At 33.6% G+C, this 72,089-nt stretch overlaps 5 protein-coding genes across 7 annotated transcripts; 3 read left to right on the top strand and 2 right to left on the bottom strand.

Moving 5' to 3' along the window:
• Positions 1-28,446: 28,446 nt before the first annotated feature.
• On the top strand, positions 28,447-32,258 carry LOC124946283. The gene is made up of 3 exons (XM_047486848.1): positions 28,447-28,689; positions 30,387-31,739; positions 31,833-32,258. The coding sequence occupies exons 1-3, from the start codon at positions 28,447-28,449 to the stop codon at positions 32,256-32,258; spliced, it is 2,022 nt and encodes a 673-aa protein (XP_047342804.1).
• Positions 32,259-37,680: 5,422 nt separating this feature from the next.
• LOC124945844 (NAC domain-containing protein 72-like) lies at positions 37,681-38,854 on the top strand. The gene is made up of 3 exons (XM_047486354.1): positions 37,681-37,861; positions 37,935-38,203; positions 38,278-38,854. Exons 1-3 carry the CDS (start codon positions 37,681-37,683, stop codon positions 38,704-38,706), a joined length of 879 nt encoding a protein of 292 aa, XP_047342310.1. The 3' UTR covers positions 38,707-38,854.
• Positions 38,855-45,955: 7,101 nt separating this feature from the next.
• On the bottom strand, positions 45,956-48,099 carry LOC124944908. The gene is made up of 6 exons (XM_047485257.1): positions 47,538-48,099; positions 47,315-47,455; positions 46,938-47,225; positions 46,738-46,853; positions 46,553-46,643; positions 45,956-46,163 (listed from the first exon to the last, which is right to left on the bottom strand). The coding sequence occupies exons 1-6, from the start codon at positions 48,033-48,035 to the stop codon at positions 46,158-46,160; spliced, it is 1,140 nt and encodes a 379-aa protein (XP_047341213.1). The 5' UTR covers positions 48,036-48,099; the 3' UTR covers positions 45,956-46,157.
• A 1,755-nt stretch (positions 48,100-49,854) lies between these two features.
• Positions 49,855-55,777, bottom strand: LOC124944778 (peptidyl-prolyl cis-trans isomerase CYP37, chloroplastic). 3 transcript variants are annotated; one of them, XM_047485122.1, is made up of 12 exons: positions 55,543-55,777; positions 54,893-55,153; positions 54,664-54,753; positions 54,448-54,543; positions 53,753-53,860; positions 52,210-52,259; positions 51,665-51,767; positions 51,185-51,238; positions 50,568-50,726; positions 50,366-50,488; positions 50,226-50,275; positions 49,855-50,151 (listed from the first exon to the last, which is right to left on the bottom strand). In XM_047485122.1, the coding sequence occupies exons 1-12, from the start codon at positions 55,717-55,719 to the stop codon at positions 50,034-50,036; spliced, it is 1,389 nt and encodes a 462-aa protein (XP_047341078.1). In that variant the 5' UTR covers positions 55,720-55,777; the 3' UTR covers positions 49,855-50,033. The 3 variants fall into 3 exon arrangements, with proteins under 3 accessions (XP_047341078.1, XP_047341077.1, XP_047341079.1); XM_047485121.1 differs by having other exon boundaries at positions 54,893-55,161; positions 55,548-55,777; XM_047485123.1 differs by having other exon boundaries at positions 54,893-55,161; positions 55,543-55,685.
• A 1,161-nt stretch (positions 55,778-56,938) lies between these two features.
• On the top strand, positions 56,939-71,863 carry LOC124944777 (trafficking protein particle complex II-specific subunit 130 homolog). Its single transcript, XM_047485120.1, has 21 exons — positions 56,939-57,212; positions 57,748-57,977; positions 58,124-58,305; positions 58,896-59,079; positions 59,431-59,521; positions 60,544-60,704; positions 61,621-61,710; positions 61,821-61,982; positions 62,302-62,363; positions 62,535-62,625; positions 63,665-63,828; positions 64,946-65,150; positions 65,662-66,207; positions 66,430-66,642; positions 67,245-67,605; positions 67,679-67,769; positions 67,870-67,954; positions 68,817-69,006; positions 70,405-70,715; positions 71,241-71,331; positions 71,420-71,863. The coding sequence occupies exons 1-21, from the start codon at positions 57,149-57,151 to the stop codon at positions 71,596-71,598; spliced, it is 3,753 nt and encodes a 1,250-aa protein (XP_047341076.1). The 5' UTR covers positions 56,939-57,148; the 3' UTR covers positions 71,599-71,863.
• The last annotated feature ends 226 nt before the right edge of the window (positions 71,864-72,089 follow it).

The raw sequence follows: 72,089 nt of genomic DNA, 5'->3' as shown, positions 1-72,089 counted from the left end.
TTGAAATTTGATCAATTTATTTTGTATGACTTTAAATACTATATAATTATATTTTGATGTAATTATATTTGGATATAATTATACTTTTAGATAATATTATAATATAAAAATGGAGTGTTAATTATATAATATTATTTTGAATGATTTTTATTGTTGCCAATGGACTATTAACTACACTTATAACTATAAGTTAGTAAAAATATTGTTTTTATATATATAGCCAACTAACTGTTAATTTATGAACACTATTAATTGTGGTTTTTAAACAGAAGTTAAAGACTATTACTTACGGTAAAAATATCGCATTTATATATAGCCAACTAAATATTAACTACGGTTTTTATACCGCCTTTATAGCCACTATTAACTGCGGTTTTTAAACCGCAGTTAGAAACTATTACTTGTAGTGAAAATCCCGCCTTTATAAGTAAACAATTTACTACGGTTTTAGGAACCGCAGTTAGAGACTATTAACTGCGGTCTTATAAACCGCAGTTAAAGACTATTAACTGCTGTTTTATAAACCGCAGTTAAAGGCTAGTATCTGCGGTAAATTTACCGCCTTTAATTGTCAAAATCTCTTTAACGGCGGAACTATTAACGGCGGTTGACTACGGTAATTTTACCGCCGTAATTGTCTTTTAGCAGCGGTAAATTATGCAATAACGGCGGTAAAAACCGCCCTTGAATGTTACTTTTTTACTAGTGATACCTATATGAGATCTTGAGTTATAAGGATACTTTGACAACTTATTAAGGTACTTTTTAAATATTATGTTCATGATTTACTTCTAGATGTCATACTTAATTTTTATTCGTAATTGACATGTCATCTCTTCTGTTTATTATTTGTTTATGGATAATTAACAAGGAATTCCATAATCTCAAGTCTTGAGAACTTAGATCTTTCGTAGTTAACATTTCGTATTGGGCCATGCTAATTCACATTCTTAAAGTCAAATGTGTTATTCTGGTGTGTTGTTTGATTGAGATTCACCAACATATAAAATGTTGGTGGATATTTGTTCTGCAAACATTAAATGCATTAAAATATGATTTGTTTTGTCATACTTGTATTGCTTGTAGGGTGTGCAATATGAGTGATAGAGGAAAAAATTTGGGGAAGGGAATGATGTCTCATCACATCACTAGGATAAAGGTGAAAGAGAGAAAGAAGAGAGAGAAAATTTGTTATTTTTTCAACGAATTAGATTGCGCCACATAATTTTCCCTCCCCAATCATTTTTTGGTATGCAAATGAGTAAACCCAACTAAATTTTAGTTTGTAACACATTTATTATGTTTCTTACTCGTTTAATATTTAATACGTTTTTATTCGGTTTAACACATTTTGATCTGTTTAATATTTATTTGATTTGTTTTACCTCATTTAATACGTTTTTAATTCGTTTAACTAATATTTGATTCTTTTGGCCTTTTTTGACTTGCCTAATACGTTTTTAGTTTTAATAAGTATGTATTTCGTTTTTATATATTTCACACGTTTAACACGTTATTGCACGCTTAACATGTTTTTGCACGCTTTACACATTTGGCATGTTTAACACATTTTTGACATGTTTAAAATGTTTTTGACATGTTTAACACGTTTTTCACACATATAACACGTTTTTCACATTTTGACACGTTTAAGACGTTTTTGGCAAGTTTAACAAGTTTTGACATTCTTAACACGTTTTTGACATATTTAACACATTTTTGACACGATTAATACGTTTTGACAAGTTTAACACGTTTTTGGCATGTTTGACACATTTTGGCATGATTAACACGTTTTGACACGCTTAACATGTTTTTACACGTTTAACACACTTTTGACACATTTAACATTTCCGGTCCATTTAATTTGTTTTTTGCTCCGTCTAATATGTATTTGACATCATTATACATTTTTTATCTGTTTAAACATAATTTTAATTTTTTTGAAATTATTTGATATTTTAATTATTAAATTTGTTTAAGAAATAGTAGGTGAAATTAATATGAATTATTTAAATAATATTTAAATCATTCATACTAAATAAAGTCTTAACCCAACCCAAATTATTTAATTTGGGTAATCCTAACTCAACCCAAATTAAACTCAACTCGTACTAAACCCAACCTATAATCATCCCAACCCAAATTAATATTTTGGGTTTGGGTTAAGGATGGGGTTTGGATCAACACTAGATTTGCTCACGCCTAATTAATCGCTTGTAAAAATTTGTATTGTCCCCGTGAATATTGAGCTTTTACCGAGGTCCTTATAAATAGATAGGGTGGAAATGGGGCAATATAATGACGTTGACATATAGGAAGAATACTCGTTTCCCATTTCTATTCGATCAAAGTTTCTCAACTCTCGCCATCACCATTATGCCGGAATACTTAAAATCGTGTGTGTGTATATATATATATATATAATATATTGCATTTATTAGCACTGTTTATGATGTCCTGTTTATTATTCTATTTCAAGATTTTCAGAGGCTTTTATATAACAGCTCTAGTTAGTAAGATTTAGTTAAATCTTTTTTTATTATACTTTATTTTCTACAACTATTGGTGCCATTCTTCATTTGTTAGATACTGTAACTTCTAATGAATTCTCGTACATTATTCAAATCATAGACGGGGAACAAATGCCAACTCCATAGTACAATATGTCTGAAGTCATAATTTTCCAATATGATGTTACATGTATGAAATGCCATTTTTATGCAATTTGGTGTTTGGAGGAGGGGTTCCAAATAATGCCACATTTGTTGTTCTTTTCAATGCGATTCAGAACATTGATTTATCATATAGATTTAAGCATCATTTTGCAATTTGTTGGCAGCTTTTTATCTACCTTCTTTGTAAACACCTTGTTGGGAGTTGCCGTATATTTTTTTCAAAACAACTGTTTTGAATAAATTGATCATCATTCAGGTCGATTGATACCTTAAGATGATGATCAACATGTTCCTAAGAGCTTTGTGAAGCTAATCAAACTCTTGGATCAAAGAATTATAGCTAAAAAACAAATTACCAAATTTGTACTTTATTGTTCTTGAGGACCGAGAGGTTCGACCGAGAATCTTCGGTCCTGGGCGAGACCTAGGACCGAGTAAATTCAAACCTAGACCGAGAATTTTAATAGAACCGAGAATTTTAATAGGACCGAGAGGTCCGACCGATGTTTTTTGAGCTAGGACCGAGACCTAGGAATATGATATTTACATCTAGGAAGAACAAATATGACATATGACCGAGAGGTCTGACCTAGGACTAAGACTCCGAGGACTTATGATCGACAAATCCAAACCTGGGACCGAGATTCGCAAGACCAAGGATCGAGAGGTCTGAGTCTGGGACCGAGACTCCCAAGACCGAGAGATCTAACCTTGGGACCGAGAGCTCCCAAGCCTAGAACCGAGGGACTTAGCCTTGAGGTAGCCCATGATCAAGAGGTTTATACACATCGATTGAGCAACCTATTCCTAGGTAAACCTATGACCGATTATTTTCTACAACTAGATCAGTAAATCCAAGCACAGGAGTCCTTATCACCCTGACCGAGGGACTCCAGTACTTAGACCGCCCAAGCCTTGACCGAGGGTCTCTAGACCACGACCAATAAAATCGGATTCAAACCCTAGGACCCCGATCCTAAAGCCAGTTGGTTCCACTTTTCAAAATCCAAAATTATTTTTGTAATTTTGGGACCCCAAACCTATTTTTAAAAAAATCTCAAGAGATTGAAAAATGACTTTAAAATATTTTTGGGATGTTACCCCAAAAAATATTTTAACCGAGGTTCGTTTGACGTTTATGTCTAAATCCTAACACCCTTAAAAATGATTGAATTCTTCACGTATTATCCTCCTTGGAGATTAAAATCTGCAACAGGTACCATTTTAATATTGTTGTTTCATTATTTCATATAATGCTAAAACTTAGAAGCATGACTATGATCAGAAGAATAATCAGTTAAAACTCAAGTGTTATACAACCGATTTTCAAAAAACCAAGTTTATAAAGTAGATACTATTCTTTAACGGGTACGAAAGATATAGCACGAAAGCTCTTTCCCTAGTATCACCAAACTTCGAACCTGGTGTAAAATATGTTTGTACACTACACCTTTTTTATTGATTTTCTTAAAATCAATTAGCGACTCTGTCTTTTAAATAAATACTATTTTTCTTAAATTAATTACGTTTAAGTAATTTAAATTGGATTTTATAAAAAAAAATCATATCTTCATTTGATTATAATAAATCTCCATATGATTAAAATTTGAATAAAATTAATAATTTTTACATGATTGATTTTAAAAGTAGCCAGATATTATCAAAATCTTTTAAAATAATATTTTATTTTAAAATGATGTCTGACACGAAAACCAAGATTGAAACCATCAAACTTTAAGTCATTCCGCACCCGCATACTACGTGTCGATCACACACGCTGCTGTGGGATTTCATAGGATTACAGTAACTAAATATCTAAACTAACTAACTTTTCTAATTAAGTAATAATAAAAGAAAAGGGTAAAAACTTATAAACCTAAGATTTTGTTAAAAATAAAATATTATAATGTTGAGTGACTATCGGGTCAGTTTGATTTCTCAAATTGATAAAATAAACAAGAACTATTTGATTGAGTTCTTGAAGAGAATGATTGAAATAATATTATTGATTGAATAAGTAATTTTTACAATAGTTTATCTATTTATAATAGTAATAGAGAAATAACTAAATTGAGAAAATGTAGGAATTAGTTATTATATGTAGCATAATTAATAGGAGATAAATAAATAATTTCTCTTATTTATTTAATATTTTATCATCCCCTTCAAGCGAAAAGGTGAGGCACAAACTGTGAGTTTGCTACGTAAAAGAGAAAATCGATGAGAAGAAAGACCTTTGGTGAAGATATTAGTCACTTGATCTTTAGTAGGAATGTACCGGATGAGTAGTTGTTTACGAGTAACTTTTTCTTGAATAAAGTGAAAATCTATTTCAATATATTTTGTGTGAGCATGAAATATCGGGTTTACTAATGCGGCACCAATATTATCACACCATAGAACCGGGGAAGAAGAAAGTGAAACTCGAAGTTCACTCAGTAGAGATTGAATCCAACAAAGATCGGCAGTTGTATATGCAAGAGCACGATATTCAGATTCAGTACTAGAGCGAGCAACTACTTGTTGATTCTTAGAATTCCAAGAAATAAGGTTGTCACGTAGAAAAATACAAAATCCAGTTATTGAACGACGATCATCAGGACATCCTGCCCAGTCAGCATCAGAGTAGGAAGCAAGAGTGAATTGTGAATTTGGACAAAGAAAGATCCCATGACGAGGAGTATGACAAAGATATCGAAGAATACGTTTAACCGCTCCGAAACGTTTGAGCGCGAAATATTTTCATAATGGAATTTTCTTTTCTTGAATATGAGTCGTTGTTCATAATTTAGAAGGATGTCTGTCATCTCATTAAACAATAGATCTTGTCCGGAAGATCTATTGTTTAATGAAATGATAGACATCCTTCTAAATTATGAACAACGACTCATATTCAAGAAAAGAAAATTCCATTATGAAAATATTTCGTGCTCAAACGTTTCGGAGCGGTTAAACGTATTCTTCGATATCTTTGTCATACTCCTCGTCATGGGATCTTTCTTCGTCCAAATTCACAATTCACTCTTGATGCCTACTCTGATGCTGACTGGGCAGGATGTCCCAATGATCGTCGTTCAACAACTGGATTTTGTATTTTTTTAGGTGACAACCTCGTTTCTTGGAATTCTAAGAAACAACAAGTAGTTTCTCGCTATAGTACTGAATCTGAATACCGTGCTCTTGCATATGCAACTACTGATCTTTGTTGGATTCAATCTCTACTTAGTGAACTTCGAGTTTCAGTTTCTTCTTCCTCGGTTCTATGGTGTGATAATATTTGTGCCTCACATTTTCGCTGGAAGGGGATGATAAAGAATTAAATAAATAAGAGAAATTATTTATTTATCTCCTATTAATTAATTAGGCTAAATATAATAACCAATTCCTATATCTTCTCTTATTTCTCTATTACTTATTACTAGATAAACTATTGTAAAGATTATTCATTATTATTTCAATCTTTGTTTTCAAGAACTTCTGGTTTATTTTATCAATTCAATAAATTTAACTTATATTTAAAACAACTTAATAAATAATAAATTATTATTTAAATAAGTCACTAGAATAAATTATATCTTATCTTTTTATTATATTTATTAGTACTTGTTTTTTTTATGGATCTACAATTGTTTTTAATGAATCTTGAATCTTCTTTACTCTTAAATCTTTTCCAAGAATTATTAAAAAAAACATTGTTAATTAATTAAAATACAAATTATTAATTAAATTAACAAATAAAAAAGAGTAATTAATTATCTGAACTAACAAATTTTTCTAATTAACGAATAATAAAAGAAAAAGGGGGAAATTAAGTTGAAAGGCAATAAACTAGTGATTTTTTATTTATTAATTAAATAAAATCAAGTCTAATTTAATTAAAGAATAAATAAAAACAAATTCTTAATATAAATATAATAACTTTTTATTTTATTTAAAATTCTTAGATATTCTACATATAATAAAAGTTATTGTGTTTTCTTCGACTTAGACTAATTTTCATCTTAAAAATCAAAATTGACTATTTAAAAAAATCATTATTTAAAAGATAGTAGTTTATAAACTATGAAAATTGAGAATAAAAATGACTTAAATACTTGAATTCTTGTTAAATTTTGTTAAGAATAAAATATTATATTAGTCCATAAGTTGTTGAGTGACTATCGTGTCATGAGGGGAGCTATTTAGTATTTTAACTTAGTTTAATTATTTGTTTATTTATCACATTAGCTATCAATTAATTTATATAAAATATTTTATATTTTAAAAACGGTAAGGTATTATAAAAGTGTTTTAAAATATAGTATTATCTTAAAACAAATGTCTAGCATGCACTGCGGCAGGATTTTTGGGGATTAAAGTAACTAAATCTCTGAATTATCTCACTTTTCTAATTAATGAATAATAAAAGAAAAGTTTAAAAAACTTATAAACCTAAGATTTTGTTAAGATTAAAATATTATAATGTTGAGTTGGTCATTATAATGTAATTATTTACTAGGACTTAATTTATTTAGTTATTGACTTAGTTTAATTATTTGCTTATTTATCTCATTACTTGTTAATATGTTGTTTATATAAAGTCCTTTAATTTTCTTTTAATAAATTATTACAATATTACTAATAATTATTCTTTCACCAGGTGAAATTTTAAGTGTGAGTCTTTCTTAAATAACATAATCTCATGATTAAGATTGAGAGACCCACATTTAAGATTTCATCTGAAGAAAGAGTAATTTTATTATGAAACCTTAACGATGAAGATCTAGATCAGACGAGCAATCGAGCAATGCAATCATCCCTCCACAAGGTACAATTATATTTGTAATGGATGTCACATTATAATAATATTTTTTTTTATTATGACAAAATGTACTAAAGGTTAAGTTTGGGATTGAGATTTGAAGCTTAATTATTTAATTTTATGTTTTAATATTTTGAAAGGCTCTTAATTACTTTAATACTTGGATTTGATTTGATCGTATAATGAATGAATGATACATTGTACATAATATTGGAAGAAAATATCTAACTTTTTACATGAGATTCTTATTTTAAGATTTCTTTTCACAAATCATAAATTATATTTTTTTTTTCTGCAATACATACCATTTTCATTAACAAATTAGTGTAATATACGTATAAATTTATATTTAAAACAACTAAATAAATAATAAATTATTGTTTGAAACCACTAAATAAATAATATTATTATTTCTTAACAGTATAAAATATTTAAATAAATTTACTATTAAATAATTTAATTATAATTTGTAGGATTAAAATGAATATTTTTATAATTAATCTAATGAATTGAATTCAAAACTAATAAACTTTATATTTAATCTAATGATATTATTTATAGTAGCATTCAGAATGAATGTATATAAGGTCCATTCTACATTCTGAATTCGAAAAAAATTAGATAATCAAGCAGTTGGAACTAGTACTACGATAAAGAAGAATCGCGGTGGCTCCGAGAAGAGCAACGTTGGTTACGTCAAGAGCAGAGAATCTCGATAGAACTCCGAGAGCGCGAATCTCACTTATCTAAGAAATATCGTCCTAAAGCTCCTCCGAATTCAAGAATTGGAGACTTGTGGCTCGTTGCAATGGAAAATATCGCCGCCGCCTCCCTCGCTGTTGCAGCAGGTATGAAATAATAATAATAAAATACACATCAAATCAAACAAACTAATAGCGGTTGGTCGGTTGGTTGGTTTTCGGTTGGTTGGTTTTATATCGTTCCATTACTGATCAGTTGCAGGTGTTGAAGAAAGAGGTGGTCGATTTGGGTAATATATAAAACCTGGATACAAGACGACTAGACTGTTATTTATCGTCAGTTTAAGAAGGATGCTATTGAGAGTAGCTAGCTATATATTGGTTTGAATTCTTAATAGGTAAGTTGTATGTATTCTAAACTTTACAAGCATCTCCTTCCTTCTCTATTACTCAATATCATGATAAACTAACAGAAAATTAAGAAAACAAGAGGTTGACTAATTGGTTTTCTCGTTTTGTTTTGTTTGGGGCGAGGATTTAATTTAAAAATATCAACTATCTTTCAATTCCAAGCCAAAAGGTGCATCCATTCTTTTTTTTCTGTGAAGTAAACTCACTTTGATTAAGTACAGGAACACAAACTCTTACATTTCTAAAGAATTCCAAATCAGAGTTGATCTTTATGTGTCAATTTCTTGTTTTTAATTCATACAGTTTTGATTCAATAGTTTAACATGATTTAACTGTAGAAGATATTCATGTTCTAGAATGATACTCATAGGGTTTGTGTATATGTCTGATACAAGATTTATACGAGGGTTATGTTATAATTAGTTCATTAAGGTGAATAGATTAGATTGTCACATTGGGTGGTAAGACTAAGATATTTAATCTTTTCGGGTTACGGAAACCTGCTGGTAATTTCGTCCCTACATTGAAGGGCACATTTGAGGACAAGTTTGAGTTTAAGTTTCCAAAAAGAAGTGAGGTACAAATTTTGTCTTCAAAATTCATATTCGACTCTAGAGAGCATCTCCTTCCACAAATATGTTGGTCACAAACTGTTGAGAAACGATCTAATCTAAACACGCGATAAAAGAAGATATAAAGATAAAGTGGTAAAGAATAATAAAGAACACAAGATATAACGAGGTTCGGCCAACAATGCCTACATCCTCGGGGAGTCGTCCATTCTATTGATATTCCATGGAATAATGGTCCAAGTAACCCTAGGTTACAATGTCTCTATTTATAGGAGTACATCAAAAGCCAAAAGACTAAACTACTACTCCTAAGCCCAATAAAGGCTTAAAGCCCAATTACAATATATAAACTCTAATTAAATATGAGCCCAAAACCCAACAATCTCCACCTTGGGCGAATACCGTGCTTATTGAGATGTGATGAATAAATTACAAATCTCCACCTTGACGAATTTCACGTCCCTTAGGAAATACACGAGCCGTACCCATCAATCTTCACCTCCACTCCACTCAAGAGCCCTTAGAAGAATAACAATCTCCACCATTAGGTATATCGCGCCATCAAAAAGTTATGAGTCACACATCAATCTTCACTATTCGAGCCATTCACGAGATAAATCATTATACCTCCACTTCCGTTTAAATGCCCTTAGAAGATAAAATCATAGAGTTTACAACGACAAGTAAATTTGGCAACTACGCTACTTCAGCGACTAGAGACATTCAACAACTCTTCTCAATCTTTGTTCATACCCGTTGACATATGCGGAAACTAGAATTAAAAATTCTTTATTATGTCAAAATAATCTTTACCTTTGTTTGCCACAAACTGAGTGTCTTATTTTTCAAGTCCAACAACCGACTGAAAGCAAAATACCGAATAGACCCAAGACGAACTTTCATCGTCTACTTTTTCAGAATCAGATATCTATCGAAACTGAGGACATCCAAAACGAACTTTCATCGTCTACTTCCTCAAAATAAGATATCGATTGAAAAGCGAGAAGACTTAAGACGAACTTTTATCGTCTACTTCATAACAAATAAATTAGGCTATCACGACATCTCTTTTCTTTAGCTCAAGATCTGACAAAGTATTTGTCACCCATCTTGCCTTGAACGTTGCATACTCAACCAACTTGAACCTCATACTTCTCCTTGAACACATTAACTTGTAATATGCTAGTTTCTTGAGTCCAAAAATGCCTAGCAATCCAAGAATATTATTTCGATATTCAATATCTCTCTCTTCAATTGTCTTCACATGCTTCAAATGATCATCTATAGTTTCTCTGAAAGAAATCGAATATCCTTTCATTTGAATTGATCGAACTTCTCATCTAGCCCCTTTTTCATGACTAGGAATCCCTATTCAAGGTCTTAATCATCCCATTCATCTAATATATGATCCACAATGTATAGACAAATAAGATAGAACAAAAGAAGTAACAAAATCATCACCTTCGAATTAACTGAGTCTCCCATCTAGCCCCTTTTTCATGACTAGGAATCTCACTCAAGGTTTTTATTTATCTTCTCACATTAGAAGATAATGCAATGATTTCTTCTCGGTCGTTTGAGAGTTGCTTTCAAGATGTCTCCACCTCAACTTATAAGTGTCTTTCACTGGTCTTCCTCTTCCTGGTCTTTCATTCATATTGTGTGTTAACTGGAATTTTGTCAATCCTTAATCACCCGCCAACTCAATGTAATCTTGCAATTTGACCTAAAGGATTGCCCTGTTAACATGTCGACAATGTTATCATCGGTAAACACCATATAAATAACAACTTTCCATACTCGATCATGTTTTTGTCAAGTGTAAAAGCACATAATCTCACCACAGTCTTCATCTTGATTAGCTCTTCCAATAAGATAAGGTCATAACCAAAAAGATACAAACTTTTTGATCCCAAATAAGTCAAATAAAAACTAAAATAGGCAGACACTTTAAGCCCCAGAAAAACAAACTTCGAGACGTCCAAACCTTGATCCGACCGTTGAAAATGTAGAGGAATGAGTTACCAACCCTCTCGACAAAATCTCAGCGCAATCGGACTCTGTTTTAATCTCCATCGTCAGTTTGATGAACCCTGTGCGGCTGTAGGCGAAAATCTAATACTAGATTTTCTCTCTACCCCTCTTTTAATTTGACTTCTTCAATAACCGGTTTCCAAATAAAAATCTCTCCAAACTTATTTCAGCCGAGAATTTCTTCAAGTCAAAGCCCTCGCCATAGTGAAATAATATCACCCATGTATGCCAAGACAACAATCGGTTATAATAAAACCTCCAACTAATTTTTAATAAGCATGAAGATGTATCGTTTTTTCTCCACATTCTTCTAGCAAAATCCTGCATAGAAAGAATCTAACAAACCATATATATGATTAGTGCATCCTCAACTCATACCTTAGAAATTATCATTCTTGGTAGAACCCTTGAGGCATCAATACCCACTTGACAACTTCGCACCAGCACTTACCGGAATTGTCAATCAAAACCTACTCATAAGGTTGATGCAAATCCAAATCCGACCCTTAAACACACATATCAAAATACACTCTTGCAAACAAACATTAAAGCCACCTGCTTTAATCAGAAAACCCTTTACATGTTGCATCAACTGTCTTCTATAATCTGCAACATCGAATAAGCACTCCACCTTCTTTTTCAACTCCAATTTTCAATCTCCATATTGACGAATATCAAATCTCTTAGAAGATAAATCACAAATCTCCATATTTGAGAAATTCAAGTCAAACAAGTCTCAATACAAATCCAAGATCAAAGCATACAAAGCTTTGAGAGTTTGATTAAAATCAAACAAGGCTTTACTTGTGAAAATTGGAACAAATAGGTCTTAAACCTATTTTATAAAATCAAACGAGACTTAAATAAAAAGTCTTAGTTGAAAAAGTCTTAGTTGTTGACTGCTTCAAAGATTATTGGCTTCTCTCTCTATATATTATATTATATCATAATATAATATTTATGGAATATATATATAGATATACATGGAGATATATATGGAGATATATATATATTTTTTCCTTTTATATTTTAATAGACCATATGTCCCAAATTAAAATAAGTCAAAAAATATACCTCATCTTCTTCATTCTGGTATAGCTGCTTACATGACGACTTTTCGTCACAAGCACGGCTGCACCCATTGGCGCCTTCAAGAAGAATAAAAGACCATTGTCTTATTCTCTCTTCTTCTCAAACCTCGTCACCCAGAACTAAGAAATATTTTAACGACCGTAGACATCTCCTTAGCAATTGAAGATTTCGACTCAAATCTTCACAGCGGCTAAATCTTCTACAACCAATGTCGTTTTCTCAAATAACCAGCAATCTTCAACAAAAGCACAAATATCAAACAACTTCTTCAATGGTGGTTAGGGTTTCTATCATATCTTCACAAATAGATTAGGTTAAACATTTTCAAAACATGCTCTGATACCACTTGTTGAGAAACGATCTAATCTAAACACGCGATAAAAGAAGATATAAAGATAAAGTGGTAAAGAATAATAAAGAACACAAGATATAACGAGGTTCGGCCAACAATGCCTACATCCTCGGGGAGTCGTCCATTCTATTGATATTCCATGGAATAATGGTCCAAGTAACCCTAGGTTACAATGTCTCTGTTTATAGGAGTACATCAAAAGCCAAAAGACTAAACTACTACTCCTAAGCCCAATAAAGGCTTAAAGCCCAATTACAATATATAAACTCTAATTAAATATGAGCCCAAAACCCAACACAAACCGAACGAACATAACATTGCCAAATATATTATTCTTTTCGTCTTGAACAAATATGACAAAATTATCTTTGTCTTGGAGTAATGGTTGTTTATATCTTTTAGAGTTTTTAAGGGTCGGTGATATTTTTAGCGACGCTTTTAAGTTGGCATAAGTTATTTTAAGCGTCGCCATATGTCTTTTTGGTTGTAGTGATGAGATTTGAAAAAAAATGTGCGACAAAAGAAAGAAAGAAGTATTATTAATCTTAAGAACATCTTATTTATAAACTTAGCTCGATTTCATTTAATTTCATTAATTTTGAGCTTTAATCGAGAAAGAGTTAGTCTATTACGTACTCTGGTTCGGTCGCCGAAGGAGATATTGTGAAGTTCTTAGGAGGTTTGTATCTTCTAGCTTTCTGATTAGTTCTTTTGAAATGAGTTCTTATACATTATTTATAATGTTACCTTTGTCTAGATAGAACATTATGTTGGATGCATGAGTCCATCATTCAAACTCTTCTAACTATCTTCTACTTCCATTATTAGGTATGCGGTCCTTCAAATTTCAAGATTCAAGAAATGGAAGTATGATGACGTTGGCTTATAGGTAGAATACTGGTTTGGTTTCTCACCTTATAATTCGATCAGACTTTTCCATTTCCATTCTCTCAATGCTTCCCATCTAGTTCTTGGTTCATATTGTGATTTTAGTTTCCCAACACTGGCCGGAGCACCTAATTAACAAACTATATGCATTCTGCATTTATTAGTTCTCTTTATGATATCCTGTTTAGTTTCCCAACATTCTTATATATAGTAAAGCTGAATCATCATAATATAAATAATAAAACAATATCAAATGATTGAGCTATGGGGTTCTTTTAATATATTTTTTCCTTTTTCTATTTTCTTCCTGTTGCATTGAATTTTGTGTCTTTGTTTAAATCCTGCTCTATATGAAGATATTGATGAGCATATCCTTGTATACTAGGGTCCTTGAAGGGTTTTAGGAAGCTTGGGAGTTTTTTTTTCTTTGTGTTAGAGAAGTGTAATGCAAAAATATAAGCCATTTTTTTTAGTAAGGTAGAGGTCGGTGATTTCCAAAACATTGGTTCCATAAAGCTTACTTTATATTTAGAAGAGTTTTAGAAAGGGGCACCCCACCTAACAACTACAAGCTAACGCACAAAGGTTTTGAAGCCGATGTTGATTGTTGGGCTCGAACATCTTTCAATTCTTCCTTCGTGCAAGCTATCACGGACTCAGTCTTTTCACTAACGACCCGTGCGACACTAGTTACGATTTTCTAGTTAGCCTTACTCGACGCTTAATAGAATTGACACAAGAATTTTAAAGAGAGATTAATCTCTTACAAAGATTAATATTATATCACTTGAATACTTGGTGATTTATAATGTAATACATCAAAGGTATTTATATGACTAATTCTAGCTATTACATTAATGACGCACTAATTTAGGGCATTCTTTATAAGTGTCAATTAACGATACACTAATTTAGGTTATTCCTTCTCATTACCAATTAGTGATGCACTAATCAAGGACATGTTTTTTAACTATCAATTAGTGATGCGCTAATCAATGACATGTTTTTTAACTGTCAATTAGTGATGCGTTAATCAAGTATTTGCCTTTCAGCTAGAATATTCCTTGCGTTGGGTTTAAGCCTCCTCCGCTTCTTGAGCAGGAAAATTGGGTCGTGACAAAGCGCTTAAAAGCCCCTTGTTATGTTGCATTTTGTGATCCGTCCGTGTTTTTCAGGTAATTTTTGCCCAATTGGCTCATTAATTCCTAACAAGTTTTTCTCGAAGAAAAATAGTGTCTCTATTGTCAAGTGTTTTTTCACTGCAATTTTAACCAAGGTTTTGAAAACCGTTCCGGTCATCGACCCGGTTTTTTGAGCGAACTTGGTTCGACCGGTTAAACCACTGGTTGAACCGGATTTTAATTATTTTTAAAATATAAATAAATTTAAATATATTAATATGTAATTGTATATATAATCAATTATATATATATATATATAATAATTAAATATATATTAATATGTAAATTGTATATATAATCAATCATATATATATAATAATTAAATATATATTAATTAAAATATTAAATTAAATATTAATGTAGGATAAATATCAGACTAGACTAGACTATAGACTATGTATAAGTAAAGAAGAAAAGAAGTAAAACTCTGAAAGGAAAGGAATTGACAGTTGTTTGTCACTATAGATTGATGTAAAAAAAAACTTCTTCTATTGACAACTGCAACATACTTTGTTTTCAAGATTTTTTTCGCCCAACGATTTTCTCTCCTTGCAGATCTCTTTACACATAATCTTGCTCGCCGTCTAAGTGATTGAAGCAGAGAAGAAAACAATCCGACTGAAAAAGAAGAAGAAAACAATCAGACTGAAAAAAAAAAAGAAAATAGAAAGAATACATCATCATCATGTACCTTACAGAACCGGAAATTTCCGGTTTGGTTTTCCGGTAGGATCGGCCAGTTGGACCGGTTTTTGAACGATTCGTAAGGTTGCCGTTTTAAAATTAATAATTGGACCGTCCATTGGACCGTTTCGCGGTCGGACCGGTCGGACCGGTCGGACCGGTGTTTAAAACATTAATTTTAACTATTATGATCAGAAAGTTAATACTCATTTCTGCTTTTACTTTACATTTGACTTTCAAGTGGTAAAATAATAGTACAAAGAATTACAATTGAATTATTGCCATTTCAGTATTAACTTTATTATAGCCTTTTTTTATAAAAAAAAAAAAACTGACTAAGTTAAATTTATATTGTACCCAATTTTAGGTGATCTAGTGCTTTGCATGCATTGGATCTTTGACTTTTAATAATGTTAGTTCCCTTTAATATTTACCTCAAAGTTGTGCTTAAATTCACTCTTTGAGCTATTCTTTTTTGGAAAGTTATATCATTTGTCCTTCCTTCATCTTCATTTTCATCCTCTTTAGTCTTTATGATTGTGTTTGCAGGACTATTCGATGACTATGGATGTGTAATAAAGAAATTTATAGATCTTAGACAGCGATTAACATTCTTGAAATACATTAGATGCGTGCGTATGGTTAGCATGGTTTGAATGCATGTTTTTGTGTGGGTTGTAAGTTGGTTTTGTGATTTTGATGGTCTATTTTTTTTACAGAAATTTTGTGGGTGATTTTTTATCCTTTAGCCTGTGAGGGTAACTGCTGACCAAAAAAATGTATCTATTATTTATCTAGGTATTCTTTTCATTATAAATGTTTTTATCGTTATGCTTAATCGACGTTTTTTTATTTCTTTAACACGTAATCAAATTATTTCAGATTGCTCTATTACTAAATAGTACTTATAATCTTGTATGCTACTGAAATATGATTTGTGTTCTCTTTTAAAGGTCAGATGGTTAATTATTACATAGAATAAGAATATTAAAATTTAGTGATAAATAATATAATTTGTAACTAAAAGAGACACTTAATAAACATTTAGTGACTTTGTAATTACCTTCGCCATCTCTTAAGAATTAGTAATTGAACCTGTTGCTAAAATTGACAATTGACAGGGTGGGTTCAAATAAAAATGTTACAAAATTTATCATTATTATTGAGTTTTAACTAAGTCAAATTGAAAAATTGGACCTATAGTGAATTGGTAATGGCAAGTTCAAATACAAAATCAGAAAATGTTAAAGCTTTTTTTTATTGTTGCTAGGGTAACTTGAAACCCAATAAAAAAGATTTCGAACAAAAATCTGTGGAAAATGTAATACCCACTCTGAGTTTTCAATTTATTAACTTTCTAAAATTTAAAATATATATAAATGAGTAATGGAAGAGAATGATATGACTACACCTCATTGGTTGAAAAAATGAAAAAGTATAAAGAAATATTTTATTTTTTCAAACAATTGTGTTACATCATTTTCTTTTTCATTCTCTCACCAAAATTTCATCCCAAATAATTTCTCATATACTATATAAATCTTTAAATAGTTATTTTGAGTTATCAGATAATATTCATGTCACTATTTGAATTTAATTAACTTTCTAAAATTTTAAAAAATATATATATATAATACTAATCTCTAAATAGTTGATAAATATGGCCCACAATAATAAGGCCAACATAAAAAGTCACAAGTCACTACAATTATAAATAAATTATTGGTGGTGGTGTTCTTGATTGTGCCTAATCAAAGAAAGCTTTTTTATTTTCTTGCTACATTTAGCAAATGGTCATATATCTTCCTCTTTTGCTAAGTATGTTTGGTTTAAAAGATTATTTTTATTTTTATAATCTTTTATTATTTTTTTTAAATATATAACTGCCTTTAACATTTCACTACTGAAATATCTACAATAATACCCAAAATATTTTTTATTATTGATGAAACGATAAATCAATTTTCACTTTATCTTGTGTTTATCAAACTAATCAAGCTTGTCAGCTTATATGAAGAACACATTTATTTGTGGGTCTGAATTGTGGTTGAAACCTACCTAATATTGATCCTATTGACAAAGCGTTAACTTGTAAAAATCTGAGAGATCCCTTTTATATGAAAATGCGACACAAAAACTTTTTTATTCCAATTCAACCACATGATCAAATGACTTGTTATTTGGTTTATAATTAATGGGGTAATGAAATATTTGGCTTTTGTAAAAGAAAGAAAGTAGGTATGCATTTTAATATATGGAATTTCTCTACTTTAAACAGAGAAGTGTTGGTGTAAGTTGAAAAATGATGAGATATAGATATTGAATATTTATCTTCTAACCTAATAGTACTTTAGTGCGTGAGAATAATAATATCCTCTCAAATACTTTAATGTGTTGTTAAAGAAACAAGATTCCCTCAAAGTAGAGATAAGACTTCAAAAGTTTACATGCGACAATGACTGTTTATTCGGTTTATTTATTTGTTGATCTTTCATGTTTTTGTTTGATAAGTTTAATATTTCAACATTTAGTGTTGTTTTCAACTTATTTGTAAAAATTGTTAAGAGAGGTTTGATTAACTTATTTGTTTAAAGAGAGGTGATAGGGAGAAAATGTGAAAGAGAATGATGTGTAATCACTTAGTGGTTGAAAAAGAAAAAAGAATGAAAAAAAAAAGAGAAGTGAGTGAAATTATTTTATTTTTTAGACTTTTCTTCTTTCTCTCAATCATTTTCTTGTTTAAATTACTTGTTTGAGTGGAGATAACTTATTTTGTTAGTATAATTAATCATGATCGCAATTTAATGATGAAAATCCCATAAAAATATTTCAGATCAAGTTATAACATATTTGTCATAGGTTATTCATGACTAACAGTCTAACACAAATATATATTAAAATAGAGGAGTGAAGGGAGGGAATTTGGGAGAAAAAATAGGGAAGAAAATGATGTGTCACTATATCACTTTGATTAGAAAAATGAAAAAAATGTAAAGAGAGAAAAAATATCAATTTTAACCCGTAATTCCTTCTCGAATTCTCTCTCAATCATTTTTTATTAAAATGTAATTACTTGTTCATTTCAACATTTTTAGAGCTTAGTTATAATGAGAGTGAAGTTGGTAAGTTTGATTTGACCTTCGTCATTTCAATGTATTTCACTGTGTGTCATTCGTGCTATAAATTCCTATTTTTTTCTTTATAGTATAAATGGACACTCTTTCTTTTTATCTTTTTATAATTTTCTTTTAAATAGTTCATATATAATAAAAATAAATTATGAGTGTCATCTAAGTATAACAAAACAAAAATGAAATGAGAAAAAAAATAAAAATGTCACCATACATGAAAATAAGAATAAAAATGCAAATATGTCGTTCAACAGATTATCGCCGTAAATTTTTTTAAAAGACGATTAGTTCGTCAACCTATATATCGGCTTTTCCGAATGAATCTCATAAAATATCATGATAATAACATTATGAATAATACGAATCGAACAATTACGATCATCAAAGATTCGATAATTTTTTTCTAGCTAATAGTCCCATAAAATAATGGGAATGGTTACCTAAATATCTAGATTTGTCATATCAGTTGCTTCAATCTAAATTTTTCAACAACTATCTTAAAAACTCGGACATCATCCAGTGAATCTTAGTCATATTCCACCAGAGATTTTAACCCGACAATGCAAAATATGTGAATCATCAATGATACCTTCATATAAAATATACATCATTTGTTTTTGTAGAATTTCATTAATAACAATCATCCAAATATGTGCTCTATCTTCGATATTGTCTCCACTTCAATAATATCACTATCATTTGATGTTGCGTCACTGTCTCCAAATCTCTTTCAACCCTTGTTGGGCAATGCACGCCATATAAATTATGCCGATTTGAGTCTCAGTCTCAACTTTAACCTCGACTTAACGTTTGTTAGTGGAACTTGTGGTCTCCATGAGAACCTATATATATGTTGTTTGATTATGTGTTTTTCTCGCATATTTCCTTTCAAATTTTATTCTCCTTAAATGATGAAACAACACAAGAATTAATTGCGGCATCCACCAGTATCAAAGCGAGGCAAGTCGCGTCACTCTCAATCCATCTCCTCAATGGAAAACAATTCACCCGTTTATTTTACCAACAAAGCAAGTTGGTTGATGATAAAACATACCAAAGAGATAGGTTAAGTCATTTGCTAAGAGCAATATCTCAATTTCCTACCGATTTCCATCTCAGATAGTTTAAACCATTGTTTTGTCATGCCGTGTCATTCTTCAATGATGAAGTATTACTCATTTCCCTCAACGCATAGCTTTTGGAACACATGATAAATGAAGTTTTCGATTTCCCTATTGTTTGTGTTTCTCTTCTTCCGCTTTTCGTCTATGCAATTGAAGACAATGAGACACACTCCTTTATTTATGCACTCTTCGTTTGTCACAAATGGTTTTCTAAATTCCTTATCTCCCCGTCGCCTTTCTTATCAAAATTGCAGCGTTGACATTTACTAGCATTGCCCGCTCTTCCATATATTTTTGTTTTCCTAATTAATCTCGGCCTAAACCATGTTTTGTGCGGAAATTTCTATTAGTTTATTTGTTTAATCGTAATTTTACAATCTTCTCAAATGAAAATATAAATTAATGAAATGTTTCCCTCTTTTATATATATATATATAAAAAATTAGCATATTTTATTTTGAAATTGAAAACAACTTAAGTACAATTTACTATCTAAATTGTCATATTATTTAATAAATAACATATTTTAAATTTGGTAAAATTGTGTAATTGCTTCTCTATTAAAAAAAAATATTGATAAGTGGTAGATAAAATCAGACCGGTTCAAATAAACCTAACTTAAATAAACTCTCTATGCAGGAACAAGGAACCGGACCGGATGAACAAAAGAACCGACTAAAGAAAACTAACCGGTCAAGCTACTAAACCGATCAAGAGTATTCGGAACGTGACCGCACAAAGAAAGGATCGGCCAAAGATCAAAACCGGAATCATCAAACAGCCGATCATCCACAAGACAGGAATAACCGGAAGAAGTCCGGTTACATCACTCATACCAAAAGTCATTCGGCTAAGTCAAATGACCGACCAGTACAAGAAGACAATTCGGGTATCTGTTGAGAACGATACCAAAGGAACAGACTGAACACTTCCATATTCATGCAAGTCTGAGGAAAGACTGTAGGCTGCAGAAGACAGTACTACCGGATCCTTCCACTTCGGGATAAGACAGAAAGGAAATCTTCCAAGTACAGACAACTGTCCAACAGACAGTGCCTACATCAAGTAAAAGACAAACCCGGCAGGTTTGTCTCACACACCGGAAGAACAGACCGCCAGGTCTGAGATAGAAAACCAGGTCTGAGGTTGACCATCAGGTCTGAGGAAACGACCGCAGGTCTGAACCTCTGAAACACTGAATCACTGCACCTCTGCTCAGCCAATCAGATTCAAGGAAGTGAAATATGACCGTTGGCATATTTCATCTATAAAAGGAGGCAGTTGCAGAAGAGTAAATGTGGGACAACAAGCGACACAGTAGACAAGTGAGAAACTCTAAGAGCATTTATTTCTACAAGTGTTAAGACCGTGTTGTTCTAAGAAAGCCTAAGTATTAGAATCAAAGTGTGTTTTTACAATTTCGGTGTAAGTTGTAAGAGTGTTATCGAGCAGGAAATAAGTCTCGATCGGTTTGTACTTGTATTCCTTAGTGAATATCCTTCTCGCGGTTTCGAGAGGAAGGGGTGACGTAGGAGTTTTATCTCCGAACATTCATAAAATCTGTCTTGTTATTTACTGTCTGCAGGTTTCATTACTTGACCGATCTATACCACTATAACCGACTTAACCCTATCCAAGCCTAACTTCCAGGTTACCGAAGCCGACCCATCAAACTTCAAGTCTCCACTATACAATACCGACTCTACCTATCATACAAGCGTACTGCTTCAACCTGAAAGCAAACCTCTTCCGCGCTTAAACCTAGTTCAAGGGTTTGTGACAGGTTGTGTAGTATTGAAACCCCGGTGTTAATCTCTAACCAGATTAATCACCACCCTTCGAGTAAGAACCGCTAACCGGTCCAACCCCCGGTTCTCCAGCGGCGATCTAGATCCTAACAATTGGTATCAGAGCGAGGTAGTTTCAATACTCAAGCAAGCATGTATCAAGATAGGCCTCCAATGATAGAAGGTGATGACTTTGCCAACTGGAAGGCACGCATGCACCTACACTTAGTCACCTTGGATGACGAAATGGAGTCCATTCTGACCGAAGGACCAATATTCATTGATAAGGACAGAAAGGAATGGACGGCTGAAGATAGAAGAAGAAACAACCTGGATAATCATGCAAGAAACCGGATTTCCAACAGTGTGGACAGAAACACATACTGCAAGATTAGAGATTGCAAAACCGCAAAGGAGACATGGAACACGGTTATCCAGATCTTTGAGGGAAATGAACGAACAAGGGAAAACAAAATAATGGTGGCCACAGAGAAGTTTGAAAGCATCAAAATGAAACCAGGAGAAACTATGAAGGAATACAGTGACCGGTTCACTGGTGTGCTAGATGAATTAGCATCTCTGGGTAAGAAGTATGAAAACAAAGAGGTCATCATGAAAGCTTTGAGATCTCTTCCAAGTACTTGGGACATAAAAACAATGGTAATGAGGGAATCAAAGAGCCTACGAAAGATGAAACTACACGATGTATTCGAAGATCTTAAGGCATATGAGTTCGAGATGAGATCTAGAACTGAAGAGGAAGTCTCGGCCTCAACATCAACCAGAGCACTAATCACATCTACAGAACCGGCTGCACCCACTCCTGCACCTGCACCGATACCGGCTCCTGCACCTGCACCGATCAGAACTGCCGAACAGTTCACCGAGGATGCCATGGCAATGCTTGCACAGAAGTTTGGGAGGTTCATGAAAAGAAGCCAACCAACGAACAACTACTATGGTGACAAATCCAATGTAAGATGTTATAACTGTAACTGTTTGGGACACTTTAAGTGGGAATGCAAAAAACCGAGGAGAGATACCCAGAAACTGGACTATCAAAATAACCGGAACAACTATCAACAAATCGGTGAAGGAAGTGAAGTACCGAAAGCACTGATAGCCGACGATGGAGGAAGTCTATGGGCTCACAGTGACAGTGACGATGACCTCACATGTCTCATGGCAAATGAGGAACAGGTATTTGACTCTCCTTGTGAAGAATTTACTAAAGATGAACTATACAATGCATTGAATGACATGGTAGAAGAATATATAAGAACCTACTAACCATGCTACCTAAGCACCTCAACATCAGAACCGAACCTATAATACCTATTCCAATAGAACCAGAGGTACTTATCAGAACCGAACCGGAAGTCATACAATCTGATGATACCCATACTTCAGAAAGCGAGTTAGATCCTAAGACCGAACAATCTAGTGAACCAACTAGAGAATTAACCGAGGAAGAGAATGCCCAACTTCAATATAAGATGGCCGCCTATAAGAGATCTAGTGATATAGTAAAGAACTTGAATAGACACTACAGGCATCCTCGTTGTAAGCGTGGCCTAGGATACACAGAGAATAGCTCTAAAGACCGAAAACCCGTAGAGAAAGTAAGGCTTACAAGAGGAAACCTTCCCTTTATAAAATTTCTTAAGAGCTCCTGGACCGCTGAAGAAGAGGAGACCGCATATTATAGGGAAGAAAAGCTAAAATACGATTATGTTGGTCCAACCGATTCATGGCTTGACCCTGTGAAAAGAAAAGCCGAAATCCTCAGACATAAGAAAGACTTTCCTGAACCGCGTAGGACAAACCATAGATCACCGAACCAAAGACCATCACCATTTAGGACATCTGTAGGAAAACCGAAATACACAAAACCAAGTGTCAAAAGGACAGTTAAAACCCTAGCAAAGAAGACCGTCCGATTTATCAAGGTCTGGATACCTAAGGGACTAATCGCATGTGGACCCAAGTAAATGTGGGTACCAAATAGTTGTAAATATGTACATTTTGCAGGATCCAAAGAAGCGGCTAGGAAACTCTGAATGGTTCCTGGACAGCGGCTGCTCCAGGCACATGACCGGAAACAGCAATTTGCTAACCGACATCAGACCAGTAACCGGTGCTCTGATCACCTTCGGTGACAACTCAAAAGGTAAAATTGTGGGCAAGGGTAAGATTGTCCATGGTAACCTAACTATTGACAATGTACTTCTAGTTGAAAACCTACGTTTTAACCTACTTAGCATTAGTCAGATGTGTGATGCCGGATACACAGTAGAATTTCTTAAACATGCATGCTTAGTTAAGAATTCTCAAGGCATTGTACTACTAACCGGAAATAGGATAGGTAACATTTATAAGGTAGACTGGAAAACTAGAGTTGAACATCCTATATGCATGATAGCTAAGACTGATCAAACCTGGCTATGGCACAAGAGACTAAACCATCTAAACATGAAAACCTTAAACTACATTCGTGGTAAAAAGTTAGTTGAGGGTATTCCTGATATAGTATTTAACCAGGATAAGGTCTGTTCAGCATGCCAAATGGGTAAACAAACTAGGTCATCCTTTAAGAGCAAAGGAAACATCCAATCTAGCCGATGCTTAGACCTTCTTCACATGGATTTATTTGGACCGATTCAGGTCATTAGCCTAGGAGGTATGCTTTACACCATGGTAGTTATTGATGACTATTCTAGATATACATGGGTAATATTTCTACCATCTAAACGTGAAACCGTATCAAACCTGATTACACTTCTTAAGCGCTTGCAAAATGAAAAGTCAACTCGCATTAACAGCATTCGAAGTGATAGAGGTACCGAATTTACCAATAGTACATTAACCGCATATCTTGATGAATCCGGCATTAGACACGAGTTGTCTAGTGCTAGGACTCCTCAACAAAATGGCCTGGCCGAGAGAAGAAACCGAACTCTCAAGGAAGCCGCACGGTCCATGATAGCCGATTCCGGCATTGCTCAGAAATTTTGGGCTGAGGCTATCAACACTGCATGCCATACACAAAACCGGTCTTTGATAAACAAATTTCACAACAAAACACCGTATGAGGTTTATTTTAACAGAATTCCTAAACTTAAGTACCTCAGGATTTTCGGTTGTAAGTGTTATATACACATAAATGGTAAAAACCAACTCGCTGTTTTTGATGCAAAAATCGATACCGGAATCATGCTAGGATATTCAGCAGTAAGTAAAGCATATAGAGTATACAATAATAGAACTGCAACCATGGAGGAAACAATTCACGTTGTTTTCGATGAATTGGTTGAAAGCAATACTGCTTCATGCTTTGATCTACACAACAGATTGGAAAATAACAACATTCACTCTGATAGTGAAGATGAGACTCCGGTTTTTAGGCGGTTTGTCCATGACCAAATGGGTAACATTGAAACCCAGCCGGATCAAGCTGTTCCACAACAGGAAGCTGACACTTCGGTCCAATCCGAGGAAGCCGGTCGGTCTGATAAACCTGCTTAGACAACCGACATGTCTAGCCTTGATCAAGTAAACAGTAAATTGGTAGACATCCCTGAGCTGAATCTCAGAATAAATAGTAAACATCCTCCTGAGCAAATTATAGGTGACCCTTCAAAACCTGTTCGAACTAGGAGTCAACTTCTGGAAGGATATTTTAATTCAGCCTTTATATCCCAGATTGAACCGAAAAGAATAGATGAAGCACTGTCAGATCCGGATTGGATCTTGGGAATGCAAGAAGAGCTAAACCAGTTCGAGAGTAGTAAAGTCTGGTACCTAGTTCCCAGACCGAAGGATCAATCGGTCATAGGAACAAGGTGGGTATTCAGAAACAAACTCAATGAGGACGGTTTGGTCACGAGGAACAAGGCCAGATTAGTGGCACAATGCTACAAACAGGAAGAAGGCATTGATTTTGAAGAGTCATTTGCCCCTGTAGCCAGGATTGAAGCCATTAGAATTTTTCTTGCATTTGCTGCTTTCAAAAACTTTAAGGTTTTTCAAATGGATGTTAAGAGTGCATTCTTGAACGGTGACCTACGTGAAGAGGTGTATGTTGAACAACCACCCGGTTTCAAGAGTGCTGCATTTCCAAACCATGTATACCGGCTAAACAAAGCTTTATACGGTCTAAAGCAAGCACTTAGAGCCTGGTATGATACACTAACCGCATTCCTATTACAACATGATTTCACCATCGGTTCGGTGGATAAAACATTGTTTAAATTTGAAAAGAAGGAACATATCCTACTTGTTCAAATCTATGTAGATGATATCATTTTTGGCTCAACCGATCCTAAACTATGTGATAAATTTTCAAAAATGATGACTGACAAGTTTGAAATGAGTATGATGGGAGAATTAAGTTTCTTCCTAGGTCTTCAGGTTAAACAACTCAAGGAAGGAACCTTCATAAGCCAACCTAAGTACACCAAGGAGCTACTAAAGAAGTTCGGAATGGACACCTGCTCCTCGGCGGCTACTCCAATGAGCTCATCAATTAAATTGGACAGGGATGATGAAGGCCAATCAGTAGACCAGATTGCATACCGGGGCATGATCGGCTCCCTCCTATACTTGACAGCGAGTAGACCGGACATCTTGTTTGCAGTTGGTGTATGTGGAAGATTCCAAGCAAATCCAAAACAATCCCACTACACAGCCGCAAAAAGGATACTGAAGTATCTAAAGGGCACACCTGATGTCGGTCTGTGGTACCCAAAAGACTCGTCTTTCAACCTAACAAGTTACTCAGACGCAGATTATGCAGGGTGTAAGATTGACAGAAAAAGCACCAGCGGAACGTGTCAGTTCCTAGGTGACCGGCTTGTTTCATGGCATAGCAAGAAGCAGACATCGGTGGCCACGTCCACTACGGAGGCTGAATACTTGGCGACCGGAAGTTGCTGCTCTCAACTCCTCTGGATTCAACAACAGCTGAAGGACTTCGGTGTTATAGCCGAAGAGTCCCCGATCTTCTGTGACAACACGAGTGCCAAAGCGATAACTCACAATCCGGTTCTCCACTCCAGAACCAAGCATATCGACATAAGGCATCACTTTATCCGGGAACATGTCACGCTGAAGCATATCCGGCTGGAATACGTATCGACCGATCAACAAGTAGCCGATATCTTCACAAAGCCTCTACAGGAAGCTAAGTTTTCTCAATTCAGACTTACTCTCGGTTTAACCGACATTAATCAGATCCTTCCTAAGGATGCTTAAAGGGAACCGGTTCAGACAGATAAAACTGGTAGTTCCTCCTAAGCTGTTGATTTTTAAATTTTCAAGATACATATGGAAGAACCGCCCAGTTCATCAGACAGAGTAAACCGACTGGCTACTTGGTGAATGCACCAAATAACCGCATCGGGATGAACAACTGATGACTGACCGGTTTGGAAGCAGGTCATTCTAGATTATTTGAATTTCACACAGAAGTGGAATAATTATCAATGCTTACAGATATCTGTTCTGAAACATTGCCTTTTCAAAGTAATATGGTCGCGCCTAAAAAGACGTGAAGATCTTTTGATATCTTTCACAGTCCAGGCCTATGACCGACACCTAAACTGCAAACCTGCCTATTTCATGCAATATCTCTTATCCTGTAGTTAATACATATCATCTCATTTAATGCCTGGACAATAGGATAGTCCCTAAACTAGTATTTAAGTGAACCAAACATTCACCACAACACTCACAAGACAAAAGAATATCCTCTCACTAAGGAAAAAATGTCTCAGTTTCCCAACATCCTTCAGGTTGACTTTCAATCCTGCTCAACCACAGATCAATATGAGATATATAAGATGATAAAATCTTTGGAGGAAACCGGCCTCAAGTGTTTCCTAGATGACAAACATTCCATCTATCCGGAATCCGTTCTGGAGTTCTTCCACAATGCAAGGGTGTTTCGGGGCACCCCCCACTTTGACACCCACATCCAATCCAAAGTGGGAGGCATTGTCTTCGATTTCACTGAACGGGACTTTGCGCGGTGTCATAACCTGCCAAGGCACGGGATCACAGATCTGGACATCCCTGGGGATGTAAAGGCCGAAGTCTGCGTCGCCTTTTCTCGGTCTGACGAACCGATTGAGGACCACGGGGCAAAATCATGTTTGAGAGCTGAATATCAGCTTCTCAACGATGTGATCGGCAAGAGCATCTTTGGTAGGGATGTCACCAACACCTACAGTGTCTCAAACTTCAACATGATGGCGGCTATAATCACTGGCACGCTGGTCAACTGGTCTAGGGTGCTTTTCGACATCCTTATCTGGATGATCGGCATCCGATCAGTCGGTTTCATTCCCCAGCTAAGCTGCCTCCTCGTAGAGCTTGGAGTACCAACCTGTCCCGGCGAAGGTTTGAACCAAGCTCAGGTGCTCATCAAAGAGGTAACCGACCCATTCTATAGACGGTTCGAGAGGGCCTGGAGGAGAAGAAACCGCAACAACGGTGATGTCAACACCTATGCACCCTGAGTCACTCCTTCTACCCGGTCATTTTGCTTCATGCACCGGGTGTCTTTTTAACCAACTCAAGTTTGATCGTTTCGGCTTTATTTATGACTTTCTTGATTTCATGCTTTTTTCATCGTTCCTTATGCCATTTTCGGCGTTGTCTCTGTTATTTTCGGCTTCAATCTAATTAATATCGGTTATGTTTATGTGCATTTAATGGGATAATCCCAATTAATGAGATAACCCCCAACCACCCGCACATTTAATATCCAACTAAACTGGTTACTTCCCAACTAACATCTACCTCGGGCTTTGCAATCTGCCACTTCCCCATGCGCCTTGAAAAGGTAAAGATTCATTTCCTTAATAAAACAAAACTGACCATCAATGCTTAGACTTTCCCTCCAAAACCGATCCTATATAAGGAGCCATCCTCTACTCATTTTATCACATCCGAGAGCACAAAATCACTTCTGATCTTCTTGAATCCCGTCTCTCCCAAATACCGAAATCATGCCGAGCAGAACTCTGGGAAACTTCCTATGCATTGATTTCAACTCTTGCATGGGCGAGAGGGACTGTACTTCTGAGCAGAAACTCATGTATGACTCTCTCGCTGAAACCGGTCTTCAACCCTTTCTTGAAGAGGCCGGCCCCATTCTTCTAGACGATGTCAAGGCCTTCTTTCGAAGCGCCTGCATCAGGGGGAAGTATATCGTCTCTACTGTCAGAGACCATACGTTCTGGATCGATGAGGTTGAATTTACCTCACTATTCGGTCTACCCACTGAAGGTTTCTCTGACTTTCCGACTATTCAGGACCTTGCGGGATTTGAAACCGCGCAATACCTGTCGGCCACCCCTGCTCCGGTGGAACACTTTGGGCCAAAAACCCAGCTTGCAATTCACGGTCAGCTACTGCTCGAAATCGTGACCCGGTCGATTCTGTGTCAATCACCGAATCAACGGTATTCCAGGAATACCTACAACCTTATGACTCACATCCTTTGTGAATCGGCCATCAACTGGTCAACGGTCATATGGGAAAACCTAAAGAATGTGGTGCTGACCAAGAAAGGTCTCGGGTATGCACCGCATATCAGCAAGCTGATTCTTGGGTACCGACCAGAGTTCGGACCGGGCACACCGGCTTCTTCCTCAAACATCCTCGACAAGGATTCTGTAATAGACCGAATCTGTAGAATGTCTTTTCAATAGGCTGTACTTTACATTATTTCTGTATGAATCTTATGTCGGTTTCCTTTCTCCACTTTCTTGAATTTTAATATCATTTCAGTTTAAATGACCGTGTCCTCTCAATTCTTTGAATATTTATCTAAGTAACCGGTTAACATCTTCAAACTTTAACCGCGTTCTTTTCCGGTCTGCTTAATCTGTTAAACACTCTAATCACTCAAAATGACCGGTTAGACTTAGAAACCGTTCGATCAATCGGTTTCAAAGAAACGAGTGCGTCATCAATGACATAAGCAAAGGATTTCGGAGGGAAATTTCCCGCCCAAAATTGCCGCCCCCCCCCCCCCCCCTTTTTGATTTACCGCCCATAGTTTGGCGCCTCTTCCATTTTGGAGGGAAAATTCTCGCCCATTATTGATGGGACGGTTGGGCTTCCAAACCGCATCTATAAAAGGAACTTTCGGTCATTTTGTTTCATTCTCACGCGAATCTACTTTCTCTCTCTAAGCTCTCTAAACTCCTTGAAGCGGTTCTCTCTCACATTCTCAAAACTCTATAACATGGGACGTGATTCGGCGTTGTTCAGACTCTATTCTCAAGTGGATTTCGAGGAAATCCGGTTGAACGGTACGCCCGAGGCGAAGGAAGTTATTGACCGGGTAATCAAAACCGGTCTGGAATATTTCCTCGGCGGTCCGCATGTTATTTACAAAGATGCGGTCGAAGAGTTCTTCAAAACCGCAACCGTCGCCTACGACAAGATCACCGCGACTGTATGCGGTTCCCAAATAGAGCTCACCGAAGTAGTGGTGGCCGAGAGCCTGCATCTTCCAACAACCGGCCAGGATGCAACGGTAGAAATAGAGCAGGACACCTTTGAGGCGGCTTGCCACATTCTATCGGCAACTAATGAGCCGATCAAAACTTCCAGGAGCAAGCAAATGTTGAAGCCGGAGTTAATCCCGGTGTGTGACATCTTTGCACGGGCGATTCTGGCGAGGGGAGGAAACCTCAGCAACCTCACAAGAGATAAAATCAAGATGATAATCGGTCTGATGGAGGGAAGAGAGGTCAACTGGGCAAAAGCGGTGTTCAGCAACCTCATGGATATGGTGAAACCGGACTCAAACCGGTCGTGGGGATACGCCGTGCCTCTCGGTAAGATCTTCCTCCACCTAAGTATCGACATTGGTCCCGGCGTCGCTGTCGCAAAGCGATGCCTCATTAGATCAAGGCAATTCCTTGAAAGTACGCAGCCGGCCCCCAGTTCCACAGGTGGCCGAAAGAAGAAGTCCGCCAAGAAAGCCGAAGGCAAAGGCAAAGGAAAAGAGCAGGTGATTTTCTCAGAACCACCACAGCAAACAGAAGATGAGTGGGCATCTGAGCACACCGATCCAAAGGAGACCGAGGATGATAGAACGGTCAATGAAGACGACTATTCGGCCCAGAGTCCGAATAATGCCGGATCAAACATCAACCCTGAGACCGCCGAAGGCAGAGAAGAGGGTGGTAAAGAAGAGGTTGACAAAGAAGCCGATGACGAAGGCGCCGACAAAGCGAGGGAGGAGGCCGAAGAAGCAGAGGCCGATAGATTAGCCCGGAAACTCCTTCAAGGTGTCAAAAGAAGAGCCGAGATGGTTGAAGAGCTATACTTGGAGTGGCACGAGCACCGGTTCGGTACACCATATAGAGAAATCCTACCGGGCCACACGGAAAAACAATGCCTCGACAGATTGGAGGAAGTAGAGGACCTGATGATGGACGTTACAAACTTCAACACACTCCAAGAGATACAATACCGAACCTGTCTCTTGTTACCGAAAGTCCAACTTCGGAAACTACAATCTCGGATCCGGAAAATTACGGAGGAAATTAACAAGATGGAATCGGTGGACACCTTCGCGCTGCGGGTGATAGCAAGGCTTGAAATAGCCAAAGGGGAACTAATTAAAGAAATCGAGCGGCTGGAAGCCATATGTAGCCGGATGCAAGTACCGGTCTATACTGCTCCCCAGATCGAAAAGTTTTCGGTTAACTGTCCAACACCTCCAAGGGAGGATGCGGCACCGATAGAATCCAGTGACAGAGCCGATTCAAATCTCACCGAGCAATCACCTCCCCCACCATCAGAGGTCACCGCTTCAGACTTCACTAAAGATTGGGTTGAGGACCGACTTCAAAAGCTTGAAGCATCCATATCAGAACGGATTAATAGCCGCATTAAAGAGTACGACGAGTCCGAGTTTCAGCCATTCATAGAAAGATCCGGCAGGATAGTTGATTCGGCCCTCAAATTCACCGAAGTCACAAGGAATCTACTGGAAAGACATCAAGAACGGTTCTCAGAACTCGGCAAAGGTCTGTGGGAAGAGGGGGTTCAGCAAGATAAATGTGTTCAGCGAACCATAGTTCTGGAGGATGTGACCTCCGATTTAAAGAAGGACCTCGACCGGCTTGAGAGAGATACCGAGCAAAGGCTGACTGCGATGAATGAGGATCTGATCGGCACGACACTTAAACGGGTCTCCAAACTCGAGAAGATAAATGGGAATCTCGTGGCCGAAGTAAAGGTGCTTTCCGAACAAATGGCCGAAATTCTAAGGGCTAGGGTGAACGCGGACGCCGCGGCTGTAGCGGCTGATGCTCAAGTAGCTAAGAGGGTCCAGGATGCGCTGGATGCCGAAGCATGAAAAGATAAAGAGGCACCGCGCTCATCCCAACTGACCGAAACGGAAGAGGAAGCCGCACGAATTGAAAAGGCTGGGGCCATATTCCCAGGGTTTGCTGAGAAAGTAGTCTCTCAAGCAGTGGAAGATGCTGAGCGGTTGGACAGGCAAAAACGGAAGCTGGACGAATACGCAAAGGAAAACAAGAAGAAAAAGGCGGCCGCATCCGCTTCAGCGCCGAAAAGGCGAAAGAAGGAAGCCCCTAAGAAAGTTCAGATAGCCGAACTACTCAATGAGGTCACTGACACGATCATCCCGAGTGCATCGCAGCAGGCCGACCAAGTCGAGGATGAAGTCGAAGAACAACTGCAGTCCCGGTCTAAAAGACGAAGATCTTCCGAACCGACCGGTCGACAGCAACCGAAGAAGAAGACCATATATGACTTCTCGGACTCCGAATAGGGACTATCTTTCATTTCTTATTGTCTTAGTATTTTGTCTCTTTCGGTCATCTATATATATAAATATAAAGTTATTTTTGAATCCGGCCTTACTTTGCATTTCTACTTAGTTTTGATAATTTTAAATAAAATAATCAAAAAGGGAGAAATTGATAAGATAAAAGATAAAGACCCTTCCAAAACTTTTCTCAAAATTTTTTCGAAAATTTCTCCAAGTCATTTTCAAAAAAAACGGACAAACAAAACAACCGGCCTACGGTTGCAAACTTACATGATTTTGATAATTTTAAATAAAATAATCAAAAAGGGAGAAATTGTTAGATAAAATCAGACCGGTTCAAATAAACCTAACTTAAATAAACTCTCTATGCAGGAACAAGGAACCGGACCGGATGAACAAAAGAACCGACTAAAGAAAACTAACCGGTCAAGCTACTAAACCGATCAAGAGTATTCGGAACGTGACCGCACAAAGAAAGGATCGGCCAAAGATCAAAACCGGAATCATCAAACAGCCGATCATCCACAAGACAGGAATAACCGGAAGAAGTCCGGTTACATCACTCATACCAAAAGTCATTCGGCTAAGTCAAATGACCGACCAGTACAAGAAGATAATTCGGGTATCTGTTGAGAACGATACCAAAGGAACAGACTGAACACTTCCATATTCATGCAAGTCTGAGGAAAGACTATAGGCTGCAGAAGACAGTACTACCGGATCCTTCCACTTCGGGATAAGACAGAAAGGAAATCTTCCAAGTACAGACAACTGTCCAACAGACAGTGCCTACATCAAGTAAAAGACAAACCCGGCAGGTTTGTCTCACACACCGGAAGAACAGACCGTCAGGTCTGAGACAGAAAACCAGGTCTGAGGTTGACCATCAGGTCTGAGGAAACGACCGCAGGTCTGAACCTCTGAAACACTGAATCACTGCACCTCTGCTCAGCCAATCAGATTCAAGGAAGTGAAATATGACCGTTGGCATATTTCATCTATAAAATGAGGCAGTTGCAGAAGAGTAAATGTGGGACAACAAGCGACACAATAGACAAGTGAGAAACTCTAAGAGCATTTATTTCTACAAGTGTTAAGACCGTGTTGTTCTAAGAAAGCCTAAGTATTAGAATCAAAGTGTGTTTTTACAATTTCGGTGTAAGTTGTAAGAGTGTTATCGAGCAGGAAATAAGTCTCGATCGGTTTGTACTTGTATTCCTTAGTGAATATCCTTCTCGCGGTTTCGAGAGGAAGGGGTGACGTAGGAGTTTTATCTCCGAACATCCATAAAATTTGTCTTGTTATTTACTGTCTGCAGGTTTCATTACTTGACCGATCTATACCACTATAACTGACTTAACCCTATCCAAGCCTAACTTCCAGGTTACCGAAGCCGACCCATTAAACTTCAAGTCTCCACTATACAATACCGACTCTACCTATCATACAAGCGTACCGCTTTAACCTGAAAGCAAACCTCTTCCGCGCTTGAACCTAGTTCAAGGGTTTGTGACAGGTTGTGTAGTATTGAAACCCCGGTGTTAATCTCTAACCAGATTAACCACCACCCTTCGAGTAAGAACCGCTAACCGGTCCAACCCCCGGTTCTCCAGCGGCGATCATTATTTAAATATAACCAGAAAAGAATTTAAAGTACCCAAATCACATTGTTCAAAATGAAAGGTGTCTTTTAAAAGGTATATGACACCTTAATAATAAAATGGAGGGTACCTCAAGATGATCCGGTACTAAAAAATTTGATACCCTTGAATAATTCAAATCGAATTTAGGTTCGCAAATATGGAGTAAAATGGAAATATCCGACGAGTTCAGATTTGGGGATAAGCAGTGATTGATAACTTGTCCCAAAAATCGTAAGTACCCGATTCATGCAAAAAGAAAAATTTATTATATATATATTACAATTATCCTATTAAATATCTAGAATTTTCTACTCTAATCTTAAATATTAAGATACACCGATAGGAATTAGATATCTGAATTATCGGACAAGGATTGAATATGAGGTATTCTGGAAGTCGGGTACGAGGTCGAGTATATACTACATTTGTCGGGTCGAGTATTGTATTTGTTGTTATCATTGAATAAATATATTTTTTTTAAATGCTCCATGTAATAAGAATAGTTTAAATTCAATTTATTGTGTAGGAGACTTTAATTTTGCTTAGGATAATATATATCATTGTTTTCAAATATAGATAATATGAAAGATAAACAAAGTTCCAAAGAATCTAAATTTAAAAAGTGAATAAAATAATAATTGATGGGCATAAGAGAAAGTCTAAGCATATATATACATAGTGCTATTACTTACTTTTCAACTTTCTTAATAAAGAAAAAGAATAAGCTCTACACATACATAAATTGAAAGGATATAATCAAAGATAATATAATTATATTTTATATACTTTTGAATGGAATACTATAAATGTGATATATAAAATATCCATTCTAAAAAGAAATTAGTTCTAATACATAATTATAAAAAATTTTAATATTTTAAGGAATAAGGATAATACATGTAAACTGTTTTGTTTTTCATATTTTCATATAAAATAAAATACTCATATATTTATTTGAATTTTTCTCAAAGTTTATTCTATTATATATTTAAAATTATCATTATATCTGATTTATTTACTTTAATTCATTACAAATATATATATATATATATATATATATATATATAATTTTAGTAGGAAAATGTGCATTCCTATTGAAATTTAAAATGATTTATTTACTTTAAAAAAGTATATTTCTCTTTTATCCATGATGTATACAATGACGTATGTGCACACGTTTTGTGTGTGAGTAATAAGTGACTTAATTATGAGTTTTTTTACTTAGCCAATAAATCAATTAAAACTTATTTGTCAAACATAATTCTTTATAAACAAACATTTTGTATAGTATTATCCATAAATTAATATTTTTATTTAATATAAATAATATTATTTTTAAAGAATTTTGTTTATAGAGATAGAGAGCACAACTCTCTAGTGACATTTTTAATGTAGATAAAATTTAGTCGATTAAAAGAGACTTTTTACACTTGATTTACTATTTTATTGATTCAAATAAATATTATTGATAGTCAAGTAATTAAACTTTATAAATATTATATTTTAAACATATTAATACGTGACCAAGTCCCGGAGATTGTTTAAATTTAATTTATATTTTGAGGTTAAAATTGACATGTTTGGTATAAAATTCTAATTTATATGTATAATTTAAAAATACATAAAAAAAATATTCATTGTAAAAACAACAAATTTAATCATTAAATAATTAAATATATTAAATGTAGTGGTTGATGAGTGAGAAACAACCTTTGCTTTTTGGGAAAAGAAACTTTGAAAGAAAAAAAAAAGTTTTTTTTTAAGAAATATTTTAAAAAAAATACAATCAGCATAATTTCATTTATGCCTAAATACTTTTCATAATACAGAAGCCTGTCGCTATTATTGAGTTGTCTAATACACTTAATTATTTTATTATTATTTATTTATTTTATTTATTTATTAAAATTATTAAATATATTTAATTTAAATATTTTCTGTGGTCAATTTGAATTAGTTTATATACCAAAAACTTAGTTTTGAATCTTTTAATTCACCCAAATAATTTAAAGATAAAAGAATTTTAATTACAGTAAAATCATGATAACAAGTTCATAGAAAATAAACTCAGGTTACAACAAAACAAATAATAATTTATTTGTTAATAAAAATAATAAATTCCATTAAAAACATTATAAATTAAAGTAGAAATTATTTTTATTTTTATTGATAAAATAATAATGAGATTAGACGTATGTATGCAACCGTATTAATGATAGTAGTATTAGTTAGTGTGCTTTTGCTTAATTAATATATCTCAATCTCACGTGTAAAAACAGCATAAACACTATACAATTGTCTTGGTCCCACAAACATTAATTCAATATTGGGTAATATTTACATTTTTAAATCAATTGTCTCTAAAAAAACTAGAATATGAAAGGACAAAATTGTGTGTCATTTTCATTATTAACGTCTAAGTTACAAATTGTAACTTTCAATAATGTGAAATTGATTTTTTTATGATTATTGGACTTTTTTTCCTTACAAAAACCTTAGATTCCTAAAATTTAATTCAACTATTAAAATTTACTTTAATTCGATTATACTTAAAATGTTTTTAAAAAATAGACTCTAGCCCGTGCATCACGAGTAAAGATATAAAACCGAGAAAAAAAAATTACAGTTAAATTGTGATAATATTTTTAATTTACTCTACGATGTATATCAAAATTAATCACAGTTCTCTATCCGACAATCTGGATATTTTGAAAATTAAGCATCATTATATATATAAATTAGTTAGTTAAAAGTTGAATTTATATTATTAAAACGTTGTGAGTTCATCAAATTTGGTGTTAAATTTAAAATATAAAATTTTATTAGTTTAGTTGGTTAAAAGATTATATTTTTTTTTTTTTTGTTAGGTTGCAAGTTTAAAATAGCATTTTTAATTTTATTTGTAATTGTTTTAAGTTTATGGGCGGGTTAACCCACAATTCGACCTGAATATTCATTTACTTTCACATATATATCCAAATTAACCACAGTTTTCGACCTGATAATCCGGACATTTTAAAAATTAAGCATCATTATATATATATATATATATATATTAAAAAATTGAATTAAAGAATATTAGCATGACACCACACCGTCATAATTTTTCGTTTCTGATGAGAATCGAACACGTTAGTTTTTTAATCTATTAAGTCGACTCTTTTTAGTGGGTAAAATAATTTATTTTTCTTAACAAAGTTAATTTATAAAGGAAATAAAGAATAACACGATAAAAAGAATTATGGTCAAGTCTCACACCCAATGTCCATCAAAATAATGATATCCCAAAACAATCCCACAAAAATATAGACCAATTCAACCCTACCCACAAAGTTGAAAAAATGAGAGTCGGGTGTGAAAGTGTCGATCAAATAACTGTTTACCGTCATGCCTTGTGCATTAAAAAAAACGAATCAAAAGACCAATCAATCACTAATTTGCCAAAACAAAACCGAAAAGAGACTACAAAATAAGACATCCAATGAATCAAATCTAATGTAATTTAAGAAACTAAGAATGAATGAATGAATGAATGCACACGTGATAAACTAGTTATAATATCATTAAAAAAAAGGTTATCCGTCGGCTGTAAAAGTCGGCAATGTCAGATCGGTAACCGGTTCAGTCAAGAATACGTGGCAAATTATGAGCGGTTTAGAACTTCTCTTTCAGGTCCCATTTGAACAGTATTCAGACAACGACTTTGGAGTTTTCTTTTTCTCAATTTCTTGCTTATAAAGATCCCATCTTCCAATTCTCTCTCTCCTCCAAACAAAAATATGGGTGTCCCAAATATCGACCCGATTACCCAACTCAGTTTACCTCCAGGTTTCCGTTTTTACCCAACCGACGAAGAACTTCTAGTTCAATACTTATGTAGAAAAGTTGCCGGTCATCATTTCTCTCTTCAAATCATCGGAGAAATCGATCTTTACAAACACGACCCGTGGGTCTTACCTGGTATGTTTGATGTTTGATGTTTCTGTTTCACAAGAGAAGTTGAATAGAAGTAATTGTTTTTTGATTTCTTCAGGAAAGGCAATATTTGGAGAGAAAGAATGGTATTTTTTCAGTCCTAGAGATAGAAAATACCCAAACGGGTCTCGACCCAATAGAGTTGCGGGTACGGGTTATTGGAAGGCTACAGGAACTGATAAAGTGATTACCACTGAAGGAAGAAGAGTTGGGATTAAGAAAGCTTTGGTTTTTTATATTGGAAAAGCTCCTAAAGGAACAAAAACTAATTGGATTATGCATGAATATCGTCTCTCTGAATCTCCAAGAAAAAACTCCGGCAACAAGGTAATATTTTAGATTAAAAAAAAGTTGAATGATGATTATGTTTTTTAACATTTATTATGATTTGTTTGTTGTAGTTGGATGATTGGGTTTTATGTCGGATTTATGAGAAGAAATCAAGTATGGATAATAAAAAACCCATACCCGGAAATGGAATTATAGTCAAGGAACAGAGCCATGGAGGTTCTTCATCTTCTTCATCTTCACACTTTGAAAACGTTTTAGATTCATTACCGGAGATCAACGATCGGTCCTTTTCTCTTCCCGACGACAACTTTGATTGGACTAGCCTTGCCGGAGTCGGGATCGGAATCGGGTCGGTTTCTGATGCATCCGCCGTGGACGGACATGGACTGCCTATGAGCAACGGGTATAATGATATTTGTGTTTCTCCTTCTATTACAGGGCAAGAGGTTCAGAGTGAGACCCGAACCCGGAGAAATAATGACCCGTTAATCTATTTTCAGCAAAACCCGAACTATTTTGCCAACGGGTCGTGGAGGTAGACCCGTTTGGATATGGTTACCGGGTCAAAATGGGGATTTGGAATTTTAGGTTATAATGGCAATGGTGTAAATAGTGATGGAGTGAATTTTATTTGGGTGGTCATTTTGAATGAGAAAATGTAGAAGATGTGGGGAAATTAAAACTTGATTTTTGGTTACATTTTATTATTATTATTATTCACTAATGTAAGCTGATAATTTATTTATTTGAATCAATATAAGAATGCTTTTTAAAGTTTTCATGAGTTATATTAGCTTTCTTATAATAATAATAAATTATAATTTTAAATATATATAAATTAACATGTTGTTGTAGGCCTTTGTCTTATTTAATTTTGTAAATATTTTATTGTATTTCTCTACAACATGAGATAAATATGAGAATAACAAATCAATTAAAAAATATATAAAAGGAAGTTAGGTACAGTCTAATTCGTCACATTTAGGTTCATATTAATTATCATATAAATATTTAATTCAATTTGAATAACAAAATATATATATATATATATATATATATATATATATATATATATATATATATATATATATATATATTATAGTGTCTATGCCGGATTTGTTTACTGATTGATAAAGGTTTATTCAAATAATCGAATCAATTTTATTATCATTAATATATTAATTAATAAAATAATTAACGGAGAAATTTAACAAATATATTAATTTAATTTGATATTTTTATTTAATAAGTAAATTTGTATGAAATTATTATTATATTGATATTTTCACTTAATTAATTATTTTAAAATTAATTTAAAACTTGTCGAATATGAATTATTGAATATACATGGTCGAAAATTTAAGAAACTTTTAAATTTTCAAATTAAGATAATTTTTTAGCATTTAAATAGTTCTAAATCAGTCAATTTTAATATATTTGATCTTAAAATAAATAAATAAAATCACATGACAATTATAATATATTCCATTTTCATTTCATTACTAAACAATAATTAATACAAATAATTTATATAGATAATAATAAAAATATGATTTTTTTTTTTTTTCTATTCCGCGTTTGTTTAACATGCTGACAATGGCGGCTGCCTAATGGATAAAGTGTCAACTTGACAACTTGCATATGCCAATCTTTTAAACATCTCATTTGAAAGCATTTTTATATTGGATTGAAATTCACTCTAATAATTTGAAATGATAAAAGTCATACATAAAATAATATAAATATTATAAATTTAATTCTCACTAAATATATCTTAAAATTAAATAATTAAATTGAGTTATGGATCAAGTTTAAATAAAGCAAATGGAAATAAATTTATAAGTATATGTTTAATTAAGTAATATTTTAGAATATTATCCATATAAATTAACATTTGAATCAAATACTTATAAAAATATATTTTGAAAAATTATCATATTTTTTCTTTAAAACCCAACTTAATTTCAATATTTGTAAATATAATAGAGTATAATCATGATTCATGTGAAAAGGATAAACTAAAGAAGGGTATGGAATAGGCTAATTTTACACAAGAGGCTAATTTTAGAAAGTTTGAACATTGACCCAAACATTAAACATGGGTATTTAGTAAGTAAAATAAATTTTGGTATCTATATAATCTTATAACCATGCCAAAAAAAATCATATATATTGTAACACCGGGGTAAAGAATAGACTAAAAGTGCTTAAATTATTTATAATATACTAACTTCACTTTCACTTTTATAAAGAGTATATTTATTATGATTTATTAACCTATAATCGTTACAATTTCTTTCAACTCAGTCATGCGTTGTCTTTTTTTTTTTTTTTTTTTTTTGCTCATTCTTAATCCTATTCTCCACCAGTTAGGACTCTTAAAATCACTCACGTGACAACGTCTCGAACCCGAGTATAGTTAAAAAAAATAGACTAAAAATATTTATAAAGATTCTATATTTATTAAAAGATTCTATATTTATTTTGATTTTCCAATGTGATATATTATTATTATTATTATATATAATAAAAATGAAAAAAATATTATCTATAAATTTGACACATTATTCAATCATTTCTAAGTTAAAAATAAGAATAATATAAATAAATGTATAAAATGAATAAAAAAGTGGACATAATTTTTATACAAAATACAATTATATATTTAATTCAACCATATTCTTTACTAAATTAAAAAATATTACTTTAAGTGATATTCAAATACAATTATCAGAAAATAATTTCCAAACAATAAAAACCTATAAAAACTACCCCACGTATGCTTGCACTAGAAAGTCAAAATATTCTCTATTATTTTCTTTTTATTTAATTGTTTTTTAAATATTGAACTGTTATTTGAAAACATGATGTATTTGTCCAACAATACCTATCTGACCATATCTCCAAACTTAAAAAGTATGCATTGATAATTGTAACCACTCTTTTATAAAATCAATAAATAATCTAAACTTTGATAACAAGTTTATAATAATTAACCTCACAAATGTAAGGGTTGATTTAAAAAACTAAAATGTCACGGGTTCAATTCCATTTATAAGCGTTTTCAGTTTATACGGAAGAAGGTAATAATAGTGGATTGTTTAATTCTAATATTCATATAATCTATAAAAAATAATTTGTTCTCTAAGCAAAGCAACAACATTTGAGCTAAATCATTTTATTCTATATTTATTGTACCCATCACCAGCTAATTTCAGCCAAATCTTTATATATTTATTGTATCCATCACCAGCTAACTGAATATAGTCTATCTACCCATATTCAGGTTGCCTAACAAAATATTCTTATTTTTTATTTAATTGGTACGTTATATTGAAATATATTAATATATAATAGTTTGTATTTAAATTTTTTTTTTTTAAAAACGGTCTAATACCCTACTCTATTCATATCAAGATGCTGTAGGCTTTTTATCAATCTACCCATCAATGTTTTTATTACACATTTTTTTTTTATTTTTCACTCCATTTTTCATAACGGAGTCTAAGTGCGGAAATATTTGTTTAGACTTGAAGCAGTAGATAAAAATGGTGGAAAGTATTGGATGAAAAGAAAACACTAGACACAAGAGTTTTTATGGATGTTCGGAGTAAAACTCTCATATGTCATCCCTCTTCTCGACCTCGAGAAAGATTTCACTAGAAGATTTGGTTTGATTACAACGCGTACACAAACCTAGTCGGACAACCAGGACTTAGAACACTGTCTGTTTCCGAACTCCTAACACACAACACTCTGTTGACAGAAATAGATTTTGTCAACTTACAATACTGAAAAACTCACACAGAATAGACAGTATGTAATACAACTTTAACAATCTAACAGAGTTGAGAAACTCTTAGAACTTGAGAACTTGAGCGTTTAAGAGATTGATTTAGAAAAGCTTAAGATTCGTGAAAACACTTGCATAAGACGGATAAAACGGGCAAGCACAAATTGCCCTCCAGCTTCTCCTTAAATAGGCAAAAGGCAACAGACACATTTACCGTAGAGGACACATGTCCAATTTCGGTTGGTTGAGCGCTAGTCTAGTACATCATAGAATATGCGCTTTTGATCGTGGATGTACTGGAAGGACATAGTGCGCCGAATATCATTAATGGGATTGTGGTGTACTGGAAACGTACATCACATGAAATTTGAATTGCTTTGGCACGTGACGGTCTTCTATAGGGTTAACTTTGCTGCAGTGACTGACCGCCAATACCGAATGCTTAATCAAATACTGAGTTTGATCAAGTATTGAAGACGCTTCATAAAACCGGGCTCCTGTAAAATATCGGAGAGCTGATATATTACCGAATTGGTAGAATGCCGGAAAGCTTGATATAAAGCCGGTCTCGATTAAATATCGGACGCGCTCCTTTGTATAAAAACCGAAGTGGATGAAAACCGATCTCGATATGAAAATCGATCTTGATTAAATATCAGACGCTCTCCTTTGTATAAAAACCGAAGTGGATGAAAATCGATCTCGATTAAGTATCGGACGTGCTCCTTTGTATAAAAACCGATCACGATATGAAAACCGGTCTCGATTAAATATCGGACGCGCTCCTTTGTATAAAAACCGAAGTGGATGAAAACCGATCTCGATATGAAAACTGATCTCGATTAAATACCGAACGCGCTCCTTTGTATAAAAACCGAAGTGGATGAAAACCGATCTCGATTAAATACCGGACGTGCTTCTTTGTATAAAAACCGAAGTGGATGAAAACCGATCTCGATATGAAAACCGGTCTCGATTAAATACCGGACGCGCTCCTTTGTATAAAAACCGAAGTGAATAAAAACCGATCTCGATTAAATATCGGATGCGCTCCTTTATATAAAACCAAAGTGGATGAAATCCGATCTCGATATGAAAATCGATCTTGATTAAATATCGGACGCGCTCATTTTCGGTTTTCAATCTACATAGAGTTAATTTACCAAAAAATAGTTTTTATTTATACACTTATAATTAATACTTTAACTTAACACTCAATGTCTTTTATATATCACACATCTCTCGTATCAATTATAAGTCACTCATATAAACTATAAGTCATATGTGAATAATATTATCACTCTTTACTCTCAATTTTCACTCTCAATATCTCAATATTCTACACGTACGATCGTCCAAATCGAACCAAATATCAAATCAAACCATCCAAATTGGTTCTGATTTAACTAAACCGAGCTCTACGTTATCATAAAACCGTTGACTGACCAAACCGAATATGCTCAATTTGACCTAGAACTCATGCAAATCTGCAACATTCCCTCTATTTGATTCATGCATCTTTCATTGATTCATTAATTAAATATTCCTCTCTAATTTTAGTATTAACTTGATAGCCAAAAATGACTAAATTTATTTCATTTTCAAAATCAAAATGACTTTCTTTCATGTTCCACGGTACAGAGTTACAATACTGTACCGAACATTAATAACCCTTTTAACAGTAGCATTTAGCCCTCATATTCAAAGCTTTAATTTCCAATTTTAATAATCAAAGACCAAAGCATTAATAGTAAAAACTAAAGATAAAGAGTAACAAAATCATTTTCTATTTTCATTGTTATTTGAGTTCATAATTAATTTTCGGGAATTCAGTTCAAAAAGACATATTTTAATTTTTTTGTTATTAAATCAACTCCAAGCTAAGAAAAATTGAATTGAAGAGACATCTTTAATTTATTTCAATCACTTTTAGATTACCTAGGTAACTATCTCCAGCATTTGAATTCGATTGCTCTTAATTAAGCCAACTAGTTAACTAATTGATATTAGATGTTACGAATTTTATATATGCACATTCATCAAGAAAAATGTTTGATTATGTAGATCAATATTCAATAGGTATCCAAAATCTTATACTACAATTATAAATTGTGAGGTTATATGGATTAATTGTTTCGATTGGTTAGTTCTGAGTATGTTCAAAGTTAACTTAAGTGAATTTGGATGACTGAAAATTGATTTACTGCTTGAAAATTGTAGGGTGAATTTGATTTTAAATTGCTCATATTTATTAACTTGTTTTTAAGTAGATTTCTTATATATATTTTTTTGTCAGAATTATAATTCAGACTTCTTAATAGGTGTCAATTACAATTTAGGACTTTCAGTTTAAAACCTTACCGATTTAAATTTTTTATTGTTAATTTGTACAAAATAAAGTCTTTGTAACGAACATAGACGTTCGTCAAAAAATTTAATTATCGTGACATTTATATTTATAAATAAACAAATACATGTGTTAAAAACAAATTAATTACCTGTTTTTTTTAATAAATATTAAAATCATTGTCAAATATTATTTAGAAAAAACTAAATCAGCTCAATTTTCAACACAGCCCTCGCGACTCTCCTTCTCCTTTATTTCTCTAGGTAAGTCGTCCGCTGCCCACTGTCTATTCTTTCTTTCTTCCATCGTTCACAAAGGTAAACTTTCGTCTCTTTCTTTGTTCAATATCTTAACCGCAAAAGATCATATTGACCCATTCATGTTTAGACTAATTCTGTTTTGATAAATTCTTCTTCATTCTATTATTCATGCTTGATTCTTTTTATTATTAATTCTATAATTCTTATTATAAAATTCATGTTTCAATATGTCCTAATGAAAAAAATAGGAAAACATTTGAATTTGTCTAGATCAAATGTTTTTCTAACTTTTTTTTATTAGAACCTAATCAAACATAAACATAATAAGAATGTATGGCCATAGTTAATAATAAGAAGAATCAAACATTAATCATAGAATTATGGGAGAATTTATCAAAACATAATTAAGGTTTATCATTTGCGGTTAAGAGATTGAACAAAAGAAAAAAAAGACGATAGTTTACCTTTGTAAAAGTTGGAAGAAAGAAGAATAGACAGTTGCATTCGACTTACATAGAGAAAGAAGAGAGAATGAAGGGGAGTTTGCAATGAGGCTAGCTGTGTTGAAATGAGAAGATTTAGGTTTTCTTTTGTTTTAATAAATAATATTTGACCAATAACTTTAACCTTTATTAAGATAAAAAAAACCACGTAATTAATTAATTTTTTTTAATTAATTACATTTTTATTTACAGTCTATGTGAGATTTGCAATTGACATCCAATAAGACCAATATTTTTAAATACATCAATCTTCTGTTTACTTTATTCCTATATTTTATGGACAAGCTTCTTCTTCATATTGAAGGTTATTGAGAATTCATTATTTCTATTTTTTCTGGCCAAGTTCATTGCAGGTTATTGAGAATCAACCATTAAAAAAAATGAAAAATATATTTTTCCAAATGAATCTTTACCTCAAGATATAATTTGTGGATCATATATTTTTGTAACAATTTGATTTATGACTAGGATAGGTTAGAATTTGATACTCGGTCATTTGAACGAATCAAAACGACTAAACCATAATTTAGTAAATTGATTACAACGGTTTATATGTGCATTTTGGCTTAAAACAGTTTATTAATTACTTTAATGAGTTTACCATAATTTAAAAAAATAAAATTAGAAAGCACTTTTCATGACCTTTTAAATCCGAAGGGTAGGAAACTTGAAAGCAAATTCCAATGTATAAAACCTAATAATGCTAGTAGTTCATGAAAACTCAATATAACTATTTTTCGAAAAAAATACTAGATTTATTTTGAGGTTAAGACCATTCATAAATTTATCGTTAAACAAGATTCTAAATTCATAAAATAGATTCTAAATTCATAACCTATTTATTTTTCAAATAACCCAAGATCAATCTAGCTCTAACCCAAACCATAGAGAGTATAATATTTATTTTGATCAATATACAGTAACTCTTATAAGAGAAGATCAATGAGCTATTTTATCACAACACACATATTTGCAGTTAGTTTCCCTCTATAATCTATCTATATATATATTTAGGGAATCTGATTTCAATGGTAAAACAATAATATATTCCTCTTCCTGTCCTGCTGCCCCCTTCTTGTTCATTTCTTTACTCCTAATGTCATGAAGAGAATCAACTATTATTAATTTAATCAAACCTAGATTTTAGGCTTATTACGAAAAAAAAAATTACATATTGCATTAGTTTAGTTCAGTGTTTTCTATCGTTTTATTTCAAAAATGTAACTAGATAGTAATAGTTTCTATCTTCGTTATGTGATTTTTAGCCTCTACTTTCATTGATCATAACGCTATTATTATTTTTAGAAGCTCGGGAGCTCATCGCCCTTCTCGAGGACTTGGGTGCTCGCTAATCTCTTATTAGTTTTCATGGATTTTAATTTTCGATTTTTTATGTCATGTTTAGCTTAAGTTTAACTAAGTTGGGCTTAAAAGACTCCCATTTATTAAAAGAACAAACATAAAAAAAACAGGTGATTATACCTCGGGAGGACCTGCAGATTGTTGGGGTCCTTGTGGACTTGTTCCGGCTGGCAAATCCAATGTTCTTGATTCGGATTTCTCATTTGAATATCTGCAGTCGACATCAACAACAGAAATTTGACATGCTTACTATGTGTAATTCGATTGAATGAGATGTAAACTTGAAAAGGAAATTGAAGACTTACGTTGATAGAATTGTGACCCAAATGAGTTCTACGCAGTCAACCCAAAGAAGCCTTTGTTCAACCGGAATAACGCCATAAGTAATCAGATGAGCAAATGGCCATAGTTTCCACCCTGCCTGAGAAAGAAGACGATGAATTAATGAAGAAAACATCAACATAACTTCATCTAGAGATGATGATCTAGCTAGCTAGCTACTTACAGTCAACATAGGAAAGAATGTTGCTCTCAATTCCTTAAAGATATTTGAAGGCGAATCCATCCGCAATAATCCAACTACTGTATAGTAAATGCTATTCCAAATTGCAGACCATATCGTTTGATCAAAAGCAACCTTAACTGGAACTACCCACCAATCATGAAATGGAAATATCACTTCGCAGATCTCGTAATAGTAATGAGAAAGTGATCCGTGTAATGTAAACCCTACTATCCCTGATCTGAACATTCGAGCTCGATCAAATTCAAAGATAGGTTTTCCTTCATAACACTAAACATTCAAACGGAGATAATCAATCAAATCAATGAATTATCTGATTATGATTGTGAAAACGGAGAGAAATTAGTTAATTAACAAACCTGTGCAATCCAATCTCCTACTGAATACACAACACCACTAATCACCATTTTAGCGAAAACTGGATTTGATTTTAGTGCTTCTTCATAAGCTGTCCAGTTATGTTGAGGTGCGTATCTCAATATCTCGTATAGAGTCCATCCCTGAGATTAGAATGAAGAATAATAAACATATGAATGGATGGATGAGAAATTCCTGATTCAGCGTTGTTAACTTAACACTTACGTGCCAGTAATCGTGGTCGATTGTAAGAAGTTTAGTAATGGCGAAAGTTCCAGCAGCGAGAACAATACAAGCGTTAATCGATCTATCGATTAACTTGTTAACATCTTCTTCCTGATCGTTTCCATCAGCTGATGATGATGAGAAACTCTGGAATTCACCGCCGCCGCCTTCGAGTGATAATCTTCCTTCGGACGCAAATCCAGCGACTACTTGACTCAGAATCTCTCCTCCTTGGATTTCTCTCTCAGTTCCGACGAGAACACTGTCTGGCTGGTCTGTTGAGTCGGTGCTCTGTAGTGGAATAACATCTCGTTCGTCGTTGAAAACGGAACTGACTATTAGACGGTCTTTTTGTTTGATTTTGAGTAGATTGTGGCGGAATTGAGTGTTGAAGGAAGAGATTGAAAGGTTCTTGATCTGGTGAAGTTGGATAGGGTTTGGTTTTGGAGAGGAGAGAGAGATGAATCTCTGTGGCGTGAAGCTACTTACAGACGCCATTGCTGGTAGAGAAAGGATTGGAAGGAGATGACGGGAGATGTGTAATTCTTCTGAAAATCAATCGACGTGGAATGAATCTATGTATTTATATAATTTTATCATAAATTATTTTTATTTATTTTGTCTAAGACATAAACCGCTCTCTTTAATTCATGATAACATTGGTGTTATTTTTCACCTAACTCAATTGTCTTGGAACGGTTTTTCCATAAAACTCAAGGGATCCGCACGAATGATATTTGTGTTTATAACTCGATTTATTCGATTCACTTTTAACACTATAAACGGTTAAATATATAAAATTATCAATATATTTATTTATTTGATTAGAATGATAAATTTATTTATTTATAACAATATAAAATTTTAATATATTATTATATTAAAAAAATTGTTTATATAATTATATTTTACGATTTTTTTAAAAATAGTACCCTGCGGGAGAGATTCCCTGAAACCGAATAAGAAAGGATGATATTACAAAAATACTTGAAATAAAAATAGTGCGAAAGGTAAATGTATTTCCTGTTCCGAACATCCCCATTGACTTCCCTAAGCAGGACGTATATGAGAAAACTCGAAATAGGTTAACTATGGTCACTCATTCTAAACTTAAAAAATATGTAATTATTTTTTATTAATAATAATTATTTAAAATAATTAATATATTTATTTATTTAAAGAGAATTCCAAAAATAAAACGAAATAATTGACTTTTAATATTAAACCTAATTAGGTATGACTTTTTAAATAAAGTTAACAAAATCCTAACATCTTCTTATTTATTTTTTTATCAAATATATATATAATTTATGAATTAAAATCTAATTATTTTTACTTTTAAAAAATATCTTTCAAACAAAAATTATCCCAAAAAAACACTCTTTTAACAATTGTTTATTAATCGATGGTAAAATTTAAGCTTTGAAGAATAATTATTTAAAAAAATGTTGTTTTCTATATCTTTAAAGAGTAATTAAGTTTAACATTGTGTTGAATAGTTTTACATGTTTCAATTTGTATGATTCCGACGACCTTGTCTCATAATCATATCCACAATTAAATGGTTCTTTTTTCTTTCTTTTAAATGTATGGCAGTATTTTAATTTAAAATAATCGAATTTTCTGGAGCTTTCGTTTTAAAATAAAATTATAATACGTGACCAAATCTTATATACTTGTTTATCCATGGCCATTCGTTCACACATCATCCGTTCATTCTTTACGGTCCACACGATATTAAGTCTCGTGGTCCCGTATAGAAACATTTTTAAATTGGATCAATTTAGTTCCTAATTTCTTTTTACATTGAGAGATGCATGGACTCATGAAAGCAAATATTAATAATGAACTTATATTCAATGTATTTTTTTAAGGGAATTTTAATAAGGAAGTAATTTCATTAATGAATTGAATTATTGAAAATATAATGAAGACAGAATTGAAAATACACTTATAAAATCATACATCATTCTTTATTAAAATTGTATCCTTACTCATATTATCTTTATCCAAATTATTTTCCAATCAATCAAGATATATAGTGTTCTAGGGATCAAACCTTGTTGATGTTATTATTTTTTATTCTTTTTATTTTGGATTGCCCGTGAGAAAGGGTTGGCCTTACCCTAGGGTCAGCCCGGCCAGTGAACAAGAAAACAAAGATACATATTTTTATTTTTTTGATTATCGATAAATTTGTTTATGTTTTCTCGTTCAAATCCATATCAGAATTCAACACCAAGAGAGTTTCTAAATGCGTCTAGCACAAACAACTCACGGCTTTACTCACAAGTCAAAAACTTGTTAATTCAAATCCTTAGACAATTGATGACATCTCTCTTTGATTAATACAAATTCTCCAATGTAATCTTAGCACTTCTTTGATGACCAAGAAATGAGTATAGGAGTTGATAGAATCAAATATTATATATAACCATATTATAAAACAAGAACAATTGTTCTGACCTGAATTCGTGGTCGGCAAGAGGAGGAGGATCAACTCTGCTGTTCTGGCAATACAAGACGATCTTGACCTTCTATCAGCTTTGCTGATCGGATCACATCGCCAGTTTTAATCTGAGAAAGAATGTCTTTCCCCGCCGCAGTTGTATATCTAAACACAGTTACAAATTTCTTTACTATCTTGAGATAAAATGGAACTATTTAAATTGCAAGAAGAATATATACCCAAAAACAGGAAACTGGCCTTCATCAAATGAAATGCCTCCTAAGCCAGCCTACAGATCAAAATATACTTTGAAAATCAATGTTACTGATCTCAATCTCTTAATTCAACACTTGAAAGTTCAAGTACAAATATAACTTACGCTTCTCTTGTCGTAAAGATAAAAGAAAAACTGGTACGGTGAAGAGTATTCATCGGAGACATCACTATGCGCCATTGCTATTGCACCATAGACAGAGAGTGGAAGAACAGGTAACTCTCCGTCCTTTAATACAAGAACATTTAGTTGTTTTTAGTATTTTTGTTGATAAATAACAGATTAATGATAATGTGGACAAACAAACCTGGACACTTAAGGTTGTTTTGTAAAGTGGTTCAAACTGTCCTGCTGGCATTATCTCTAAGGGAACACTATAGCCGTTGTTCTTTCCAATTCCACTGTCTGAGATAATTGCTTGATTTATACAACTGAGCTTTGTGCCATTGTATGCTCCATCAATTACCTAAACCAAAGTGAGCTTATCTTCAGCTCGGTCCATACAGCAATTATTTGTATAAATAAAACGATTTTGAAACGAAAAAAGGTGTGATTGTGACAAAACAACATTTTCCAGATAGGCTCGTTATAGAGGTTATATTAACTCTATCAAGTACAATAAAGTCCCAAAAGAAAAACAATAGAAATCCAATAAAAGAAATGGGAGGTGATGGATAAAAAAATAAAACACAGAAAATTAAGAAGCACCCTCCAACCTAAACAACACAGATCCGTAGAAATAAAGGAGATGATCAATGGAATCATAAACTTTGAGGACGAAATATGACAAAACGAAGTAGGCTTGTCTGTTTTCAAGAGTGTATCCAGACAGTTCTTTTATTTGACATTGACAAGAGTGGCAGGCTTGGTTTTGAGAATATGTATGCAGGAAAAAAGTTCAGAGACAAGTAGCTACTAGCTAACCTGTTTCGCAAAGTTCCCTGCTGTCAGTGGTGCAGAATATCCATCTAAAATAACCTGATAATAACGAGAACAACAGTTATATGACTGAAATCGCTTGAGCATGAAGATAGACAAGGACATTGGTCCATGGACACTAATCTGATTCTTGACTGTCAGATCAACCCCTTCATTAGATCACAACATTTGGTAACCTAAGCAGGTTGTAAACAACATTGAGTAAGAGCATGTTTAATGAAAAAGTGGATTATCTAAGTTAAATGACTAAAATATCATTTGTAGTTATATAAAATAAGGTAATTTGGTATTTTAGTTGATTCATGATATGATATGGGGTCGTCATCAAACAAGGCCCTATATGAGATCAGAAAGTTACTGCCTACAGTTTGCTCTAAGTGGCAGGACTCCTTTTAGTCAAGAACCCAATAAGGACTGATGTGAGAGCAAATCTATTTTTAGGAAATTGATTAAGTTTTTTCATACCCTAATTGAGGCAGAATTTCTGGATTCACCACCAGATTCTGGAGAAAATGATGAGCCATCACCCTTCTCAATAGTGAATTCAACGATTCCCCTCCCTGCAAGCCTAAAGATTCATTAAGAGATTAAGGTCCTACACCTGAGAAAGGTAGTTTATATTTGTAATGCCACAAGTTAATCAAGTTCTCTATTATGTATTTATGTTGGATGTCCGTTCAAGAATCAATAGCATCTATTATCCTCGATTAAACAAAAGAATCTTTCGATTCTAAAGAAAATTTCATGGAAAAGTAAGATCATATTAAGGTCATGTTTGCATCAAATATCAGATGTAGTAATGGAATTTATATAGCAAACAGAAAACTAGGTAAGGAAAAGCCAATTGGTGACACAGGAGGTTGAATGATTTTTGGACCTTAAATGCAAGTTCCCTCAATGTTGAACTCTCCCACACATGCCAGCCAAAAAGATAAAAAGAAATGGAAAATGCATCCATCGTAATGAAGTTTAAATGAGAACTTAAGCCAAAAGTATTGGAAATGGCATACCTGGGGTATACCATGTACTGTGCAGGCAATAGAAACGATAACCCTGGGGCCTGTAGAAAACCTATATGTCAACATTTTGGAGATCAACGAATGAACTAGTAGCTGTAAAACAAGAAACTTGCACATAAATGACTTGAGATATTACACCAGATTTGTCTGATGGGGTGACATTGTGATGCAAAATAACTGGCTCATATCTGGAGCAATGGTGACAGGGATTTGGTTTCAAAATCTATATAATAATTATAGGAGAATAAGAAGGATTCTTGAGACCTTTTTCAGAACAGCATAGGAACATTCATTCTCTTGTCTATTTATTAATTCGCATTCATTCAGTTATTACATCCACAATAATTCAATTTTTTTCTAGTTAATGCATTTTTATTTTATTTTAAAAGGTCAACTCTTATATAATAAAAAAGACGTGAACACGAAATGCGGTCACAAAGATACAAGCAAAAGGAAACTAAAAGAAAAGAAAGCCAAAAGAGACTCAAATCCTTAGCAGCTCAAATAAATCTCATTGTGTGCATGTCCCCCCTTTTTGAGTGAAGGGAAAGAAAGAAGGAAAAATCACTAAGTTAAGGGATTTTTAGGTTCTGTTTGTTATTCTATGATTTGTTTCAGTCATATAAAGAAACAAACACTCACAGGCCTTTATTTTTCAACCCTTCCTACTTCAGGCATGTTAGCTTGTTATCTTCCCTCTTATTTCAGTCTCCTCAACTCAAAGAAAATCCACTAAAAATTGAACGTCTCACTTCAGTTTTATGCCGAAATATCAACAACTGAAAGTTTTGGCATCACACAGTCTCTCTGCAACAGATACTCCAAGACATCACTGTGCAAGAGATTTTACCCTATGTTCGGCAGTTGTTCTCAAAACCACTCATTTTGAGTTGAATCAAATACTTTTGAGCCTCCTCACTTGGGCTGGATCAGGTCACTCACTGATCCCCTTGGTTTGGAGAATTTGCTGCCTAGTTTGAATTGGAGTAAGTAAATAGTCAAACTAGGCTTATATTTGTTTATTATTTTATTCTCTAATTTATGGATGGAAAACCCGAGCTCTTGACTTGAAAAAGATAAAGTCTTGCATATATTAGAATAAGCTAGTTGGATATTTTAAGGATTTTGATTATCCTAATGAAAAGAATATCAGCTCTAAATTTGTATAAATATGTGTAACCTTTTTTTTTTAAATGAAATATGTGTAACTTATTATGATAATATAAGAGAAAGAAACTCTTTATATCCATTTATAATCCAACACTTTCCATACAATTTTATTCGTAAGTACATAGAATACAAATATTTCTATCATCTAGTTAGAGATGATTTCAAATCACATATGCACAAGATGCAAGCACAAAACTAATAAATGCATTGCAGGTTGATCATGTACATCTTGTGAAATTCATTATTGCATAAAATCTCAATAGGCTGACAAGATAGGCTAAAAACTCCTTTTCATTTGGAAGCAAAAAAAAAACTCGTTTTCATTATTTGCTTAAAAAAACATTTTATAAAGGGCTGAATTGACCTGTAGTAACTCAAGCTGTGCAATGATATCCAGAGATTTTGCTAGGCCAACTGATACTTTGTCTGGATCCTTGTCACTTATATATTGAAGTAGCGATTGTAACCCACCCTGATAAATTCAAGAAAACTGCATGTATGACCCATACCGGCATATTATGAATAACCAACAGAAATTGCTAATGAATTATTATATTTCATGCTTAAAAAGCTAAGCAGTTGCAGGACTAAATGACATGACCTGCATAGGCATATTGTCACCGGCAAGGTATAGCAACCTAATATATAGTAATATGCATTTTCTACGAAATATCTTAAATGTACTAAGTGTCCAACCAAGTTTGTTCCTGTTAGTACTCATCACAATGTGACATACTGATGATACTAGTAATACTATTCTTCTGTATAAGAAAATCATATTAGATGAGAATAAAGAATTAACAGAGTTGATGCCCAGGAAGTAACAATAAAACCTAACAAAAGAGTCCAATAAACATCTTGTTAATGCAATATTAAGACCCTGGAGGAAGAGACTGTAAACTAACAGTTGGAGTAATAAACACAGAAACTCATGCTAGGAAATGTTAAAGAGATTGCCATATTAATATGATACATTCATCATTTCTCTACCTATGCTCTCTCAAAATTGTTAATAAATGTGAAGGCAATTAAATTAGTGAAAAGTAAATAGCAAACTACCTTTCCATCCACTAAAGATGAATACAACTCCAAGCCATTTTCCCTCGTATCAGTTGGTATACTATTCAGAATTGATTCCTTTTCATCCTTTGCAATCTGGAAATTGGACATGAAGAATAAATTAAGATTTCAGTTAAAAAATTATATATATATATATAGCAGCCATTAAAGTACGCTAATGAAACATTCAATGACAGATATGTGACAATTTGATACCTTTAGAGCCTTCTTTACATTACCCTCCATAGTCCCATATGGCTTTCTCTGTGGAATCCTAAGCAAGTATGAAATGTCCTCCAAAGAATCCTGAAAATCATAAGTTTCGGTAATAAATCATGAAGGAAGCAGCCTCTTCTAGTTAAGTTGACTCTATAAGACAAGTTTCTTCCTGAGATCATTAAACTCATGTTAGGTTTCAATATCAACTTTCAACGGGAACAAGAACCTGTATAGCCTTCATACTCGAGTTTGCAGGGATAGCCCTTCTCAAAGCTAGTTCTCCGGTCCTTGGAACTTTTGTGTCAGGCGAATAAAGCACTGCCTCTGCTGGTGAAATGAGCAACGAGTTCCAAGCTGATATTGTTATTGGAGATGTGATTTGAACAAATACTAAGATAAATGCAATTGCACTCTTCAGTTTCTTAGTTCCTGCTTCTATGATAGCCGTTTTCAGATAGTTGATGTTCTCATCACAGTTTCCAAATCCCTGCATAACTATAACCTTGTTTCAAAAGCTAGATCTCCAAGAAAAATTCTAATATGTACAATAATCCATAGTTTTCTATTCGGAGCGAGTCGACTATTATATAGTTTGCAATACTTGAGTAGTCTACAATTGGTTCAAATAGAAACACATGTGATTGTATTTGCTAATGAAACAAATGAATCGTTAGTATAGATCTCAAACTAGTTTAGTTTCGAACAGGTGATTTTCTGTTCACATTTTGAATTATACAGTTATACTCCCATTCATTGCCATATAAACATTGATTTCCATACCAGAAGAGCAACAACTAGAATTGTAATGAACAACCTACAAGTTTGTCTTAATCCATGTGGTAGATAATAAAGAAGAAATCTAGTTCAATTCCGCACCTTACATGTGATTTTCGCGGGAATGCAGCTGGCTCCGGCGCGAATCGCTCTCGACGGATTCAATTGACAAACGATACGGTTGGGATAGAAACGGTGATGATGGGAAGAAGATGGAGAAAGTGCGAGACTGATGGAGACCTTGTGAGAGAAGAAAGAGGATGAGAAAGAGAACGCCATGAAAGTGTAGTTTGGAAGTAGACTGTGATGAATTGGCGCTTATCATCTAAATCCTAATCTGTTATAAACCACCCGGTCCGGTGAGCCGGTCACCATTTTCTTCTTTTCTTTTTTTCTTCTTTTTTTAATATCTTATATCATTTCATGTTCGGTCATGAAATAAATCAAATAATTGATTTTGTTAAAGATTGTAATTTTATGGCAATGTTTGCATCTTATTCCTTCACCATATTACATATTGAATTAGGATAAAATGCACGTTATTTATTCCTTCGTCAATTTATAATATATGGTGAACCATTCAGTAAGAATTATTTACTCCATCGATATAAAAAAGGTTCCACAACTTCTCACGACTCGATCATTCGATTTTAGAATATAAGTTCATAATCATAGTCCTTTCTATTTTTGATAATGGGCTTGTATAGTCCTGTAATATGAGTATCCGATTTTTATGGACTAACGAAAAAAGTTCAACCGGTAAGTTGAAGGCTTATATGGTCCTGTAATATGAGTATCCGATTCTTATGGACTAACGAGAAAAATTCAACCTGTAAGTTGAAAAAGTGTGAGAAAAAAATGTTTGATCCTCTTATTTCTTTGTTCTAAAAAAGTTAGGTGTGATTTGATCAAAATTATGATTTTACAGTTTTTCAATCCTTATTCCTAAATGAGTCATGTAAATATAACAAACATACTGACTCACATTGGATCAACAACAGTGTTAAAATTGAGATTTCAAACTATTTAAATGAGATTTTGAAAGAAATATTCTTTTAACAGTACAAACGGAAAATTATATGAAATTACTATTATAGAGAAAAATCATCAAACAAATTCCGTAAGTTTTTCGATCAATCCTTACTTAAAACTCTTTTAATATGCTTTATTAAAATTTTATTTATTTTTTGAATAATTTTATTCTTGTTACATTACTATCTCACTATTAAATTATTCATTTCCTGAACTAAAATATTAAAACATATATATTTTTAAATTTAAATTTTAAATACTAAAAAATTATTTTAATAAATAAACTAATTAAAATTCCAATTACCTACATGTTTTTTATCAAATGAGTCCTTGTCCAATTAAAAAAAGGTTGGTTTTGAGTATTATTTACAATGTAAAGCACAAATATAACCATTAGTAAAGAGTGTGGGGGCTATATTTAATATTTTGTTTTGTTTGATTTTTGGAAAAAAAAAAAAATCGAAGTGAAGATCTGAAACCCGACAAGGACTGCAAGAAGAAGTTGACGACGCCGTTCGGTTCAAGCATATGAACAAGTTCAGTGAAGAAAGTGGGAGATCTCATCAAACTCGAACACGGCGTTTTCTCTCTTTCTCAAGCATCGAACAAATTCCCCGACTTACGAACTTCTCCATGTCGAATTCGCCATTAACCGCATAGTTTCGCTAGATCTACAATGGCCAATTTCTTAGCTCAGTTCCAGAGTATCAAAAACTCTTCTGATCGCCTCGTAATTGCCGGTACATTAATCATTCTCTCACATTATTCACTTCTTCGTACCACTTTTTGTTCATTTCTCAATTTAACATCGGAATCTAGTTGTGATTATCATAGATCCTGCTTTCCTTGTCTTAATTACTAACACTTTTATTTACTCGTAATCGAATTTAGCAGAATTATGAATTTCAAACGAATTGCGAGACCTTTTTAGCTGTTTTGCTTTATGTATATGGCAATACCTTTTTTATTTTCATGACATTCGTGTATCTATATGTGAAAAAGTTACTTTGGTGATTTTCATACTTGACTGGTGAAGATGAACTATTTTTAACCACAGGATATATGTGAAAGTTCTATTACATAAATGGATTGACTGATGTACCACATTATTCTTACATACATTGTATTGTAGGAGAGACAAATGAAGAAATTTTCAATATTGACATTAATTGGAAATAGTTGATTTTGCCGGTTACTAAAGTTATGTAACTGATTCTTGCCTTAACTGTTCTATGAGTGGATAAGCATGCTTAAGTTTTTCGTTGATTTGTTCAGTTGAAGATGTGAGCGACCTGTGGCCAACTGTCAAAAAGGAGTTTGAAGAGCAGTTGCCATTTAAAAGAGCTTCTTTGAATAACAAGACACGCAATCCTGTTTTTGTGGATAAACTGCAAGCTGAGTACATATTAACTACAGATTCAAGACTACGCAGTCGATATCCTCAAGAGCAGTGGTTGTTTTGGTTTCGAGAACCATACGCAACTATTGTTTTGGTTACTTGTGAGGTAAAACAGTTGTTTATGTTTCCATTAGATGTTAATCATTACCTCTCTGTGTCTTCACAAATTTGGCTTGGTTTATTGTGTTGTATACCTGCTACATTTTTAATTTGTTTTTGGATCACTAGTCAACTCTTGTTCTTCTTGTGTAGGATCTTGATGAGTTTAAAACTATCCTTAAACCTCGACTGAAGCTTATTATCCAAAATGATGAACGTGAGTGGTTTATTGTGTTTGTATCCAAAGCCCCGCAACACAATGATCAAGCTACCAAGCTCGCAAAAAAGGTGTATGCCAAACTTGAGGTGGATTTCAGTTCAAAGAAGAGGGAAAGGTGAGCTTGTTTATGGGGATTTTGCCATTCCTTTCCCCATATGCTTTCACAAGAAAAAATAAGTATCATGGTGACGATGACATCTCAATTTGTAATATCTTTATCCCCCACTTATGAGTAATGAATGGACACATATAATATAATTTCTCCACGTGAGAGTGCTCAATGCATTTGTACCATAGGAATCAACAAATTCTCAAGAGATGAGTTATGAGAGTGGATACTCGCTTATGATGGCAGGTTTGGACCCATGACCTCCATATGGAAATAAGGCCACCAACCACCAGCCTAAATCTTACATTCAGTAATTAGGATCGATAATAGATATGTCAAGTTGTTATCTAGAAAATTGATGTTTGTCATATGAATCATTTAATAGGCCTCGATTCCCTTCACACACATCCTTTGTCTTTACATGCAGAGACAAATTAATGTGTCATTCAGTTTCTCGACTGAAACAGTAGGTCAAACAAGTTATAAAGAGATAAAAATACAAAAATTGTAGGACGTTTTCAGTTATAAATTGACAATTTGTGATTGGAAAAAAGCTTTATTTTCTCTTATGATATTCTGATAAATGCTTCATGCAGATGCTGCAAGCTTGATATACATGGACCAGAATCAAATTTTTGGGAGGACTTGGAAACCAAGATGACAGAGTGCATCAGGAATACACTAGATAAGCGCACTCAGTTCTATGAGGACGAGATACGGAAACTAAGTGAACAGCGGTTTTTGCCGGTTTGGAACTTCTGCAATTTTTTTATTCTAAAGGTAGAACATATGCCGAAATTGTTCTTTATGCCCTTATGATAACCACAAGAATGACATAGATTGATGCAATGTCAACGAAGAATCTCTTAAATGTTCATAAAGCAACAGCTTTTAGTGCATGTTTCCTTTGTTCGTGAGGTCTAAGCCCATTAACAAAGAAGAAAATATCTACTTCCTATGTTTCTAGTTCTTGCAGGGTACATGTCGGTGCTCAAATATAACATTTCTATCATTTCAAACCATGTTTCATGCATGATGCATCAATTTCAATGTAAAAGAGAATAAGAGTTGCATTGTGTTGTAGCAGTTATTTTATATGGTGCTCATTGCCTTTCCTTTGCCATTTTGCAGGAAAGCCTGGCTTTCATGTTTGAGATGGCTCATCTTTATGAAGATTCATTACGTGAATATGACGAACTAGAGCTCTGTTATTTGGAGACAGGTGCCTAATGTATTACTATTAAGCTTTGTAGTTCTACTGTTTTCTTCATTTTATATTCATTATGTAGATGATAAGACGATGTATTCTCTTATCAACTATTGTTTTCACTACCTAATCACTTGGGTAAATAATTGTTTGTCTGAAGCTTCTACACATGGACAAATATTAACTAATACCCATAGCATGATCTTCTCGTAGATGAATTTTTTAGTACAGTCTGGAACTCTCTATAATTCAACGAAGTCATCATAAATGCTAACTTCATGTCTTAACCCCCAGTCAGTTCATTGTTACCCACTGTGATGCCTGAAAGCCATCTATAGTCTTCCTCTGACTGCCATGCATATTCTAAAGGTGTCACTATGAGTTGGAACCTCGTTTCACCTCTTTCAGCTTCTTCTACCCCATGTATCTAGAGAAATGAGCAGACATGGGAATCAGGAATGCTAGATTGTGATGACTTGTGTAGGATTGTGGGAGTTTGTCCTAAGATAAACATTTGCAAGGAAAAAGCTTTATGCGTCATAAATGGTCCAATTGGTTGGTTCAGGCTCACATGGTTTGGGACATCAATTTATTCAATATTCCCACTCTTTAGGACTTGACTTTCTCCTATATCCAGCTGATTGTTCTGTCAAGGCAGATTTCATATGTGAATTTCCATCAGATGTTTATGTTCATTTGTTTGCTATGATTTGTTATAAAAGAAACTAAACTAAAGTACAGCTTTCTATTATTGAGAAACTAGATTTCAATCATCTTATATGGTATCCAAGCATAGAGCCTGGCTTATTATTCAATTAGCATTGTTTCCTTACATGTTTGAACTTTCTCCTTTCTACAAGCTTCAGACTTCATATGCCTTTTTGTTTTATATTCCTATTCCCTTTTTAATTGACAGTTACCTTCTTATTTTTTTTCCTGTTTTCCCAATGTGTCATGGATTCTTCTCCCTTTTTTCTCTCTCTCTCTCTCTCATAGTTTATTGTTAACTTTCTTTCTCTGATACTTTTGGACTCTAGTTAAAATGGCTGGTAGGCTGAGAGATTTTGGAGGAGTGGACAAAGGTGATGATCAGGCTGCACTGTTGAGACCTGGAAACAAGCCATTAATGCAGATAGTTCAAGATGATTCATTTAGAGAATTTGATTTTAGGCAGTATCTTTTTGCCTGTCAAGCAAAGGTTTGTTTGACAAAGCCCTTGTAGCTTTGGGATAGACTGTTTTTTCATTTATCACACTGCAATGTTATGGTATATCACTATCTTGTTCCCCTACTTTTTATCTGTTTGTGATAATGAAAAATAATTCCATACATTGATTTTGTTCTTTATGTTCATCCTACACCTTTATTAGACTAATATTAGCAATTGTGTCATTCACAGCTGAATCTTTCAACGTAGTCATGTAGTCATATTTTATGGATGGATAAACATGTATGATTTTTTTTCTGGTATTTGTTGCTCATTATCACATAGGAATGTTTAAGGTTGCTCATTTTCTTTGATTTCTTGTGCATGGTACTTTGTTGTTGAATTACCTTTGTTTTGTTTTGTTTTGTTAATACCTGAATATGCCAACATAGTATTAACTTTGAGCTTCTCTACATGTCAGTATTTTCACAAGGTATCAAAATTTGAATATAGTGTGAGTTAATGTGGCTGGTATCAATTTCTTAATGTGCATGCATATACATAATATTGACCTTTTAGTTCCTGCAATTTTAGCTAGGCATTATCATATTATTTTGCAAACCAGATCATTGGACTTTTTGTGCATGCATATACATAATTGATCAACTGGATAAGTGGTTTAGGACTGTGGCACATTCTGTCCTGTCCTTTCAATCAAACCTAATGTATAATTGATTAGAAGAGAGTGAAGTGGAAAAGGAGAACTTCGAAAAAACTTCTGTACTTCCATTTACATTGATGTCTCTGATGGCCTCTTTTATTTTTTCAATCTCTCCCATGTATTCTCCATGTTAATAATCTAATTTTCTCTGACACTTGTACCTGTGGTCTTGTTACAACTATCCATGGAGAATGAGAAAAAGAAGATAAGAGTTCTGCAGAAATAACAAGTTGTACATTTTTTCAGCTGTTATTCAAGTTGAACCGACCTTTTGAGGTTGCATCAAGAGGTTATTCGTTTATAATCAGCTTCTCGAAGGAACTGACATTGCACGAGGTGATTTCATTTTTATTTGTTTCCCTTTTCCAGTTCAATTTTTCTGAGGTTTTGGTGAGAATAAGATTGAAATCATTCTCAATCACGTTGTTTCATTGGGGTTTCTGCAGAGTATCTTGCCCTTCTGCATGCGTGAGGTTTGGGTAATAACTGCCTGTTTGGCTTTAAATGAAGCAACTATTTCCAATTCTGGTGATGGGCCGCTGCCAATTGATGTAGAAAACGAATTTCATCGCCTTCAAGGGGATCTTTATTCTCTTTGTCGGACTAAGGTGAATGTTTTATATCTTGTGCTAATTTGAGAGCAATACTAACATTCTGTACCGAGATAGCATGCTTATCAATTTTATCTACAATCCAATGCATATTAATCTAACAAAAACTAAATATGAAGTAGAAAATTTTCTGTGATGTCAATCACCAAACCGAAGCTACATATGCTGTCTCATGTATTTTCATTTGTCAACATTTTAGAGTCCCCAGGGGTCTGCCTGTCGGAATATGCCAATCTCCTGACACTTGCTCATTTTTGGTCCTCTACATCTCTGCTAATAAAATTTCTCTGTAAATTTGGTATTTATGGTTTTGCAGTTCATGCGGCTTGCATATCTATTAGGTTATGGTTCTGAGATCGAGAGAAGTCCAGTGAACAGGTACTAGTGAAAGTTCTCTGCTATATATAAGTGGCTTTGCACGGGCTCTTTAGTTTCTTGTTTCTTGATATTATAAAGATCATGCTTTGAATGAAGTGCTTGAGATTCTTGGCTTACTTCACAATGTCTCGAACTTCTCTGCATGACAAGTGTTTTCTTCTTTGCTTGTAGTGCTTTACTAAGCATGCTACCTTGGCCTAAGCCAGCCGTATGGCCTTCGCTCCCCCCTGATACTTCTTCTGATGTGTTTGATAAGGAAAAGGTATGGTTCTCATTATTATGCTGTTATATACACATATATATGTACCATTTAGGCCTATAAGCATAACTACTAAGGATTAAAGCAAACATCTACTTGGTCATTCATTGTTAGTTAACCTGCTCATAAAAAATTCAATTCAGTAAGAGAACAAGGTGATTTATCAATTGAAACACCCGACTTTGTCAATTTTGTTCAAGGTTGCACGATAACCAGATAATTGATGATATGTGAACTTGACAAATAAGGAAAGAACATGAAATTTTTGCAAATGGGTATTACACGAATAGGATGTATTGCCATTTATGCTGGTTCATGATGACATCTTAAATGGTGATCTATGAACTTGTGAAGAGTGGAAAGTTCATATGAGATCAGTTCAATTTTGCTATTTTGAGGAGGGAAACAATACTCTCTCGACGCCTTAAAACTATATGCTACTAGTGAAGAGAAATTATTTTGGGACGTCTGAAATAAGAAATATTGGAATATTATTTAAGGATAGGATAATTAAATGAAAGGAGAAAGCAGTTTTTGTTACAGTGAATTTCTTGACTCTTACAGTCTACAAATATTGAAAATCATTTTCATGAAGGATGGACAAATACTTGTCAATGTTTTGGTAATGGTCATAATCTCTTTAGTTATTTGGCTTATTCATTACCAACGAAAGCATTTATGTGGGAACTTGAAATAGGAAAATATAAATTGGCTCAACAGGAAGGATTACGTTTCCATATATAATTCCAGCAGAAGCCTCAGTCCCTAGTCTACCACACGGAAATTGGAAAACAATGAAGTTATGTCCCTTTTTCCATTTGACCATATAATATGAATGTTGGCCTTTCGCATGAGTCTACTGCAGCTCCTTGCTTGATTTGACCTTCATTATTATATTGAAGATATTGAAGGTCTAGTTTATTGTTCTTCTACTTCCAGTCATTACCGACATGCTCATTTCAATATGCTTCTGATTCGAGTTGCCTGTTGCAGTAAAGATGATAGACCATATATAAATCTAAATATGTAATAACTGGTGCAGGTGATTCTTCAGACTACACCAAGGGTAAAACACTTTGGTATTCAAAGGAGGCCATTACCTCTCGAGCCATCTGTTCTTCTGCGTGAAGCTAACCGTCGAAGAGCTTCACTTTCAGTTGGGAATGTACATGAACTGTTTGATAGCCGTGCTGGTTTTGGCGATAGGTAATTGTAGAATATTGAGCTCTTGAGAGTGATAATAATATTCAAATATAACTTGTCATTTACATGATAATTGTGTAGAATATAAAAGACATTGAGTACCATAAAAGTAAAGAAATGATAACAAGCAATGCAGTATAAACAAAACATGTTGAGTGCAAGTAAATTGCACCAATATCAAGGATGAGAAAGAGATAATTCTACAGTTATATAAGAACCATTTATATTCTAACTTAGAGCTTGTTTGATGTAATGTTTTTTTAAATAACCGATATTTTTGGAAAAACCTTGTTTGATGAAAAAGTGGATTACGTAGGGTTATTTATGTTAACTGGCTAAAATATATATTTTAGATGTTATATAAAAAAATATTGAAATAGTATAAGTGGCTAAAAAGGGTAGCTTAGTCATTTTAGTTGATAACTTGGATGATTTAGTATAAGTGGTAATTTGGATTGAATTGAAATATTCTTCATCAAACAAGCCCTTATGCTCCTTGAGAAGATACACTTAGTCTTCAATGGACAAGAGAGCAAATCCGTGGTTTGTAGTAGAATATCAAGTTGTGCTTAGTGGACTTAGGGCCGTTCCCAGGATAAGGCAAGCAAGACCCCCATTTTGGGCAGCCCCATCCCCTACCTAGGGGGTAGCCCAACACCCCCTCCCTTCCTAAAATTATTATGAAATATAAAAAATATTAGTATTTTATTGGATAGAGTGTTTGTTATTTAAGTAGAAGCTCGTAGGGTCAACCCCTATCTGGCACATCTTTTTTTCTTCTTTTTATTACATATGTATAAATATGTCAATTTGGCCAATTGGGATCGGACTAGGGCAGCTCAATCCTCGGGACCGGTCCTGAGTGGACTTGACTCTTGTGAGCTCTTCAAGATTCAAGAATTATAGTTTTTTCAATGTGAACATCACAAGTAACTGACATAAGAAACCGTTCAAAATTATCGTCACTTACAAGATATTACTTGACTTGATTAACTTATTTACCTCAAAATGTGTTTAATCATTTTACAACTTGATTTCAACTAATTTCAGAATGTTGTCATCTTGGACTTAATTAGATCTTCTTCCCTTGCTATTCTTTTTGTTTTTTGTGTAACTGCAGCTCAGATTTAGATATGAGATTGTCACCATCAACCAAGTCACACACAAATGCCATTTCCCGTACTAATTCTTCTCCTGGAATAGAGAGCTTAATTGATCGACCCATGAGACTTTCGGAGATCTATGTTGCAGCTGAACATGCTATGAAGAATACAATTTCTGATCCTAATCTTTGGAAGTCATTGTCATCCGTAGAGGAATTCGAGGTACCTACTATTGCAGCTTTGTTGCATGCAACCTTAACATCTCACATTTAGTCACCAATACAAATTTTCCCTTCGGCTCTTTGTTATTGTGTCATTAAGTGAAAAGTAAATAGAATGAACAATATGTAAACCACAAAGTTGGAGAGCTTCAAGGTCTTCCAAGATATCCTTAAAATATTTTTCAATGAATAGATTACTCTATTCCTATAGGTAATTTATAGAGATTGCATTGAGAATATTTGATAGCTATATAAAAGGAATAATATATAATAGAAGAATTTTAAATTGCTGAAAATGAGGGGGGAAATAACAATCTTCTCGGCATTATGTTTTTATTTGGCACTGACTTGAGTCAACTCGGTTGTTTGCTGAGTTCACTCCGACTGCTTTTTAACACGGTAATTGTCATCCTGTAGTTGTTAGCTCAATAATTTGTAAAAATATCTGTTAGTTCTGCTGCTTATTCATCTATTGATATTCTAACTTATTATATCCTGAATATTTTTTCCAGCAAAAATATCTGGAACTAACAAAGGGTGCTGCTGATAATTATCATCGCTCTTGGTGGAAAAGACACGGAGTTGTCCTAGATGGAGAAATTGCAGCTGTGTCCCACAAGCATGGAAATTTTGACCTTGCTGCAAAGTCTTATGAAAAAGTGTGTGCTCTTTACGCTGGGGAAGGATGGCAGGATCTGTTGGCTGAAGTTCTTCCCAATTTGGCAGAGTGCCAAAAAACTCTCAATGACCAAGCTGGTTATTTATCATCCTGTGTGAGATTACTTTCTCTGGATAAGAGTTTATTCTCTACATTGGAGCGCCAAGCCTTCCAATCTGAAGTTGTCCGTATTGCACATAGTGAAATGAAACAGCCAGTGCCTCTGGATGTGTCATCGCTCATAACATTCTCTGGCAACCCTGGACCACCATTGGAGCTATGTGATGGCGATCCTGGTACCCTATATGTCACAATTTGGAGTGGGTTTCCTGATGATATAACACTCGATTCAGTTAGTCTGACACTTATTATGACATACAATGCTGACGAAGGCGCTAAGGTGCATTTTGCTCTTTTGTTATCACATTTTATGATGGAGGCCATGATTCAGAAAAAAATTACATTCGTTATGTTTGCCAAAATCACAAGCATATATAAAATAATCTGGATTATGATAAAAAAGAAAAAAGAAACAGTTTCCAAATAGGCTTATGATTGATTTCAACACTTGAAAGTAAACATGCTGTGATATTCATAATATTCTATGCTCTACTTTTTTCAGGCAAGACAAAGCTCGGAAGCCATCATTTTAAAGTCAGGCAGGAATACAATAACACTTTCTGTCCCTCCTCAGAAACCCGGTTCTTATGTTCTAGGAGTTCTTACTGGTCAGATTGGTCACTTGAGATTCAGATCTCACAGTTTTTCTAAAGGCGGACCTGCTGATAGTGATGATTTTATGAGCTACGAGAAGCCTGCAAGACCAATCTTAAAGGTAATATAAGTTGTTTGAAGAAAATTATGCAAGGAAATGCAGCATTGCCTATTCTATGTTAATTGATATTCAATAAATAACCTTGTGATTATTATATTATACTGAACTTTTATTTTTAGTACTTAAAGAGCCTATTTTGAAAAGGGTATTTTGTTCAAATCACGGGCTCATTGGATAATTGGCAAGTATAAGATTGTTTTCTGGATCGTAATCCTCCACGTTTCCGGATCATGATCCGCATAATAAGATGTGATAACAAATATCATTTTATATTTTCTAGGTCATATTCCAAATTTTAATGTTTTTTTTTTTTTGCTTCATTTGGTATAAAAGTCATGATATTTATATTATTGTGGTTTTTGACATAAATAACAAATGTAGATTTTTCCGGATCATGCTCCACATAATAAAATGTGATAACAAATATGCTCGTTAGTATTTTCTAGATCATGATGCACATTATAGTGTAATTTTTGGCTTGATTTGGTATAAAAGTCATGATTATTGTGATTTTTGGCAAAACAAAACAAATATAGAATTTTCCAATCATTATCCACATATTAAAGCATGATAACAAATAGGCTCAAAATGTTTTTTTCTAGGTGTCTCAACCAAGACCTCTAGTTGACCTTGCTGCTGCTGTTTCATCTGCTTTGCTAATCAATGAACCTCAGTGGGTTGGTGTAATAGTTAAGCCCATCACATACTCACTTGTTGGTGCCGTCTTGCATATTGATTCTGGTCCTGGTTTAAAAATTGAGGAGTCATGTGTCATTGAAATGGAGAAATATGCTGATGAATCAACAAAGAAGTCAAGTGATTCCTCATCCTCTGTTGTTACTGAGCGCTTGACTATTCAGGATGGTAAAATAAAGTTTCCTGACTGGGCAAGTGATGTAACGTCTGTTTTATGGATTCCTGTTTGTGCTATTCGGGAAAGCCTGGCTAGAGGAACATCTGCAGGTTAGGAAATTGACATAAATATCCTTTTTGTCCTTTCTTCCTGACTCCAGTGTTCTGTGTGTTGTATCTACAGCTGATACAGACCGACCTAGTCTTGTGGATGGATTGAGAACAATAGCTCTGAAGCTGGAATTTGGAATATCACATAATCAGATTTTTGAAAGGCAATGTTACTTCTCTTTTGACACTTCAGATTGTGGGAAAAGTTTTTTATTTTATTTTTAAACTGACTGAATCTGACACATTGAGTTTTCTATCCTGTAGAACCCTTGCTGTGCATTTCACTGACCCGTTTCATGTCAGTACTCGTGTTGTGGACAAATGCAGTGATGGTACCTTACTGCTGCAGGTACTATATCATATTTTCCAGTGATCATAAAACAGATACGTGATTTAGGCTCCTTAATGCTGCAGGTACTATATCATATTTTCCAGTGAATATAAAACAGATATGTGATTTAGGCTCCCAAGTGTATTATTGTTTCCTGAAAATTAAGCGTTTAGTGTTGAATATTGAATTTTAAGTGCCGAACTAGTTCAGTGTGTGGAAAATAAATGTTGAATAAAGAAAATGAAAATATCTGAATTTTAATCATCAATATGTAAGTTGATTTGATAAAAATGTGAAACTAATGTCGAAAAAGTACTTAAAGACTATTTTACTCTAGGAACGTAATTTGATTAACTTACATTGGTTAAAATTAATCTTTGTATGTTCTTACTATAATACCGAGTTAAGTCATTCATAAATTTCTGAATTAAGCTAGATTTTCTAGCTTAATTTGAATTGAATCTAACAATTAAGAGCTTGTTTGATGTAGCATTTCTTTTAAAGAAAAACATGTTTGATAAAAAAAAAATTATTTGGGTGAGTAACTAAAATATCCTTTGTATTTGATATTTAAAATGTTATAATGAATGAAGTAAGAGTAATTTGGTATTTTACTTGATGCTTTGATTGACAATGGAATAAGGGGTTATTTGGTGATTTTTATATGACAGTTATCAAAAACTTAATTTAAATTGATTGATGAGTTCCTATTTTTCTTATCTGTAAGCTTGTTGGAAAAAGAGTTATTAAATACTGACTTATATACATGTGTAATTTTATTTTCCTTGTAAGGTTCTATGACATAGTTATTATTTTTTTGGTCTTGACACCATAATTATAGCTTTCTTACAACATATGGTATCTTTGTTACCTAATGAAGGTGATTCTATATTCTCAAGTGAGAACATCCTTAATTATTTACGACGCTTGGCTAGATCTTCAAGATGGGTTTGTTCATTTGGGTCAAAATGAAGGGAGACCAGCGACTGGCTTCTTTCCACTGGTTGTTTCCCCGGGTTCTAAAGCAGGAATCCTTTTCACCATATCGGCTAGGGATATCGTTTCAGAAGGTATACCTTACATCTTCTCAATATTATCTACCTGAGCTCTTAATTACATGGATATAGCCATTTACCACCACATCACTCAAATCATAACAAAACAAAAAATCAATTTACCCTTATTTTTATGCTTTTTAACATTTTAAAATATTAAATAATAAGATATTTTAGTCATTTTACTAAAATAATCCACTTCTTATATCAAACAAGGTTATATAGAAATAATTAATTAGTTATTCAAATACCTCCAATCAATCAAGGCCTGCATCTTTCTGAAGGTAACATGTCTGAATATAATCTTGACTAGTTACATTTGGCTTCTGGTTTTTTGGAACCTGAATTTGGAACCTTGAGGTTTTTTGGGGCTTGTTTTTCTTTGATGTCTTTTGAGTTTGATTTGATTAATTTATGAGATCTCTTAACTTAACTTGTATTAAACTTAGTTTGAATGTTTCACCACGGTTACCGTGGACTAATGAAAATGTTCTTCCCTTTAAAAAAAACATGCTTTTTGGGGGATTGGGGGAGAGGCACTATTTCACCAATTGAGTCACAGGTATCTAACAGATTCATACCTCCCTTTCCTGCTAGGATTGGAAATATATTTCTGACCAGGAACAGGCCCTATCACAAGAATATTTTTTTTATCGGGACGATAGCTCTGAATATATATATATATATATATATATATATATATATATATATATATATATATATATATATATATATATATATTCTTCACCATACATGCTGCTCACTAGTTAAAAACTAAGAATTTTCTCTTCTTCTTTTTCTTCTTTTAGTTGTCCGAAATACAACTTCTAAATAAATATGTTTATACTAAGCCTTGTTTGATCAAAGGGTTATTTGAATAACCAAGTGGTTAACCTTGTTTGATGTAGGTTATAAAAAAGTATACTGTTTGGATAAAAATATATTAGGGTTATAAATATTTTATTTTATTTTATTTTATTTTTAAAAGAGGTTTTTTTTGAAAAAGGTCAACTTTTATATTAGAGAAGAATAAGGTAAGGTGCATTCATGGATTAGATAAGCTGAAAAGCAAAACAACAAAATGAAGAACAACATATTAGATTTCGAAGTGCAATGCATTCCATTTGAAAACATTATTGTATCTGGAAAACATCAATAATTTTATGAATTTATGTCTAATTAAGTTATTCTCAAATCGTTATCTCATTTAAATGCACATCAAGATAAGATGCTTAACAAAAAGAGTGTTTTCAAATAAATTTATTGGCGACTTCTCATCCATGCCAAAAACAAAATGTTTCCAAGTGGCCCGTTATTAACAGTTAGTCGTAGATCTCACATTCTTGTTTGTCTTAATAACTGATTACATGAGAATAATGCAAGAACAACTTATTTTCCTTTCTTAATATCCAGATGAAAGCGGGCAGTCTACTCTAGATAGCTTACTGAATATAAAATACGAGATCAACGGTGATAGGAATCTCGGTGCTCACTCTCCTGTTGCAATTGCACCTAAAGAAGAATCTGGAGAAGAAGTAGAAGAAGTAAAAAGAGATCTCATCTTCAAGAGTGCTCTTGTTCTACAACGGCCAGTGCTAGACCCTTGTCTAGCTATTGGATTTCTTTCTCTTCCTTCAAGTGGTCTCAGGGTGGGACAACTCGTATCAATGACATGGCGAATTGAAAGACTAAAGGATTTTGACAACGCCTCTTCCAACTGTGATGTAAGCCATCACACAAATTTACAAACATTTTTCTGGAAAGAATCTTGCCTAAGAGATTAAAGGTCTCAAATTCGATTTCCACTAAAAACGGCTCGAATGAAGCGAGGCCCATGGTGGTGGGACTTCATGCGAAAACACTATCTATTTTTTTTATCCAAATGAGTAACCGCCCATAAGGCCACATTTGAAAACACTTATTATATATGGGAAAACGTCAATATTTTAAAATTTGTCTCACAAAGAGAATGCTTCCAAAGAAAATCCCATATCCAATAGGTGTTTTCAAATGCTTGGAAAAACTTTCAAAGTCTAGATCTATATGAGAAACCATCAATAATTCTTTTAAAATTGTGTCTAACTAAGTTCTAATGTAATCTCATTTGAATCCACATCCTGATGAGAAACTTCACCGAAAAGTGTTTTCAAATAAATTTATTTATAGTTTCTCATCTAGATTCGGATCCATACATCTCTTCTAGATTTGGATCCGGAAGAGGAAATAATATATTCTGTCTTTTATTTCAGGACGAGCTATTTTATGAAGTTAATGCTAATTCGGATAACTGGATGCTTGCGGGAAGGAAAAAAGGCCATGTTTCTATGTTGACAAAAAAAGGTAAATGCAGTTCTTTAGTGATTTTAACACAGTTAGCTCTGTTTGGTTTGGTTTGGTTTTATATGTACACGAGCTAATAAAATGACAGGTTCGAGGATAATTATCTCGATATTGTGCATGCCATTGGTGGCTGGATATGTTAGGCCTCCAAAACTTGGACTGCCAAACGTTGAGGCGGCAAATGTGAGTTTTAGCCCTCCCGGCCCTCATTTGGTCTGCGTGTTGCCTCCACCTCTAAGTTCCTCTTTCTGCATACCCGCATCGTGATCACACCATGGACCCGACCCAATTTGTCGCCTGTTTCAATAACCAATTTTGATTTGTAACCATTGGTTTGTATATTTTATTTTATTTTTTCATAATGCTGAGAGAAGTTAGATGGTTATTTTTCTTTTGTGGTTTTCTCAGGGCAAAAGCAGAATGGGTTATTATTGTTTGTTTGTGCATTGAACTTTTGTACTATATTGTAGAATTAAGAAAGAACTTAAAAGTAAAAGAGGGATAATACCACATAGAATACATGCTGATTTCTTATTTTCTGGATTTTTTTTTTTTAAAACAGACTATTTGGATTTAAACGTTTAATTGAAAGAAAAAAAATACACAATTTATTTGCATAAAAAGTATATAGAAAGAATAAATGTACACTTATTGAAGATATCAAATCATGCAACACAAATGAAATAAGGAAAATTGAAACTAGGGAAGTAAATTATTGGAATTTGACATAAAAAAAAAATCATACATTATAATTCAAA

Source organism: Impatiens glandulifera, chromosome 7 (assembly GCF_907164915.1).
Source record: "Impatiens glandulifera chromosome 7, dImpGla2.1, whole genome shotgun sequence".
In the NCBI taxonomy this organism is placed as follows: Eukaryota; Viridiplantae; Streptophyta; class Magnoliopsida; order Ericales; family Balsaminaceae; genus Impatiens; species Impatiens glandulifera.
The sequence above is the reverse complement of the archived record's forward strand: the minus strand, read 5'-3'. Positions and strand labels throughout refer to the sequence as shown.

What these genes read in the sequence shown, in the direction of transcription:
- LOC124944778 (XM_047485121.1), bottom strand. Translation starts at nt 55,719, where the DNA reads ATGGCGTTCTCTTTCTCATCCTCTTTCTTCTCTCACAAGGTCTCCATC. An exon ending in CAGTACATGGTATACCCCAG is followed by an intron (nt 51,768 to 52,209) that starts GTATGCCATTTC and finishes ATGAATCTTTAG; the next exon opens with GCTTGCAGGGAGGGGAATCG. An exon ending in ATCTTTACGACAAGAGAAGC is followed by an intron (nt 50,276 to 50,365) that starts GTAAGTTATATT and finishes TTTGATCTGTAG; the next exon opens with GCTGGCTTAGGAGGCATTTC.
- LOC124944908 (XM_047485257.1), bottom strand. Translation starts at nt 48,035, where the DNA reads ATGGCGTCTGTAAGTAGCTTCACGCCACAGAGATTCATCTCTCTCTCC. An exon ending in CATTCTTTCCTATGTTGACT is followed by an intron (nt 46,854 to 46,937) that starts GTAAGTAGCTAG and finishes CTTCTTTCTCAG; the next exon opens with GCAGGGTGGAAACTATGGCC. An exon ending in TGGGTCACAATTCTATCAAC is followed by an intron (nt 46,644 to 46,737) that starts GTAAGTCTTCAA and finishes TGTCGACTGCAG; the next exon opens with ATATTCAAATGAGAAATCCG.
- LOC124944777 (XM_047485120.1), top strand. Translation starts at nt 57,149, where the DNA reads ATGGCCAATTTCTTAGCTCAGTTCCAGAGTATCAAAAACTCTTCTGAT. An exon ending in CTGCAAGACCAATCTTAAAG is followed by an intron (nt 66,643 to 67,244) that starts GTAATATAAGTT and finishes GTTTTTTTCTAG; the next exon opens with GTGTCTCAACCAAGACCTCT. An exon ending in GGCTAGAGGAACATCTGCAG is followed by an intron (nt 67,606 to 67,678) that starts GTTAGGAAATTG and finishes TTGTATCTACAG; the next exon opens with CTGATACAGACCGACCTAGT.
- LOC124946283 (XM_047486848.1), top strand. Translation starts at nt 28,447, where the DNA reads ATGCCGAGCAGAACTCTGGGAAACTTCCTATGCATTGATTTCAACTCT. An exon ending in ATACGTTCTGGATCGATGAG is followed by an intron (nt 28,690 to 30,386) that starts GTTGAATTTACC and finishes GAAAGTACGCAG; the next exon opens with CCGGCCCCCAGTTCCACAGG. An exon ending in CCGAAATTCTAAGGGCTAGG is followed by an intron (nt 31,740 to 31,832) that starts GTGAACGCGGAC and finishes AAAGATAAAGAG; the next exon opens with GCACCGCGCTCATCCCAACT.
- LOC124945844 (XM_047486354.1), top strand. Translation starts at nt 37,681, where the DNA reads ATGGGTGTCCCAAATATCGACCCGATTACCCAACTCAGTTTACCTCCA. An exon ending in CGACCCGTGGGTCTTACCTG is followed by an intron (nt 37,862 to 37,934) that starts GTATGTTTGATG and finishes TGATTTCTTCAG; the next exon opens with GAAAGGCAATATTTGGAGAG. An exon ending in GAAAAAACTCCGGCAACAAG is followed by an intron (nt 38,204 to 38,277) that starts GTAATATTTTAG and finishes TGTTTGTTGTAG; the next exon opens with TTGGATGATTGGGTTTTATG.